This window comes from Pelodiscus sinensis, chromosome 14 (assembly GCF_049634645.1).
Source record: "Pelodiscus sinensis isolate JC-2024 chromosome 14, ASM4963464v1, whole genome shotgun sequence".
In the NCBI taxonomy this organism is placed as follows: domain Eukaryota; kingdom Metazoa; phylum Chordata; order Testudines; family Trionychidae; genus Pelodiscus; species Pelodiscus sinensis.
Genome location: NC_134724.1, coordinates 35,002,478 through 35,063,830, shown reverse-complemented (window position 1 = coordinate 35,063,830; position 61,353 = coordinate 35,002,478). Strand labels below are relative to the sequence as shown.

Below are 61,353 nucleotides of genomic sequence, written 5' to 3'. Positions count from 1 at the left end.
GCCGCTCCTTTGGTGTTACATGCTCGGGTGGCATTTTGTACTTACTGCGGGCACTCAGGGGGTAAGGGAAGACTAGAGCAACAACTCCCAAATTTAATTGGTTGACATCACAGCTTCATAAACTGTCAGCGTGAAGTGAGTGGATAGACCATCAAGCTCACACACCACACACCGTTCAAGAAGCCCGGCTCTTCGGCCACTAGGGTAGATGTGGCATATACCCCCCGAAAGCATCCTCTTTACTCAGTTTCAGTCAATGCTGCTTGGATTCACCTGAATTTTTTTCACCAGCTTGTATCGGTCTACAGTTTGTAGAACTGAAGAGCGTTTCAAGTTGTCAGAATGTCCCTTGTTGGTGTTTTATTTACAAAAATAAAATTTGACAATTTTTTAAAATGTTCACAAAAAACAATTTAGTTTGCCCCACAATGAAGGTTTTGGACTTTCACTTCATGAAACATTTCAGAACTGTTGACTTTCTACCCTGCACTGGGATGAGAAAAATTGCAAGGCTCAATGCTTTTTGTGGGAGAATAAACATCTGCTGGAGTGCTTGCTAAGAAGCTGAACACTGGAGCCCCTGTTCTGTGATGCAGGTTGCATTGTTGTTCCAAACACCATCCTTTTGCATATGCCACATTAACCACCTCAGATGCACAACGAACCCCAAGTTGTTGTCAGAGCCACAATTTGGCCATCATGAATTAAGCCAGGACTGCCAGAAGTGTGGAGTGCATTGTGCATCAGATCAGGAGACACCAAGTGGTGAAGGTGAAAGGGGGGGAGGGGCGTGCACAGTTGGGGCTTGTCTCCATGTGGAGGTTCACTGAAATAGCTATTCTGTAGTTAGCTTGGTATGAGTCCCGTGTGAACACTCACTGGAGGTTTTCCCGAAACTAGTTCCAACAGCAATTAACTCAGGAAAGTCTTGGAGCCTGCGTAACACAGCTCAGACTAGATGAGAACAGTCCCTTTCTGGTTAAAATCTATGACTACAGAACGTCCACCTACACCAGGGGTGGGGAAAGTCAGAGCTGTGAGCCGGATGTGGCCCACGAGGTTCAGGGATCCTCCCCTAAATTGGAGAGCCTGCATTAAAGCTCCAGGCCCCCCTGCCACCCACCCACAGGGCTGGAGCATACAAAATCTATTAACCGGGGGCCCCCCTAGGCTCTGGTGTGCAGAGGGTCTTTTTCCCTTCTCTGTCTAGGGCTTCTCACTTTGTGAGGGGCCCTGCCTGATTTTTCTGAGAGTCACTGGCCCCCGAACAAAAAAGGTTCCCCACCCCTGCCCTACATCTTTTTACCACAAAGAACCACTCTAGAGAATATACATGACCATAGCACCTAGCAGCCGCTCTCATGAGCCAGAAGCCCATTGTGCAAGGTGCTGCACACACACAACATTCGTTTTGGAGTAGTTACTCCAATGGCTTTCCACGTGTAGAAAAGCCCTTGGTTTCATGGCCCTGGCGGGGGGCTTGGCTTTCACAGCCGTGAGCAGATGGAAGAGCGCACGTGGACAGAGCAGGAGGGGGGCTTCATTCCCAAAGGCTCTCCGGCACCACTTCACTCTGCCAGCCAACTCAAGACAAAGCACCATTTCCACTTTAATCCTCACTAGTGCGCCAGACAGGAGCGCACCCAACATGTACAGCAGTGACAGCAGCATGATTCAGAGGCGGCTTCTCGGGCATCTCCTCGGAACTAGCGCAGGACTGCCGTGGCTAACACGTGGAATTGACAGGGGGTCGCTGGGAGTTGAAAAGGGCAGAAATTCCCAGACATGAGGGGAGGCGGGAGGGTTATTTTGTTTTTTATTTAAGCACAAAAGTGTGACTTGACATATACATTTTTACACAAAAAGATTAGAGGAAATACATCAGAAGGAGGGGACGTTAGTCTCATTTTTCCATCCTCAAGTACATTCCAAAGAGAGAGACTTGATCAGCTCAGGCAGAGCCGGTTGGCTCTTATGCTTGAAGGGTGGGATGGTTAAGGACGACCCAGTCACCTTTTCATATAACAACCGGAAAGCAGAGCTACAGTGGAAACCAACCCTCCCTGGGTCACAAAGGTATCAAGCACTTGGCTCCGCCCAGTTTTTCCCCTGCCCTTCATCATCCTCAGAGTCCACCAATCAGTGGATCGGGCCCATAATTGGGAGGGATGAGTTAGCTGTTGGGATTGGTTACCCAGATGAAACGCCACTGTAAGCAAATGCCTGGGTCCCAATTCCACAGCATCTCTCTCTCTCTCATCCGCCCCAACTCCACGCAATCCCTCTGCAGAAAGGGGAGAATTCTCTTGGCCTGGGTGCCAATGACAGACACAGAGCAGAACACCCATCTCAGGTTGCTGGAGGCTGGGTTTCTCCTCTCTAGACGGATGGAATAATTACTTGGAACACACTTCAGTCCAGGAGCTGTCAGAGGAATTATCAAGCCCTGAAGTGTTTGTTGCTTCTGAAAAGAGAGGCATCGAGGCGGAGTTGGGGCTTTCCACAGCCGATGCCCTCATCGAGAAGTAAGTTGCAAACACTCACACCATTATTTTCACGCTCTCTTTCCCAGAGTTCCTCTCTCTTGCCCAGTCCCTTTCAGCCTGCTGGTGGAAAAGTGACCCTCCCCATGCACTTTTTCCTACTAGAGCAGAAGAGTGAAGATTCAAGACCCAACAAGAGAAGGAGGGGATAAAACTGATGAAGAGTGGGAGCTTTTTTCACCGCAAAAGTAACAAATCTAAAGAAAAACAGTCTCATCCCCACTTCCATCCACTCGCAAGGACACCTCAGGGGTTATCCACTCAAGGTCAAACACAAGGAACTGTCACCAAAACAGACATGTGGATGCTCATCAAAACTCAGCCACACGCGGCCACCATGAAGCCAGACGTGTGATCTGAAGCGAGACAGAGTAGAGAGGAGGCACTCTCAGAAGGGCCATGCAGTCCAGATAAGGTGGCACATGCTTCCAGCAACAGCCCCGCGAGGGTTTTGCACAGATGCCGCTTTCAAAAAGGAACCAAGACTGGGGTCTCTCTCGAGAAAGGTACGAATCCCCCTGGAGAAAGTCCACGTTCCCCCCAGGAATCAAAAGCGCCGTGGGACGATCCTCACATGGGGAGAGCAAGCTGGGCAGGGAAGAGGAATGGCCAGCTGCAGGCAGACGTAGTGTTCAGAGCCCGGCACCGTACTCATCAGGGGCTGAGCAAGCTGCATGAAGTCTAGAGCATTTCCCCTCAGAGCTCGTTTGCTGGCTCCATCTCCTCCGCCGCTTCCTAATCCCATCCCCATCCCTGCAGGGTCCCCCATGATGCTGCTGGCCTCTCAAATGCTGCTACAGAGGAGCTGGTAAAGTCCAGAGATTATCCCCCCCAAGATTTAAGGCTATGGTGAAAGCTGCAATCCATTGATTAACCCTCCATGCGTCCCCAGGGAGCTACAGGAATCCGATTCCATGGTACAATCTTGGGGCGGACCCTCACCCCAAGGTGAGAAAAAACAGAAGCAGGAGGGCGTTTTGCACCACGGAGGGATGAGAAAGAGCAGTTTCCCACCAGCACCCTTTATGCCCTGTTAATCAGACCCCGTGGCAGCCAGGCAGTAAGAGGTCAAGCATTAGCATCGCTGTTTCAAAGGGCAACTTCCTCCCTTGCTGACACCCACTTCCTGAAAGTAACAAAGTAAATCCGTCAGCACAAAGCCCCTTGGAAGAGCTACTAAAGAGCGAAGAGATTCCCTGGTCGATCCCTGTAGCACGGGCAAGCAGGAGAGGTAGTACAAGGAAGGTTGAACGTGTCCTGGACAAGGAGAGCTATATTTGATACAAGAATATTTCCCTTGCCCCCCACCCCAAAGCAGAGAAAGAACTGGGTTGCCAGAAATGCAGACGACCGGAAGCTAGAGACCCCTCTTCTTAGCGCCGCAGCCGGCATCACGGAGTTAGCATGGTGCCCGTGGAAAAGTGCATCTTAAGATCAGGTCGTGCTGGAAGGGGAAGGGAAAGGGCAAGGTATCCACGGAAAGCGTTAGTTTCCCCGGAAAGCGCCCTGTGCAGCTGAAGAAGCAGCCCCAGCGGCTGCATTCTGGAAGTTCCTGTTGGTGAGGATCCCTTGGGAGAACTCTTCCTGAGCCCTCTGGAAACTGGCTCCTGTCCGGCGATAGAGAGAGTGCACCTGAGGAAAGAGACAATCTGTCAGCCCATGGACTCTCCAGCTTCCCCCAGCACCGAGAAAAGGATCCCCCAGGTTGGCAGCCTGGGAGCAAGCAAATCTTCTTCCTCCTAGCTAGCCACACAGGGGGAGAGGGGCTGTCAGCCAAGTCACATCCAGCAGGAGCAGTGGAAGATTTAGGAGGAGAGCCTCACTTCGTACAGGGAGCATCCAACTCAGCGGAGGATGACTAGTCAGGGACCTCCATGTCACTGACGGACGGTGGGTAAGCCTAACCCGCAAGCACTGTGGGTCACAGGAGGCTGGGTGTGATGGCACTTTGGGTCACAGGCACACAGCATCCCAGGAAGGAAGCAACTAAGGAATTCACTCCCTCCCCTCACCCCCATGATTCCCCAGGTATCAAATCTGTTGCCTTTGATATGTGGCTGTCGAAGCAAACGCCTCACTCAGTTTACGCGGCTAAACAGACAGTTTTATTGGCCAATAAAAGCAAAGTGAGCCAAACGTGGTCTCAGCAAAGCCTGGGTCCAGTAAGGCTACCTAATACAATCAATCCTAGTATCTTTATACCCTTAACCAAACAGTCTGACGTCAGGGCATCCAATTACAGAAATAATCAATTAGACTAGGAAAAACAAAGCCTTATCAACATGATGGCGGACAGGTACGAGGGAGTACCTCTCCTCTCTGAACCAGCCCAATTAACACATTCCAATAGCACATCTGTCTTGGCCTGGTGCATGGGGTGATAGAAAGTTCACTCTGGCCTACGTACAAAGACAAAAAGCTGAAATGGTTTCTGTTATACAAGATGGCTTCTAGCTAAACATAAACTAACTTCATCATGGCTTAATTCCCCCAGGTACTGCAGGAGGAAGGCAGGTGGCGTGTCTGAAGCAATCTGGGACAGCAGCGGGGAGATGCGTTTCAGACAGCAGGTGCAGAGGGAGGGAAATGGTTCATGAGTGCAGGGGAGTTTTGGTAGAGGAACCCAAGAATGATGTCTCAGCCAGCCAGTGTCCCGTCTATTCCAGTGGTCCATCTCCAAAGCTGGCAAGGACCAGATACTTCAAGACACTTCTTGATGGCTAATTATGGAAGAACGTGTCCAGAGCTTCTTCCTAACCTAACAAGTGGCGTATTTCCCAAAGCAGGAGTCACATCCCTTACATATGGTTTGCCAACTCTATTCTCATGATCCAGGCAAACGTTTGATCCTTTTAAAAAGTCTATCAGCTCTTGGGACCGCGAACAGGTCAGATATGCACTGGATAAAAGTGAGACACGAGATTTGCGCTCTCTACCCCATTTGTTATTTAGTCTACCTCTACTGCATCCCTTCTTTAGACTGACCAGTCCCAATCTTTTAGAACACAAGAACCAAACTATCCCTCTTCCTTTGCTTTCTGTCTCTCTGCTAACATGACGATGTACATTTCCATCACAGCGTCTTGGGAGGGGCTTTGGACACAAATCCAGAAGGAGGAACAGGCCAACATGCTCTCCAAAGGCCCTTCACAAAGCTTGTTACTTTCATCCTTCCTTTGAAGCTCAGCTACTTACTAGGCACAAAACTCCTGAAGCAACTAAGAGTCTTTTTGGCAACTTTTTGGCAGTGACCTTGCCCTGAGGATACAAGATCTAACTGGGAGCTGCTCTTGCTGTAACTTACCTGCTTGAGGAGGATGAGCGAGAGGACAGCGCACAGCGTGAAGAAAGCAGCAACCACCATCATGATTATGGACACGGGCCAGCTTATGCGCGTCTCGTCCAGCGCTGCAATCCAGCCACTGTAAGGAAGAGGGCTCATCACACGACAGGTACCAGATACCCCACAGGGACAAGAGAGGAGATGACCCTGGGTTACTCGGTTTATCTGATGACAAGAGGGTTAAGGGACTACAGAGAGAACATGCAGCCAAGTTCAGGCCAGAGGAAACGTTCTTTACCGACTTCAGACTCGGGCAAGGAATTCCTCGACACATCCCAGATGCTGGATTAGCTTTAAAAATGATTTCCAAGTTCCCTTCTCGCAATGCACGACAGGTATGTCTGCCCAGCAATGGAAGCCTAAGGTTAGTGGGACTCAACTCAGCTGACCCACGGCAGAGATGCCTGGGCTTCTACACTGCATTTTAACCCTAGGATAAGGATTTTCTGACCCGGGCTCAAACCTAGGGCTCTGGCATTCACACTGCAGTGCACAGACCCCAGCTAAAGTAACCCTATCCCAGGGTACCCAGCTCCCATGCCCTAGGAAGGTGGTGCATTGTGGGAGAACTCTGCTGCCCAGGGAGGTTGTATAAATTGCCCAGGGAGGTTGTGGAATCCCCATCCGTGGAGATATTTAAGAGCAGGTTAGATAAATGTCTATCAGGGATGGTCTAGACAGTATTTGGTCCTGCCATGAGGGCAGGGGACTGGACTCGATGACTTCTCGAGGTCCTTTCCAGTCCTAGTATTTTAGGATTCTATGCCCACTTGTTTCCTATCTGTGGTGCTGCTACTGGCGGGACTCAGCCACCCACGTGGCGCACGAGGACATCAACGGCATCTTTAGCTCTTCGGGTGCTGTCTCAGTCGTGTGAGGGCAGGGCGAGTAGCCTCTGTACTGAACTACATCTAGTCAGAACTGGGCTCGCCCGCTCTAGGCTCATAGGCAGGAAAATGCCCAGGACCCCCGTTCCGAGGATAATTAGGACATCTGGCTCAAGGCTGGCCAATGATCAAACGTTGCAATCCTTAACTGTTACTGCTGCTCGGCAGTGGGTTCTGGGGCTGGCTGCTTTTTTCTCAGGTTTCAAGTTTGACATGAAAAGTCAAGTAGGTTTCAAAGGAAAAACACCCCTCTCTGCAGCCAGGTGGGGAAGGGGAAAGTGCATTCCCAAGGCTTGGGGTGCCAAGTGTTCCAGCACCCCCGGGGATCCCTCACCCCTGCTCCCGCTGCACTCCTGCAGAAAGGGATAAGGGATCCCTGGAGGGGCTAGCTCCCACTCACCACCCTCACAGTGCATGTAGCCCAGGTGCCTCTGTCCACAGTCCAGGGGGTTCTAGGGGCCAAGGACCAAGCAGCTGCCCTGCAGGCAGGGGAAAAGCAGAGCTCCCGATGCAGCATGGCTGGGGGAGGAATGACCCTCAACATCCTGGCAGCTGGGAGCTGCCTCCCGCCTGTCAGCTTTGCTCCTCTGTATTCCCAAACTTGTGCTGTGTTTCTGGGTGATACCATAAGCAGACTGGGATCAGCACTGGGATCACGGGGCATCAGCTGTACCAAGGAAGTCCGTGTGGTATGGATGAATGCCAGCGCAGCCATGCCATGTGCTGTCAGCTTGTCTTTGGGACAAAGGAAGTACAAGTCACATGGCAAAAGAATATAAAAGGCATCTGCATCCCCTCCGTTTTGTCCTCATTCCTGCTTCTCACCTCTGGGATGACTTTTTACAAACTGCAGCGCTGAACAAAGGTCTGAAAGACCCATCCAAGCTGCAGATGTGTTCCAGAGGGACTTTCAAGCCAGCCAACCCACCATTACTGCACAGAATTTGACATATGGACTTTGAAGTCTCTGTATGGATCTGATTGCTTTACCGTTTCACAACTCTCTTTCGTGTTCTTAAAATAAAGCTTTAGTTCTAGAAGCTCAAGGATTGGCCAGCACCACAGTATTTCAGGTAGATCCAGACCTATCCTGACCTGGGAATGTGTCTGGCCCTTTGGAGTCAGAAGGACATTTTGGATTTGTGAGCAGACTTTTTTACAGTTCTCACTGTGCTAGCGCGGGGTGCTGTGAGCCAGAAAACTGGAATGCAATGAAGTGGGTTGTGTGATTTCTTTTCTTAGCTTTTTGATAATCTGCATGGAGGATCAGAAGTGTCATTTGTTTCTGGTTGGGGAGTTTAACTTCATTGTTACCTACCAGTCTTGGGAGTAACTACTTTCCATTAGCAATATTAACGTGGGCTTATCGGTTAATCTTGTTGACTACACACACTCTCCCATGCCCTGCTGCCTTAAAAGCCGGCTCCCCACGAGCACCAGAGGAGAGCAAGGGGGCCAGGTGGGAGGCAATACGCACAGAGAGCCAGCTTTCAAGCAAATTGCCCATGCGTGCTGGCTCCACAGACCTGTCTCTCCCACCCTGCTTCTGCCTCTATTAGGCTACATCTACACTACAAGTTTTCTCGGCAAAAAAATAGGCTAATGAGGGACTCATTTGCATGAGTCAATCTCATTTGCATATTTTCTGCCAATCTGTTTTTGCGCTGAGGTTTTTGCGCAAAAACAAGCAGTGCGAACATTTTTTTGTGCAAAAACCCTTTTCCACAAGATTGATAAGCCACCTTTTTTGGGGCATAAGGATCTTGCGGAAAAAGGGGGCTTTGCGCAAAAAGAAAACGTTCACGCTGCTTGTTTTTGCGCAAAGACGGATTGGCAGAAAATATGCAAATGAGATCACGGTTCATGCAAATGAGTCCCCCATTAGCATATTTTTTGCCAAGAAAATTTGTAATGTAGACATAGCCTTAGAGGCAGCAGCATGGGTGAGGGACAGGAGAGGCTGCCACAGAGCAGCCTCCATCCCAGGGGTGGACAGATTTTTACTGGGGGCCGCTTCAGAAATTTTTGAAGTGACCCCAGTCTGCTCCAGAAGGGGCAGAGCTTCAGGAAGAAGGGGTGGGGCCAGGACACCTCCCTGCTTCCCCACCACAGACCATGACTGGTCTGGCGGTGGGGGAGCACAGTGAAGTCTTTGCCCTCCTGCAGGGGTTCCACCTACGCGCCCATGCCCTTGGTGGTGGGAGGAGACTTTGCCTGCTCCTCCTTCTGCCCCCAGGCCAATCAGGGCTTAGGGGCAGGGGAGTGTGCAAAGTCTCCTCCTGCCCTGCCAGGAGCATGTGGTGCTTCTAAGCGCCACATGCTCCTTGCATTGCGGGGGAAACTTCACGCACTCCCCCCTGCCTCCAGTCCCTGACTGACCTGGGGGCGGGGGAGCCGCAGGGCCTCCATGGGCCGCATCAACCCGCTTGGCGTGCTGGCCCCAGCTCGTGAAGGGCCTTTTGCCCACCCCTGCTCAGTCCCCAGGGAGCTCAGACCCCCCCATGGACAGAGGCTGCCTTCATCCTGTGCTGCTTCCTCTGTATCAGAGGCAGTAGCATAGGGTGGCAGGCAGTTGGTCTGCACAGGAAGCCGCTTTTTTAAACTGGCTCCCCTTGTGGATCAGCATGGGGTGGCAGGAAATGCAATGCCCCACCTCCTCAGACTATTGAATGGTTGTGTAACCGCTAAAATGTCACGTGGTTACACGACTATTAAATTATACGCTATCTAACATCCCTACACAGTTGTGCAGCCTGCCCTGCCTTTGGCATTTCCACTGAGGGTCGCCTAGGCCACCAGGTCACAGCAGACATAGCCTAAAATCAAACCCAATGTGGTGCACATCCCTGGAAACGGTGGCTAGCTGGAGAGGAATGGGGAAAAGCAGCACAGACTTGGGAAAGGAGGAGAATCACCAGGCTACGGTCAAAGAACGGTAGAAAAATCCAACTCAGCATTAACATTTTGGGACTTGAAGCCCCAAATGCAGCTGGGGCCCTTGCCTCCAGCAATTCAGCTCCACTCATGGTCAGAAGCAGCCTCTCTGACAACCGCACAGAGCACTGTGCTACCCCCGCCTGCCTCAAAATCCCTCCACAGGCGGTTGAAGAGCCCTACACAATTCTGGCTCTGCTCCCACACATGAATGAAAGCTCTGGGGGACATTCGTAAACACCCGTCTGAATAAAGCATTCTTGGAAACTTCCACTTGCCAGTTCAACAGCAGGGACAGAGCAAGCAAGTGAACTGTAGGGTTTGGCCGGTATTGTCCATGGGAGTTTTGCAAGGCTGGGGAAACATTTGTGAGGGGTGGAAGAAACACAGAAAATAGCATGAAGCAGCACAGGGTAAGGGCTGGAGAAAAAGCTCCTTAGCAGAAGCTAATTAGTGAGATTAATCCCTAGAGTTCTTTATGGCCATATCCCCGGTACAGTGCGAAGGGCAAGGACTACCAAGCTGCCTAGCTAGAATCCAGGCTTACGCATTTGGACAAAAGTCTTCCTCTCACCGTTGGAAAAGGACGTTTCATTTCAGGTGCTAAATACACTGCATCCTCTTTTGCCAAAGGAGGTGGAAAAGAGATTGGCGAGAAGGAAATATTTGGCTTCTTTTATTAGCTGTGTATTTTCTATTGTGTTGAACTAGCACTAAACACGGATCACGCTATTTAGCCAATGATGAAAAGACTGTGTGCGAGCGGCTTTCTCTACGATCAGTGTGTTCTCGGGAGCCAGAGCGCTCTCCCAAGCTAGACTAAAAATGGAGCTCCGACTGACTCAAAGGCAGCAGCAGGGTCAGAGAACCGGAGAGGGAGGGAATGCAAGGATGGTTTTACCCAGGAGTCCTCCTCCAGGCTGTGGGCAAAAATAGACTGCAGTTTCACTGCCGCTATCACCTGAAGGTGCCCCCACAGCCAAACTCCCAGCCCTGACCTTTTCACTATTCCTCACATGCATAACAGGAAGAGAAGCCCTTTTTTAAATTTGATCTCTCAATTTATATTGCTGCCAACATACTGTGAAAGTGCTGCTCTCATTTTACATGGGATCAGAATCCCTGCTCCTTCCATCTTTTCCCTCCAAGTGCAGAATAATTTATTTTATATGCACTGAGGCATGTGCGAACGTGCACGACCAATAGAAACACAAAACCTTGCTGTGGGCACTCTGCTAATGAGCTGAGTGGCAGCTGAATCTCTCCTGAGCGGCCGCAAAAGCACACAGCTTACAGGGAACACGATCAGAACTGCTGGCAGATAGATGTCGGTACCCATCTTTAGATGATTAACATGTACTGATCTACAGAACATTGAAGGCTACATGGGTTTTATGAGTGTACCCAGACAAGATCTACATTGGAGATGTGACCAAATAGGTGTAGAAAGACACTTAGAGATAAGGGGTATGTCTAGACTACATGCCTCTGGTGACATAGGCATGTAGATCAGGCTACCCAGCATAGGGAAATGAAGCCGCGAGGTTTCACGAGGCATACTGCGCCGGTCGACAAAGGCTTCCTTGTCAACCGCGGCGCGTTTAGACTGCCCCGATCTGCCGACAAACAGCTGATTGGCAGAGCACGGAAGCCATTTAAATTTAAATGAAGCCGCGATTATTTAAATCGCGGCTTCATTTCCCTATGCCGGGTAGCCTAAAGTACATGCCTCTGTCACCAGAGGTATGTACTGTAGACATACCCATGGAGAGCAGGAGATAGCACTGTGAGGAGTGGTTGGGAACTGTCAGGCAATAGCAGCAGAGGAGATACATGCCTTTGATGTGACTTGAACAGGACACGCAGAGGAGAAAAGCACCCAGCTGAACTCTGCAGAAGCTGCGCACCGAGAGAAAAATGGGAGAGGACAGACAGCTTTAAGAACAAAAGGCACGAAAACCTCTCTGGACAACCGGAGTCTTGCTGAGAAGGTGCCAGTTCAGAGCTGCATCGCCCACGCTGTAAGTCAAGCTTACCTGTCCCCCCAGCCAGGAATGCCAACTGCCTGGATGATGTAGATTGCAATTTGGCAGAAAAAGACGAAGAAGAACACAAAGAAGCTGAAGGAGCTGTCAGACCTGCAAGGGGAGAGAGGAGATGAGCAAAATCCAGGAATCTGGAGAGATGCACCGTACAAATCACACAAGCATGTTGTAAACAAACAGGAAATAGTTGCAATGAAGCCTCCTCCAGCCGAAGAGGGCATGAGGAGTAGGGATGGAAGCCGTGCAGCAGGAGAATTAACAAATGCGGTGGCTGCAATATGCACTCACGGCGTGGCGGTAAAGCCCACTTCATTAATGTGCATCATACAATCAGACTGCGTTCCTGGGTGACAGACTGAGAATTTTCTGTGCATGAATAGCAACTAGGACCAAATAACTAGCTAGGATTTGGACACTGAGGTTGTGTTACTGTCTCGCTGACAGGCAATTTCCAAGTATTTTATGTGTCTATTGTATCTAACATGGCATGTCTAGTGAGGATCTTTCACTACATCCATCTCAATAGGCTGTAGATTTTAAGGTGTGCAGGAGCCATTAAGATTATCCAGTTTAAGCTCATCACAAGATAATCTCGTCTACCACCCAAGCCTGTACCCCAAACACCCAGTCTGTAAGGAAGGTTTTAGTTAATGTACTGAAAACTTGGAACTCCCTCCCTCCCCAGGCAAACACACTATGATTGGATTAAACAGGCCATATCCCTGTCAAACTGGAAAATGGTACTTGCCTGAAAGCCTTGTAGATGGGGCGATACCAACAAAGAAAAGCACAAGGGGTGAACAAAATAAACCACAGGATTGAGAGACCAAAGTCTACTCCTCTTCCTGAGTGGACGGTGAACCATGCCAGGCAAGCCAGCAGGTTTAGAAGCAGGGTAACGGAGTGAACTGTTCAGGGTGGGAGAAAGAGAAACAGATTAGCAAACTCCCCAAGACACCACAAAGTGCTGAAGCACTGCTGCCCTCTCATGGAACACAGTGCACAACATCCTCTGCAGAAACTCGGGAGCAACTTAGGCAATTGCCATCTCTAGTGAGAGTGGCGTGGAAAGGCAGATCGGACTGTAAGAGGCCTTGTCTCCCCAGCCTAAAGTCTGAATTCTTAGGACATGGAAATGCCTGCTGGGACGTGATTATAACGTCCCACACAGGGTTACAACTTTAGCTGGAAAACAGAGGCTGCTACACACCAAGAGGGGAACAGAACTTGCGCTCCCTGACACAACATGGTTAAACACATCCACCATCCTTTCATCGCCGTCAATTTTATTATCCAGAAGGGACCAGTGTGATTATATAAGTGAGCTGTAGCTCACGAAAGCTCATGCCCTAATCAATTTGTTAGTCTTTAAAGTGCCACCAGACTCCTTGTTTTTGCTGAATCAGACTAACATGGGTACCCCTGCAAAACAGAGCATAGAATTTCACCTAGGGTGTGTCTACACAGCAGGGCTTAACTCCAAATTAGCTATGCAAATTGAGCTAAGGCAATTGCGTAGCTTATTTCAAATTTGGGAGCATCTACCCAGCACTTATTTTGAAATAGAGCACTCTTCCTCCGACTTCCCTTATTCCTCATACAATGAGGGTTACAGGAGTCTGAGTAAGAAGGCCTCCAGCTTGGCAGTATTTCAGCATTATTTCAAAATAACGCTAGTGATTTCGAAATAATGTTGCTGTGTAGATGTACCTCTAAACATTTCACCTGCATTGAGCCTAAAAACCTGGGGATGAATCCAAGTCTCTCTGAGATCAGTCTATAAAATCAGAGAACCGGGAGTTTAGAGCTACAGTGATACTGACAGGATGTGCCCACAAAAGCTCATAATATTATCTACATTTTTTGTTCGTCTCTAAGGACTGCAGGACCATTCTTTCAGTTTTTTACTAACAGCTGAGCCCAGCATCAGTCGCTCTGATGGAAAAGTCAGCATTCGATAGAAAGCCTTCTGAGAAAGGTTCCAATTTTGCCTTCTAGCCCAACACAGTTTCCCCAACTGTGCCCGTTATGGCTGGTTACTCACGCATCCACAAGTAATACAGCATCTTGCATATTCGCTGGTAATCAGCTGGGATGTCTGCAGAGAAGTCCTGATAGAAACACGGCTTGATTGGACACTTTCTGGGAAAGGGTGGCCAATTGTTCTGTCTCGCTGTAAAAGGAAAAGCAGAGATTCCCTCAACAGAATTCCCTGCTTCGACAGACTCACTTACGCATGATAGTTCACAAGCAGTCAGACTAGTAGTCAACATAAATATTAAGACTGGACCCTTAGAAGATGATGTAGCAACTAGGCCATGGCAAGAAATTTGATTTGAACAGTCTGTGCCTTGGAAGTGAACCTACATCAGGGGCTTCACTCCTGGACTACGTCTAAACTACATGGCTCCATCGATGGAGCCAAGTAAAATAGTTTATTTGGCATAGTCAAAGAAGTGGAGATTTAAATAACCCCCGCTTCATTAAAAGTTGATCCAGCACAGCGCGGCAGTCTAGACGCGGCGCGGTGAGGCATTCCGGAGTGGTTGACAAAGGCTTCCTTTGTCGACCTCGCCGCGTCTAGACTGCTGGATCAGCTGGTCGTCGGCACAGTGTGGCGGCCATTTTTATTTTAATGAAGTGGGGATTATTTAAATCCCCGTTTCTTTGACTATGCTGAATAAACTGACGCACAACACACCAAATAGACACACAACACACCAATTCCACAGGGAGGCGGGGCAGCACACCACGTGCATGCTCCCTCTTCCTATCCACGGCGAGGGGAGCAAGCAGGCACACAGAACAGCCTCAGCCACGGGGGAGGGGGCGGAGGGTATCTGGCATGGCCCCAGCCCTCCTGGAGGAGGGTGCATTGCGTGGCCCAGCCCAGCCTCTCCAGCTCCAGAGGAAGGATGAGGGCATACTGTGTGGTCCAGCCCCGCCTCTCCAGCCCCAGAGCACTGGGGGAGGAGGAGGGCGTGCCGCAGCCCCACCATGGAGCACCGGGAGGGCAGGCACTGGGGGCAGCAACACTCCATCCCCAGAATGCCTGCTGTAAGCGTTCTGGGGGCAGAGTGTGGGCAGGGTTATGCCTGGTGGTTTGGGAAGGCAAAGCCTTCCCCTGCCTAATATACCGAGCCCTGGTCATGGGCATCCGACACTCTATGTAATCTACTCGCCCGTGGCAAGTAGATTACAACCTGGAAGAGCCGGGTTCAGGTGATCTGCACGTGCACAGAATGATTTGCGCACGCACAGATTGCCGGACAGTGCGGCTGGCGAGCGGGGCTTGCTGCGGCTTGGCGAGCCCTGCCCATGACTGTCCTCATTCAGTGTGCAGCTGTCACATTATCTATCTACACAACACTCCTGTGAAGAAAGGTGGTGACACTATTTCCACTGTACAGTTTGGAACATGAGGCAGAGATCATAAGGCCAAAGTTGTTAAAAGTGTCCAATAATTTAGAGTGCCTAAGTGAGACATCTGGAGGCGGACTTCCAGAGCACGTAGTACTATATAGCTCTTTATGTTAGAGCCCAGGGAATAACTGATGTTTCGGTTCAGTGTCTGAACAAAAAAAAAATTTTTTTTAAAGTTTCTAACCAAATCTGAATTTGTTTTTTCTTGATACAGGAGAAAAAACACGATTTTGATTTGTTTCAGAGTGTTTTTTTTTTTTTTTTTTTTAAGTTTTTTGGGGTGTGTGTCAAACTATTTGCCGAATTTGCAACTCATTTTGGTGCTTTCCAAAAATACATATGTGATGGATGGAAGGAGAACTTCCCTTTTCTAGCTATCCCAGCCATTCAGTTAACTAAGTTTCCTGTAATGGGTTAAACCCAGAAACAGTGGGGAATCCTGGAAGTGTTGGCAGGGAGAGCCAATGGGAAGACAGTGAGAGATCTGAATTGAAAGAACAGGTTCTGACTGCTTCAGTCTTTGGTGTGAGTTCAGAGCAAGAGCTGGGGGAGAGATGAAGTAAGCCTTGGGAACAAGGCATGGAGTTTTCAGCAACATCCATGTCTAGAAAGGACTGAACCTTGGAACAAGAGATGTGAATAAAACAGGGAGGCTGCGTCTAGACTGGCAAGTTTTTCCGCAAAAGCAGCTGCTTTTGCAGAAAAACTTGCCAGCTGTCTACACTGGCCGCTTGAATTTCCACAAGAACACTGACTTCCTACTGTCTGAAATCAGCACTTCTTGCGGAAATACTATGCTGCTCCTGTTCAGGCAAAAGTCCTTTTGCGCAAAGCTTTTGTGCAAAAGGGCCAGTGTAGACAGCTCAGTTTTGTTTTGCACAAAAAAGCCCCAATGGCAAAAATGGCGATTGGGGCTTTTTTGTGGAAAAGTGCATCTAGATTGGCACGGACGCTTTTCCGCAAAAAGTGCTTTTGCGGAAAAGTGTCTGTGCCAATCTAGATGCTCTTTTCTGCAAATGCTTTTAACGGAAAACTTTTCCGTTAAAAGCATTTGCGGAAAATCACGCCAGTCTAGACGTAGCCGGAATGTTTAGTTAGTTGTGATCAGTCTGTTTTTTAGTTGGGGGTTTGGTAAAACTCCTCTGTGCTGAGTCCACGTGCCCCACCCATGCACTGAAACTGAATCCCAGGGAAGCAATTCTCTGTGCTTTCATCTTTTTGTAGTTGCTCTGTAACACCTAACAACTAAGTGTACTTCACCAATTATATCTTCTTTGTTTTATTAATAAAATCACCTTTTTAAGACTATGATCTGATTCAAGCGTCCTAGAAGGCAGATGGTTCTACATGAGACCAAAAGGTCTGCTATTAAGAAATTGCAGTTTGTTGTCAAGCTCCCCGCTGAGGAAGGGTCAAAGACATTCCCAAGTGCATCTTCCTGGGCTCACAAAGGGGTTTTGCATTTTGGTGGTATGTTGCCACAGCCCAAAGTCAGGGAATCTGTGACCTTGGTGAGTTTTTTTTAAAAGCAGAAACTTTAGTGGCAGGATATTTGAAGGTGTCTTGCAGGCCCCCGCCTTCTCCAACTGATGTGCCAGAGTAAGGAACAGCCTTGACAGTATGTTTCAAGGAATTTACTACTCACTGCAAAAATTTCACCCAGCTCTACAGCTGAAAAAAAAAAAAAAAAAAAAAAAAACACATTATGGAGAATCTTCAGATCACCCACGTGAGCCATCAGTAGGCTTCAGACCTTTAGATCTACAGAACAGGCCTCTACCATTTGAGTTAACCATGTAAATTGAAGTAGTAGCAGTAGGCTGTTATCCTCCATGTGGCCCAGCTAACGGAAGGGAATGAGACATTTTGCCAGTGAATTCTGCAGTGATTCGCTGGCAGCAGAGGAACAAAAATTCCTTAGTGTATAGTCTAATGGTTACAGATCCTTTAGTCCCTGTGCTCTCTGGCTGCCTTCCTCCTGTGTTGCCTTTCTCCCCTTGGCTACAGCATGTTCAGTACAGACAACATCTTCCAAAAATTTTGCTGCTGCTATCTAATTAACAAGGCTCTCCTGAACTTGTGCCCACTGGTTTTCAGAGGTTCAAAATTGGCCCAATTTTAGTGAATTTTAAGGGGATTGACACCAGAGCAATAGAGCTTCATAACAAGACAGTTGCAAGACTATTTTAAAATGGGTAAAACAAAGATTTTTTTTCCCCCCCACCAAATCTCATTCTGAGAAATCATTGAATCATAACTAAAACTTTCCAAACAAGTTCAGCCCTGAGGCACACACCCAGTATGGATAATTTCATCCTGAACAGTTAAGAACCCGCAAAAGCTGTAAGCAACCAAAAACAGGGTATTATAATGTAAAGTAGTGGTCCCCAACGCGGTGCCCGCGGGCGCCATGGTGCCCGCCGGGGCATTTGTGTGCGCCTGCCGACAACCTGGGCCGGCCCCACCCCCTGTGCACGGCGCACGGGAGGCGCCGGCCCCAGGAGCGTGACATGCACCAGCGCCTGGTGCACGGCGCTCAGGCGGCCCCAGCCTCGGGGCACATGCGGGCGCGCGGCGCCGGTTCCAGGCGTGCGGCAGCGCCGGCCCTGGGCCCACGGCACAAGGCGCTCGGGCGGCCCCGGCCCTGGGGCACATGCCAGCGCCGGGTGCAAGGGCATCCCCGCCTCCGGTGTACCCCCGGGCGCCCGGTGCATGAGTGACCCTGCCCCTGGGATCCTCTATAGGTTGGGGACCACTGATGTAAAGCGTCTGGCAATCCTAACTGTAGATGGCATCACAAACTCCACCTACAATAAAAAGGCAACTTACAGGTGAGTACATGTATGAGACAAATGGGTAAGAGGTGCCACATGGTCTAACAGACTGAGATAAGTCTCCACCCTCGACTACAGGAAAAATGAAGCACAAAGGCCATTTGGATCAAGGTCTTACAGACTTGGTCTCCTGGATCTCAGCCTAAGGTTTCTGTCACTCTCCCCCCGCACCTCATGGGATGCCTTGGAATTACATTAAATGGTGTAAGTCCCCATTGCTGTGATATTTAGACATTTCTCATGCAGACTCAGCTCCAGCACAAGGTAAGGAGGTCTGACACCCTACAGAATGCACACAGTGGGGAATTCATGTACGTTGGGGCTTTGACAAGTGACACACACAAGCATGGCTACTTAGAGGAAAAACCACTACTCACGGTTAAAAGCTGCTGCATTATTCTGCAACTCCCGCTCCTTCCTCTCCAGCTCCGCTGCTTTCCTCTCCAGCTCCTCCTGCTGCTGAAGGAGTCCAGCCTGGGCAGCTGAAGCTACAGCCTAGATGGAGAGTGACCAAAAAACTGGAGTCAAAAAGCCATTCAAGCAGGAAGAGGGTCCCTTCCCAAGAGAAGCGGGGGATGTGCACGCATTCAGAAGGCTAAGGACATGTCAAAAGCAGGACATTCATGGTTGGTCTGAGACATCCTTCAGCTTTCTGCCTGCCTCGGGGTAGTAACAGAACTCTACAGAAGCTGCCAGCAGCTGCCATTGTATTGCCCATCTCTTCCCTGAGGGTGACTATTCCAGAAAATTCCCACTCTGGCATATTTGTATGAATTGTGTGTGCCTTCATTTCCTTCTATACTTTGCATTATTACTCAATGGGGGCAAAGGAGTTAACACTACTGCTGAAACTGCACAGGAGAATGTGCCACCTCACTGCCTGGGTGGAATGAACAGCATTCAGTAAGGAACTGTCTGAAACCAACCCAGATTAACTGGGTGTCCAGAGAGACAATTCCAGCTCCAATGACCTATGCATGGCCCTGCCTGGACAACAAAGGACGAAGAGGTGACCAGCAAGGGGCTCCTCCAAGAGACTGTTTAAAATCCAGGACTTAGCAGACCCTGTAGATCCGTGACAGTGACTCCAGTTTCTCTGGCAAGTGAATCTACTGTCCAGTAAGCCTCATTGTTAGAGTCCTTTGAGCGACTTCACCCACTCTCCTCCTTGTTTGAGGCCATTACTTTTTGTTCTCCCCCCGTGAACTACTGAGGACGTCAGCCCGGAGGCTTGTATGTTAAAACCTTGCAGGAGGAATAACGGTAGTTTGAATTAGGAGCTTTAATTAAAACTACCTAGTCTGTGCCGCATGTAGCCGCGGGCAGGTAGTTTGAACTACGGGCATTTAAAAATGGCGCCCACCGGGGAACATGCAAATGAAGCCCGGGATATTTAAATCCCAGGCTTCATTTGCAAGTTCGAATGCCTACATTAGCCACCCTAGTTTGAACTAGGGTGGCAGTGTAGACATACCCTTAGTGTTTAAAATGTTACCGGTTAACCCTGGAGCAGCCCCTCGCCCATACACAGTGCAATGGGCCATGGCTGGAGGAGCGGCTGCTCCGGCCCTGCCATGGCCTCGGGTAGCAGGGGCTGCTCCGGGCCCAGCCCCCTGTGCGGGCGGTGGAGGTTGCTCCAACCACAGTGGCTGCTCCGATCACAGCCTTGCCCCTGCCCTGGACAGCTGGGGCTGCTCAGCCCCACGGTGGGCAGAGTCCAACCAGCCAGGCCAGTTAACTGGTTACCTGGTAAGCAGGCCAAAAAGCCATCTGCTTACCGGGTAACCAGTTAACCTCTTACATCCCTACAAGAAATCCTTTCCTTGGTCTTTGAAATGTGTTGCTGGGCAACTGGGAGACAAGCACCCACACCACAACCTTCTCTTTAGAGGTCACTCAGCGGAAAGGTCAAAGGCTGGATGAACCACAAAGACAGTGTCACCCCAAAAAAGGCATGGCTTGGCGTGCTCTCATTTCCCATTCGGGAACCAAGTTACCACCAATGGGTTCCAAGAGCCAGGAGCTGTCTGCTCAAGATGAACTAGAGAACTATGGCTATGAGGGAAGGGATACAGATGAAGCGAGGGCGCTTTACAGTGAAGAGGCAATGGGCTTCTGGAATATGGCAACGGCACTCAGAGTCTAAAGTAGAGAGGCAACCTCCCAACCTGGGACAGGAGATTTTGGAGGGCCAAGAAAAAGGCAGGGAAACACTCTCTCTCTCTCTCTCCTCTACTTTGCCTACCTTCCCTTGGATCTCTTTTACCTTGTTGCTACTCTGAGACCTGAAATCTTCTCCTAGCAGCCTCTGTCTCTCTGAATTCTTGCTCGCTGAGATGAACCTGGGTGGCTGGTACTTGCTGGCCTGTCTAAGCAGCAGCTGCAACACACAACTGCACTGTGTCCACACTCACCGAACCTAGTGTGGCTGTTCAGTCCCTGAAACTAAGCTAACACCATTAACAAGTCACAGTGCAAGGAAGCCAAGCAAAACGGGATACAAAGTCGAGGCAGATTCGGTAGCCGAGGGAAAGCCACTGGGGCCTCACGTGTAATTTCTCTGAACTGTTTGCAAGGTTAGGAGAGAGTCCCCATTGCAATACCAATCAACGTTACAAACACAAACAAGGGCAGAGCTAGGCAACTGCAGCCTCCCAGACCCCACCCAAATGACTCCAATCCCTGTTGAAAAGAGTCTTGTTGGGCCCTGTGAGATACAGAGACGCTCATTTGTATTCCAACAGGTGTGCTTAGTGGAAGCCCCGGGGTGAGCCCTCCAGACACCCAGCAGGAAGGCAGGGGCTGGGTATACTACCTGTGGAGTGGGTTCCACCGATGGCTGAAGGACGGCAGGCTGGGAAGGACCAGCAGGTTGCGTCGCTGGAACAGTCTGAGCTCCATTTGTCTGGACAAAGAGAGTAAGACAGCAAATGAGCATTGGAGACATTGCTTCAATTGCCTCTAGAAATAGCTACCACTAAATGCCTTCAGGCGTGTGCCACAGGAGGCCAGGCCTGGAGAACCAGGAACACCAGGCATCATCCTTCATAAGTAGTTTTGTTTCTGGTCAGGCAACATCACCCTGCATCACAGCACAAGATACAGCAGAACCTGAGCGTTACGAACTCCTCGGGAAGGGAGGTTGTTTAACTCGGAAACGTTCGCAACCCTGAACAAAAGGTGACGGTGCGTCTTTCGAGACGTTACAGCTGAACAGGGACTTAATGCAGCTTTGAAACTGTCCTGCGCAGAAGAAAAACGCTGCTTTCCCTTTGATTTAGTAGTTTACTGTACAGTATTAGCTTTTTTGCATCTCTGCTGCTGCCTGATTGCTTACTTCTGGTTCCAAATGAGGCGTGTGGTTGATTGGCCAGGTCCTAACTCTGATGTTCATAAGGCTGAAGTTCTGCTGTACGGAGACAGACACCTTCCAAATGTTATCGGTACCATCACGTCACATGCTAGCGGGGAGGTAAACGGTGCTCTGATGTAGTCTTTGAACAGCGACTACGGTTTTCCCTAGTTTCCTGCTTGCCACTCTACACCCCACAACTGCAATGGCGCTGCTCAGTGCTGCTCTTAAGCACTGCACTAACGTGGATATCACAGCGGTAATCCCTCTCCTAACAGCTGAGTGGCAGAGTTGGGGGTTCTCACAGTGTGCTGGTCTCCAGATGCTAGTCCTGGCCAGGCTGGAGAGGGATGGGACTTCCTCTTCTTCCTATGCGGGGGGACATCTCCAGGGCCAAGTCACCGCCATCTCCAGAAGCCTCCCCTGGCTGCAGCTGCTGGCTGGGAGCTCAGCTCGAAGGAAGCACCGTTGCCAGCAGTGCAGAAGTAGGGGTGGCAATATCACGAGCCCCCTACAATAGTCTTGTGATGCTCCCCATGGCTCCCCCTTTGGGTCAGGACGCTCACAGTCAAAACAATATGATAGTTCAGATTTGAATATCCGAAACAGTGAAATTTATGATTTTAAAAACCATGACATTGACTGGGTATAGATTTGGTAGGACCGTACTTATGTCCCTTGGCACGAGGCTTCTGTTTCACACTTTGGGACTGCTGTGGCCATGAACTCAAGGAAGGTTGGGCAGTGACTGTAGAATTCCTGCAGGGAGATCACTAGTGCGCTGATCTGGGGTCTCAGGAGAAGTGTGTTGTGGCTGTAACAGGTCACTGACCACTTGGGACAAGTCTATGCATGCCTCATTCATTGTATATAGTTTCCTCTGCCAAGGGACCCACCCATCTATTACAACAGGCATGTAGCTATTTGGTGCAATCACATGAGCCACATACCAGCCGGGAGTTCTCAGAGAAAGGATTAAATTCATTCAAGGTGCCTTGGCTAGCATTTGTCAGCTGTGTCACTGAAGGATCCTGAAAGAGAAAGGGGAAGGGTGTTTAAGATATAGGTAGGAGTTAAAAGAAAACAAGAGAGACAGACTCTACAGAACTTGTTCTGCATGTTCCTTACATTTATTAAACAAAACCAATGACTTCAGAAAGCAAAGGGAATGTCTTCACTACAGGCTGGATCAACCGGCGATCGATTGAGTGGGGGGGAGAGGGGAGGTCAATTCATCACATCTAGTATAAGTATGCAGACTTCTGCTACCTTATTCACATAGCTGAAGTTACGTAACTTAAGTCAATGCTGCAAAAGTAGCATAGACCAGGCCTTAGTGAAACTGAGGCACACAGAGATAAATTTGCTTGAGATCAAAGAGTCTTCAGCGCACTTGGAACTAGGACTCAGATTTCCTCTATTCCCTGAGCTTTACTCCCTAGACATCAGCTACCTGATGCCTTTTGAAAAGCTGAAGAAGCATGCTGAGATGAGGCTGCAGTCTGCCTTCACAGAAGGCTCCAGTATTCTCCAGATGACAGTTTCACTCAAGTACAGCAGTAATTGACCAGGCTGCTAGGTAGAAAGGTTTGCTAGCTGGGAGACATCAGCTACCACAAACTGCTTTCATGCAGCCCTCTGGACTACCAAACTATCACCCCAAGCAGCCATTCTGACAAGGCATCAAAGCTATGAAGAGGGAGACTGTGGTTTCAGGTTAATTGATCACACACTATAATGCTTGCAGATTTAAACCCAAATTTCAGCGGGAGCCTCAGCTTTTTCCTCCACTCAGTGCCAGGCTCCCATAATCTTACCGCTATAAAAAAGCTCCCTGTATCTCTTCTGAAGACAACTGTCTGCCTCCCTCTGTCGAGCATTATTTAACTCACGTGTCATGGGCTGGAGCTTGTATGAAAGATGGAACACAAGGTAGAGTGGGACTTTACTGAAGGCTCTCCCTTTAATAGCCAGACCTGCTATTGCTGACTCTGAAGCATTCTCTCCCCCAAAGGCAAAATGAGGTACAGTGGCTTCTCTGTAGAAGCCATGCTCACAAACTGAACAGCCAGGTAATTTTACCTCCGGAGTTCTGCTTAAGCAAGGTGCTGTCTCCTCTCCAGCAGCCAATGTATCTGTCAGCACAAGCCATTTTATTTTTGCTGTTAATGAGGCAAAAGATAATTGTATGGCTGGGCAGAGAGGAGGAAGTGCAGATTCAGATGTAAAAGTTGGTCAAGTTTCCTGTTGGGTAAGCAGCATAAAAGCTCTCAGAGCCATAAACCCCGAGAAAGCCAATTGGCTTGCCTCAAACATGCTACTAGTAGGTCTCTTGGCTTCCAGCACAACTTTCTGATCAAATACGGATCAAACGTGTGCTCAGTTTAATGAGTAACTTTAGGTATCCCAAAAGATTAGACACTCCCTAACTGGTTATACAAGTTTATGAATCACTCAGGAAACAGGTGCAGGTTCTCAGATGCTGAATTGATTCGCCAGGCAGAGTAGGGTTGCAGAAACATACCAGCAATTCTGCAGGCAGGGAATTCCCAGAACAAAGGGTGCATATCCTACTCCACCACTTCATCCACAAGATGAAGCACATGTATACCTCTGGAATAAAAGCACCAGTTTAACCAGGTGTCGTCAATCTGCCTTCACTGGATTCAATCAGAAATGCCCTGAGAACTGGAAGAGCTGGGGGAAGGATGGAGCCTAAGTCCTCAATTTCTGCAGAATTTTGTCTTTATAAAACCAAAGATTCAATTCCTATTCCTTTGTAACCCTAAGAAAGCTTTCCACACATGAACTCTGACCATGCATCTGACGAAGTGGGTCTTTGCCCACAAAAGCTTATGCTCCAATAAATCTGTTAGTCTATAAGGTGCCACAGGACTTTTCATTCAAGGGACCTCGAGAGGTCATCAAGTCCAGCCCCCTGCCCGCAAGGCAGGACCAAGCTCCATCTACACCAGTGGTCCCCAACCTTTTGAGGTTGTCGGGCGCCAGGGGGCGTGGCCGTTTGCTCGCCGGGCGCCAGGGGGCAGGGACACTTGCGCGCCCGGGGACGGGGCCCCCTCCAAGGGCCGAGCGCCCGGGGCCGGCGCTCCCCCCTGCCCCCCCCCACCGAGTGCTGCGCGCCCGGCGCTCCCCCCCGCCCCCCCCCACCGAGTGCTGCGCGCCCGGCGCTCCCCCCGCCAAGCGCGCTCCCCCTGCAAGCGCCCGTGCACCATGTGCCCGGGGCCAGGCCAGCCCCGAGCACCTGGCGGGCGCATTGAAATGCCCCCACGGGCGCCATGGTGCCCGCGGGCACCGTGTTGGGGACCACGGGTCTACACCATCCCTGTCAGATGTCTATCTAACCTGTTCTTAAATATCTCCAGAGAGGGAGATTCCACCACCTCCCTTGGCAATTTATTCCAATATTTGACCACCCTGACAGTTAGGAATTTTTTCTTGAGGGCACCGTGCCTTGTCTACATTAGACTTTTAAAAACTGTTCGCTAGAACATGGTAGCTATGTGCTAATCCAACACTAACTAACTGCAAGGTCCAACAGATGACTACCACATCAGGAACAAATAAGAAGTTATTAAGAGCATGGGAGGGTAAGGCTGTTCAAAGAACATGAGTTATCCAACTGGAAAAAGCTCCCTATCTCAGAAGCTTTAGCTGGGCAGTAAAAAAGTGTTGGGTTTCCTGTGAGATGAAGAAGGGCTCTGGACAGGGTGTGTGTGTAGGGAAGTGAGCAGGGGAGGGTGGGGAGCCTCCCTGCCCATGATTTGTACCAGGACTGCTTGCTCTTCCCCTTCCTGTCCCTGTCAAGGAGTGAGAGCAAAGTGCACTGCTTAGCTCTCTTTGCAGCTCTGTTCCCTGTGACCCCCACCAGAGTAAGGAATGCAGCAAAGTTTGCACTTTCCCCTCACTCCCTGATGAAGAACAGTCAGCAATGTCGTGGTATGAATCGAGGGGGGGGGGGGAGCTTCAGCCCTCCCCCCTCCCTAAAGGGCACCTGGGGGTAGGAGGCAGCCAGCCCCTTTCACCTGCCTGGTGAGTGTGTCTTTTTCTGTATGGTTTTATGAGAAGCAATCCCATTCCAGGTACATCCCATTTTCCTGGCACAACCAGACCCTGACCTTGCCTGGCTGATTTACAACAAACTGCAAAGTGTTTGGAACACATCTAGCCACCCTGTTGGATTTTAGGGGATAAAAGCTATCAGGCAGAAGATACCATTGAGGGCACTGGCTCATATAAACCTAAAGCACATGGCACAGTGGAGCTTTGCTAAATCCTACTGAAAGCATGAGTTATATACACAGGGGGTCCCAAACTGTGGGGTCTCAGTCTGATGTTCCATCAATTCACCTGACAATTTTGAAAGTGGTATGTATACCAATAAAGCGTGGCAGCTGCTAATTTAGCAAGCCCTTTCTAGAAGCCATAGTAAGCTAATCCCTAGAGTTCACATCCAAAAGATGAAATGCTTGGTAACTCCCAAAAAGTACAAGAAAAATGGATAATATCCATGCTTTGAAGTGTGAGTAAGATCTTGACATTCTTCACATGCTGCTCATGTGAAATGCATGGAAGCAAAAAAGTCATGTTGTTCACAAGAAGAACATTAGACGATTGCTCCGTGAGATGCAAAGAGGAGACTTTGAAAAGTCATTGAGTCAAGTCCAGTCTCCTGCCTTCACAGCAGGGCCAAGTACCATCCCTGACAGATTTGCCCCACATCTCTAAATGGCCCCCTTAAGGACTGAACTCACAACCCTGGGTTTAGCAGGCCAATGCTCAAACCACTGAGCTATCCCTTACCTCCTAATTTTAACATCTTAAATCATGCTGCAGTTTGCAAGCCCAAAATGACCTTGATCTTGTCCCAAACTCTAACCCCACAGATTAAAAAGCTTGTACACAATCAGTTGCAGGCTCTGTTTGTATTTTAAAGGCCAGCAGCTCAAATACACACAAAAAAGCTTGTTTTATTCCTGTGCAAGCTGATGGATCCATCATGTTTGTGCAAGATAGTAAACTTGTATTCTCCTCTGCTAAGACCTGGAATCTGGGCCAGCTGATAAAATCGTACAGGCAATAAAATCATTTGAGTTATGGAGACCAAGGCAGAAGAGCTCACATCTCAGCTGACTGGCTGGAATGCAGAGGCGTTGGTTTCAAAGACAGCGCCACATTAGTCTGGTTTAGCAAAACAGTGAGGAGTCCTGTGACACCTTAAAAGCTAACAAATTTATTAGGGCATAAGGGTTTATTAAGGTTTATGGGGCTGCAGCTCACTATCAGATGCATAAAGTAGAAGCTTCAGTTGGCAGGGATTATACTTACATCAGTACTAACGAGGCTAATTGAAACAGGGTGGATGTGGCCCACGTCTAACAGTGATAAGAATAACAGTAGGCCTGTGGTACCTTAGAAACTAACAAAAACATATATAATATCATGAGCTTTTGTGGGCAAAACCCACTTCTTCAGGGCAAAAGTACTTAAGTAGACAGTGTATAAGTTCATGTACAGGCAAAATCCTCCTCATGCAGGTATTGACCGCGGCATCAGTCAATCTTGCATTTACTAGTCTGTATTTCAAAAGATTATTCCTCAATTTATTTTGGACTCTTGGGTTTAGCTTCCATTATACAGCCAATAAACATGATATTAGTTATTGACATTTAAAATGTATTATAATTTAAAATGTTGCTCTATATGCCCCAAAAGATGACAAAGACTACAAGCTCTTATCTACCCGTGAGGCAAACGTGCTACTCTGGAGGGATCTGCCATGAATACTGGTTGCCAGGGCAATTAGAAAAAGCCATTCTGTTGTCATTTATGTGGAATATACCCCAGAAACAGTCAAGACTTCAAGAGATCAAATCAAGCATGTCTGTGAGTGTACTGCACATTTCACGATTAGCATGATCAGTAACATGAATGAAATCTCCTACTTTTCCAGGAGAAGACACCCAAGGGTTTGCAAGTGCTAGATGGAATCAGAGCAACAGAGTCTTAAACTGGACTCGTGTGGCCCAAAATGTATCCTTTGTGTGACAAACCCCCAAAAGTAAACATACTGCTGGGGCTTCAGGGACAAAGCAGCAGATAATTTGGGACTGTGTCCCCAAAGCTGCTATCAGGCAATCATCCACCATATACCTGGTTTCAATCCTTTGAATTCACATACTGGCTAAGAGATTAAAAGAATTGGCCCATAATGCAATATGTGAATTGTTAAAATGCCAAAGGGACTGGTGCTATTCTTCATAATACCATGATCTAGATTTCAAATCAGATGGACAATGTCTGTAGCTGTTTGCAGTGTTGTGGTTTGTCCCAGGTTATTAAATAGATAAGGTAGATGAGGTAATAGCTTTCACTGGACAGACTTCTAGAGATGAAAGACACAAGTTTTCAAGCTATACAGAGCTCTTCTTCAAGGTCTGTGCTCTGTGTAGCTCCAAAGCCTGACTCTTTCACCAACAGAAGCTGATCCAATGAAAGATACTACACCTTACCCACCATGTCTTTCTAATGCCTATAGAGTTATTTAGCCATTAGCGTTTTTACTTGAAGTTGAAATAAATTACATAATCTCACTTCTAAGTCCATCAGACTGCTGGTAGCAGTGGCATTTTCATCAATATTAAAGCAACACAAAACTGAACATAAATCCAAGTGAGAATCAAGCACTTTAGAAAACAGATCATGAATTTGTAGAGTCCTGCAATCTCATGGATATCTGCTCTATATCTATGGGTATCCACAGCTCGTTTTTGCAGATATAGATGTGGAATCAAATTTTGTATCTAGAGGTCTGCAAATTTGCAGATATTTGCTTTATATCTGTGGGTATCTGCAGATGCGATGCGGATATCCACAGTTCATTTTTGCAGCTGTGGATACAAATTTCGTAACCACACAAGACTCTACAAATCTGATGTCTTAGGTGCCAGTGAACAAGCAATTAGAATCTTTTCCCTCAGTTTGCTCATTACATTAGCTGTCCAGAAAAAAAAATCATACTAGACTAGTCACTTAAAACAGAACTGCTCCTCCTGCCCCAAAGAAGCCTCATGGCGGATTAATAAAAATGAACCCCACTGGAAAAGCACACAACTGAAGTTATCTTTGACTGCAGGGAGAGAAGAATGTAAGAAACTGAAGTTATTCAGCAAGAATGGAAAGCATTCCTTTGGCAGATACCCAGCACACATTCACACACCTCTGACTTCTCTAACCGGCTTAACTTGGATTAAGTTAGAAAACTGCCACTCGGTTCTAGATTACATATGATCTTTCTGTTCGAACAAAGAGTTTGCTCCTCCATTTCCTCAATGATTCTGTGGCAGCATGATGATGCACAAATCCAAGTATTTACGCAAGTGAACGATATCTGTATTTTCAAGAAACTTAGTGTGGATGATAAAGGTGATTAAAAAAATAAGAAGCCACTTCCAGGTCCCAAACACACCCTAGCAAATATTTCTGTTTCCACTTAGGTATGCACATGATATTTTTGTTTCCTAATGCCCTTGGGTTTCTAATGAACTCAAAATCTTTTGTTAAGATTTTAACTATTAATGTTTTTGGAACTCTCCACCAACTCCTAAGGTAGCGCACACACAGACATCAAGTATAGAAAGACTCCAGGCAACATCTAGAGTGTGTGCAGGATTCCAGAATACCTCTGAAAGAAATCCTCTCTCAAGCGACCAGAGCAGCCAAACCAATCAGAGTCTGCATGTAACTCTGTGTGCTGAGTAGTATCGCCAGAAGATAGGGAGCCCTAGTGTACATGGACATAATATTGCACAAATTAACATAGAATGTGAAACAAACCAACAGTAGTTATCTTGCAGAACAGCAATGCAATTGACAGGAATATGTAACACACCTACATTCTCTCTGGACACATGCAATCCAGAGTTGATAGAGCTGCTTTATACTGTATCTTGGTATCTGACATTACATCATGTACACCCAGAGAGATTTTAATATTTAATTCACAAGTCAAAGTAAGTTCTGCAGAACAAAAGCATTGTGCTCTATGAACCAAGAGCATGGTGTGCACATTTATCACAAGAATATACATGTGGATGGAGCAATGCTGTTAACTCTGAGTCTCAGTACTTCACCCAATACCATCCCATAACCGACTCCCATTCACTTGTGTGCACGCACACACTCCGTTGGCCTGGTTCTCCTCTCATTCACACTGCTGTGTACACTCCACAATGTAGAACTGGTTACAGTGAGTGGGGAAATGGTACAAGCAGTCTACCACAGACCTTGACCAGTTACAAACTGAATAAGTTGGAGGCAGCCACTGGCTGGTATAGTCAGCCTATTGTCCTAGTAAGTGGAAACAGATGCTCAATCTTCCAGCTTTTGCGGAAAAACTTGCCAGCTGTCTACACTGGCCACTTGAATTTCTGCAAGAACACAACTTCCTACTGTCTGAAATCAGTGCTTCTTGCGGAAATACTATGCTGCTCCCGTTCAGGCAAAAGTCCTTTTGCGCAAAGCTTTTGCGCAAAAGGGCCAGTGTAGACAACTCAGATTTGTTTTGCGCAAAAGCGCGTCTAGATTGGACCATAGGTTTTGTGGAAAAGCGTCCGTGCCAATCTAGACGCTCTTTTCCGCAAATGCTTTTAACGGAAAATTTTTCCGTTAAAAGCATTTACGGAAAAACATGCCAGTCTAGATGTAGCTAACAAGTTTTGCTGCTTTTTTTGGGGGGGGGGGGGGTCGAGGAGGGGGCATGAGGGTTTCTCAAAAATCAAAAAGGGGGCAAGATGCCAAAAACGTTGAGACCCACTGATTTAGACGGTAAACTTTTTGGAATAGAGAACCCACACACTCAGTGTGGTTCATTGTCCCATGTAGTGGCACTTAGACCTCTTACAGACAGAGCTAAGAACAAGGGAGCTCCTTGGGACAATGAGCCACACTAGGTGTGTGGGTTATAGATACATAACACCCAGCACAATGGGGGCTCTCCTCACATCTAGGGGGCTACAAATACACGCGCTCACATGGTCATTTAGATCAGCTGTTTGCAAACGTTTTGGCCATCTGTAGGTGCAGATCTATCCAAGGCCTAATCCTGCTCTCCCCATGGGCGGTTGCAACACGCAGAAAGCCAGCAGGCGCTCGTCACTGGGGCAGGCAATGCCTGCTTCCCCCGTGCTCTGAGCATGCCCTGACCCAGCAGGACGCTGCTCCACGTAGCATCTCCTGGTTAGGGCTGCAGAAAGGGAGGGTTCGGGGGGAACTAGAGGCCGCCGCCGAGCAGCTCACTCGGGGCAGGGGTGGCGCTGGGGGGGGGGGGGGGGAAGCAGCAGGCGGACCCGGAGCAGGGGTGGCGCTGGGGGGGGGGGAAGCAGCAGGCGGACCCGGAGCAGGGGTGGCGCTGGGGAGGGGGGGAAGCAGCAGGCGGACCCGGAGCAGGGGTGGCGCTGAGGGGGGGGCGCAGCAGGCGGACCCGGAGCAGGGGTGGCGCTGAGGGGGGGGCGCAGCAGGCGGACCCGGAGCAGGGGTGGCGCTGGGGGGGGGGGCGCAGCAGGCGGACCCGGAGCAGGGGTGGCGCTGGGGGGGGGGGGCGCAGCAGGCGGACCCGGAGCAGGGGTGGCGCTGGGGGGGGGGGGGGCGCAGCAGGCGGACCCGGAGCAGGGGTGGCGCTGGGGGGGGGGGGGAGGGAAGCAGCAGGCGGACCCGGAGCAGGGGTGGCGCTGGGGGGGGGGGGCGCAGCAGGCGGACCCGGAGCAGGGGTGGCGCTGGGGGGGAGGCGCAGCAGGCGGACCCGGAGCAGGGGTGGCGCTGGGGGGGGGGGGGGGAAGCAGCAGGCGGACCCGGAGCAGGAGTGGCGCTGAGGGGGGGGGGGGAAGCAGCAGGCGGACCCGGAGCAGGGGTGGCGCTGGGGGGGGGGGTGCAGCAGGCGGACCCGGAGCAGGGGTGGCGCTGAGGGGGGGGGGGGAAGCAGCAGGCGGACCCGGAGCAGGGGTGGCGCTGGGGGGGGGGGGGGGAGAGCAGCAGGCGGACCCGGAGCAGGGGTGGCGCTGGGGGGGGGGGGGAAGCAGCAGGCGGACCCGGAGCAAGGGTGGCGCTGAGGGGGGGGGGGAAGCAGCAGGCGGACCCGGAGCAGGGGTGGCGCTGGGGGGGGGGGGGAGAGCAGCAGGCGGACCCGGAGCAGGGGTGGCGCTGAGGGGGGGGAAGCAGCTTTGGGCCCCTCCCGCTCCCAGAGGGGGCGCGGCCCCGCCTCCCCCGATATTGGTCGGGATCCCCCCCCCGACAGGATCGGGCCCCCTCAGTCCCGCCCCCTCACTCCTGACTGGGCGGCGCGGGGCAGGGCGGCCCCCCCCATTGGCAGGCAGCCCCTCGCTCAGCGCCACGTCCCGCCGCCGGCGCAGGGCGGCCCCGCACGCGCTCCCACCTGGAAGGGGTTCACCTCCACCGGGTCGGCAAACGGATTGGTGTCGTAGGCCGACATGGCAGGGTCCGTGCCTGCGCCGCTCGCTTCCTGCTCCCTAGGAACGGGGCACTTCCGGGAGCGAGACTGCGCGTGCGCTCCCTTCACGGCCGGGGGCGGGGCATTGACCACTCTCTGCCACGTGACAAACAGCGTTTGTTACCTCACGCGCCGGGTGAACCTCGACGCATGCGCCGCGAGCGGGGAACAGACGCGGCCAGGCCGGGCCGGTTGTAGCTGCTGTCTGACGCCATGTCTGAATGTGCGCGTGCGGCGGGGGGCGCGCGGGGGCGCGAGATGCGAACTGGTCAGAGGGGCGCGCGCCGGGTGCTTGCGGGCCCCTGGGCTGCCCATGGCGGAGGAAGGCGTGGGCTGGGGGGCTTGCACACAAACAGTGCACGGAGCGGGGGACGGGCTGCAGAGGTGTAGGGGTGGCACGCATGGGGGTGTGTATAGTGGGAACGAGGCTGAGCACACGGGGGTGCAACGGGAAGGACTTGTGCGCTCAGGGTTGCACACGCTGGTGTGTAATAGTGGGAAGGAGGCTGAGTGCACGGGGGGGTTGCACACATGGGGTGTAATAGGAGGGACTTGTGCGCACAGGGTTGCATATGATGGTGTGTATAGTGGAAAAGGGGCTGAGCACGCAGGGGGTTGCACACATGGGGGTGTAGAGTAGGGTTGTAAAATAGCTAACCAGTTAAATGATTACAGTTCCATGGTTAGCCGTTGGTGGGCTGGCGCAGGGCAGGCAGGGTCCCACCTGACTGCTGTGGCACAATCAGAGCCCCCGCCTGCCCAGTGGGGCTGGTGGGGATTCAGCCAGCCGGCCCAACACAGGGTGGCTATCTGGTAGGCCTAATGCTTACCAGGTAACTGGTTAATTTTACATCGCTAGTGAATATAGTGGGAAAGCGGGAGGAGGGTTGTACACATGGGAGTGTATTCTGGGGAAGGGTGTGGCATAGGGGATTGAATAGTGGTGAGGGAGGCTGCAATGTGGGGGTGTACAGTGGGGAGGGAGCTGTAGGCACACAAACATTGGGGGGGTGTAGTGGGAAAGGGCCTGAGTACACATAGGAGTGCACACGTGTGTAGTAGGAAGGGAGCTGGGTACACGTGGGTTTGCATGGGTGGGAAAGGGGCTGTGTACTTGTTGGTTTGCACACAGGGGGGTGTAGTGGGAAAGAGGCTGTATATATGTGGGGGAGTGATGGGGACGTGGGGGTTGCATATTGGGCAGGGGAGCTGCCGGGGGGGGGGGGGCGCTACCCCGCGTGCACAGCGGAGCGGGCCTGCCCGGGCAGGGTGAACAATGGGTCCCGCCCCCTACTCTAAGGCCGGCGGGCCGGCAATGGGCAGGCTCCGCCCGCGCAGCGGGGCACAGCAGGGAACTACCGCTCCCAGCGTGCCCGGGCGGCCAGGGGGCGTGGCGGCCGCTGCAGCCCGATCCCCTCGCTCGCCGGCCAGGCTGGGCAAGCGGGCGCCAGGCGGAGCCATGGCGGAGCCGAGAGGTGAGCGGGGCCGGGCGGGCTCCGTGCACTGGGGGAAGGGGCTGAGCTGGAACCTGCCCTGGGATGCGCCTCCCTCGCGGCGGCGGCCGGCCGGCCGGCCGGCTCCCTGCAGCCGGGCACATGGCACCTCCTCCGCTGGCGGGCCGCTCCTCGCCGGCCCCCCGGGCACTGGCAGCGCCGCCCGGCTGCGCTCGGTTCTTGGGGCTGGCATTTCTCCGTGGGGGAAGGGCGGAGAGGCAGGGGCCCTGGGAGCTGGCTGGGAGGGGAGGCAGAGGGCAGGACTCTGCCTCTGGAAGGCGGGGGCTGGACCCAAGGGTATTTCCGTGTGTGTGCAGCTCTCTGCCTCGGGCGCTGAAGGGGGAGGACCCGGGTTCCCCTCTCCCCAGCTCTGGTCATTGTTTAATGGGGCATCAGCGTGCACAGAAGCGACTGGGGGAGTCGGTGCTTGGCTCGCTCTCCCCAGAGACGGGAGTTGCCTGTTCCCATCATTTCTTCTTAGCATCTCCCACTGTCTGGTTGCTGGCAGCCCCTGGCCTCCCATGCTGGCTGTGGGGCATTGCATTCTGAGGCGCCTCTCTCCACCCCTTCACGCCCATCAGCTCTGGGGTCACAGTGCTGTTCCTGTGATGTGCTAGGTGCAGTGAGAATCAGCATTGCAATGTCTAAGCTCCTTTGTTGCTCCCATTCTCTGTCTAGCCAGGCTCTCCTGTGTGCCTCATGCTGGAGATTGGCTTCTGTGTTTGATACATGCTTAAATTCTGCAAAAATCAGTGGCCTTGCTTGCTATTCCAGCCTCCCCTTGCCAGTCCCTTTGCACTTACTAGGGAAAGTTTCCTAGTTAGCTTTGGCAATAGAGTTTCTGGGCCCTACCAAGAATGCCATGCCTTGCATAAGCACTTGGGGAATCTAAGAATGCAGGGTCTGCACAGGATCCTGAAGATCAAAGATTTTGCCATCATGTCTGATGCTTGAGGTGGGGTGGAAGCCCGCTGACTTTCCCATAACTGTCTGGGCTGTGCAAGAGCAAACACGGGTTTTCTTCGGGATCAGATGAGCAGCAGGCAGATTTGTGGTGCAAGAGGATGCTGTATTTACCCAGTCATACGTTCAGTTACGTTTGGCCGCTTTGGATCTTGGAATAGTTGAACAGCTTATGCTAGGGCACAATTCTGTCACTGTGTGTGTTGCTCTGACTGGAAATTGTCTTGTAGTGAAACATTCTGGACTGTGGCACTAGAGCAAAGCATGTAGAATGCATTGAGACCACTCAGTCCATGGATGGTGTGTAGAAATGAAAAGGGAAGTGTTCCCATCACACACAAACCAGAGATCGCCCAATGAAATTAACAGGCAGCCGGTTTAAAACAAACAGGGAAGTACTCCTGCAGCACACCGTCAGCCTTGTACAAGTTATGGCTGGGGATGTTGTGGAGGCCAAAAGTATAATGGTGGTTCAGAAAGATTTCGATCAGTTCCTGAAGGATGGGGTCCATTAGGGATGTGACCGTGTACTGTGTAAACGGTTAACCGATGAGCTTGGACTTCACAGTTACATGCAGGCTCCCGCTACACGATTACTCCTAGAGTCCATCCATGACTGTTGACCAGGATGGTCAGAGATGCTTTGGCATCCCTAAACTTCTGACTGCCAGACGCTGGGACTGGATGTCTGGGTGGATCACTCGATAATTATTCTCTTCATTCCCTCTGTAGCATCAGCCACCTTAGGAAGATCGGACCATAGGCTAGATGGACCATTGGTCTGGCCCAAGGTGGCTGTCCTTCGGAGGAACTGTAGAACTGTGCTCTGCAAAACACATCACGCTGCTCCCAGGACTGTGCTCTCTCAATTAGAGACCCAGCACAGTTGGATACGTGATGGTGGTTGCTCAACCTACTCAGATTGTGAACTCTTCCAGGCCTCTAGGGGCTACTGTAATACGGATTGTCCCTTGTTTTCTCTGGTGGACGTTGTTTAAAATTAAGGGAAGAGAGTTTTCGGAAGGTGAAAGTGGCTGGGTGGATGGGAGGAGAAGTGTTCTGAGGAACAGGAAGGACGCATGAAGATGAACATGGGAGAAGGGGCCGGGGGCAGCTATGGGTCAGGGTAAGTTGTGCACAGACCTAGAGACTAGGAGCTTGACTTTGATGGAGGAGCCGAAAGAAGAAAGGGGATGGGATGAGGAGTTGATCTGAGCAGCAGCATTTTGGAGGGGGCAGCTTCTCAGAGGAGAAGGTTGCAGTGGCAGAGGCCAGAGTGTGGGCAGGAAATGTAGCCCAGTGGCCGGGAGTTAATGGTGTCCAGCCATTTTGCAGGCCGGTGATTTTCCCTGTCGTGTCCTTGGATAACCCTTTGTGTTTGTGTGTGCGCGCAGTGTTCCCCCTCTCCTGCGTGGTGCAGAATTATGCCTGGGGGAAGATTGGGCTGGAGAGCGAAGTGGCCAAGCTGCTGACCAGCAATGATCCACTGGCCCAGATAGATCCAGACAAGCCATACGCTGAGGTAAGCCCCCAGCTCCCTCCCCCTGCCCTTCCAGGGCACAGGTACTGCTGTGATCCCGAAATCAGACGCTTTCCCTCTCCTGGCTCCACCGTCCTGGCTGTGGCCGAAAGTTGGCTCCTCCTTTGGAGCGGAGCTGGGGAACCTTTTGAGGGTTGGGGGCTGCTGACCCACAGAAAAATCAGTGGGGGGCACGCACAAATGAGAAGCAAAAAAACCCCCAAAACCAAACCCTCACTGGTGTGGCCCTAACTGAGAAGGAGACAGACGCTCCCCACATTCCCCTCATGCACCAGAGCCGGGGGGGGGGGGGGGGGGACACAGGCTAGTAGATTTTGTGGGCTCCAGCCCAGCGGGGAGATGCCAGGGAGGCTGGAGTGCCAGCGCAGGCTCCCCATACTGGGGGGGGGGGGAGCCCTGAGTCTTGGGGGCTGGATCTAGGCAAGCTGGAGGCCGCATCCAGCCCCCCAGCCTTAGGTTCCCCACCCCTGAAACGTTGCAGCAGCTAGGAACATGGACAGCATCCGCAGTGGCACCAGTTGGGATGCCGATCACGAAGGGCCCTTGAGCCTCATGCTTCAGGGCTCAAGCTGATCGCCAGCTGGAGTTTGAATCCCTGGCAGAGTCTGCAGAGGGAAAGTGGGGGGCGGGTTCCTTTCAAGTGCTGGGGCTGCTGGAGGCAGGGACCCGGACGGGGCGGTGATTTCCCGCGTGGCAATTGCTGTTTCGAAAGGCTCAGAGGAGAAGCGGCAGTAGGGGCGTGTAGCGAGATCCAGCCCGGCAGACCAGGCCTCTGTACGCTTTAACCTAGCCGGGAGGGGGAAGGGAGAGATGCCCTTAGAAGCTAAGCGGGGCTGCTGATCAGTCTGACCCATAGAGGGAAGCGGAGGAGAACTGGTGTCCAGACAATCCTGCCTCCTTCCCCGTCTGCCTGTTGGCCCAGGGCCCACGCTGGAGACGCTAACGGCTTTGTCCTCCGTCCCTCCCTTTCCGCCCCACGTGTGCCTGCTGCAGCTCTGGATGGGAACCCACCCCAGAGGCGACGCTGTTATTCTGGATAATCGAATCCCCCAGCGGACCTTGGGACAGTGGATAGCAGATAATCCGGGCTGCCTGGGATCCAAGGTCAAGGAGACCTTCCAGGGCCAGCTGCCGTTCCTGTTCAAAGTGCTGTCGGTGAACACGGCCCTGTCCATCCAGGCCCATCCCAACAAGGTAAGAAGCTGTTCTGTGCCCCCTCCGAGTGCACTGCTGGGTCCTTGCCGGCGGCCTTTCTGAGAGCCGAGCCTGGCCTGCGCCCGTGGCAGACTGCTGCGGAGTGCACCATGTTCCCGGTCCCTCGCCACGGAGGGCTGCAGCGGCGGCAAATGCTCCTGGCTCTCGCTACCCAGAGGCTGCTAGGTGCCTAACGGAGCAGAGCTACAGACTGACCGTGCCCCAACTCCAGGGAAATGCCGAAACAATCCCCCCCCCCAGCTTGTCTCACCCAGAGGGGTGCCCCCAGCATAGTGTGGTGGCTAGAGGGGAAGAACAGGGATAGGAACAGTGTGTGGCTTGTCCTCTCCCCATCCAAAGCCTGCCCAAAAGGCTGCAGTTGAAACCGAGCCCGTCCAGGAGCAATGCCAGGGTGCGGCCCAGGGGCGTGCGTTCGTTTTCTGCAAGCTTTCGCCTGTTCCGACCAGCCCAGTTCGGCTGTGCGAGCATCCACTGCCCATCTAGCCTGACTGAGCTCGGGCAGGGCTCCGCGCGTGTGCCCTGCGTGTTGGAGTCGCTTCCTGCAGATGAGTCAGCGCATGGGGCTTTAAACACGAGGCAACAGTTCTTGGGTTGTAAACTTCTGTCTTGGGCTCTTGGCATGCCACCGAAATGTTGGTGTCGGCTCAGCTGCTGGGTGTGGTGGCCAGACCTGACCTGGCAGGGGCTGGTTTATTACTCTGTGATAAGAGGAGGGCAGTAAAACGTCCCTTCTGCGTTGTAAGGACCTCGGCCCTAGCCGTCTGTTTTCCGCCTGTGTCGCGGGCAGGACGTAAGCGCGGGAGAACGCCTGCGCTCCAGGCTGGAGCTGTGGCTGGGGGGCGTTCGGTGCTCTGATCTCGGCAGCTAGTTCCCATCTGAGACAGAGCAGAGAGAATCCCTCGGCGGGCAGCCGTGAGCTCAGCAGCCAGTACCGCTGCCTGGTGCTGGGAGACCCCATGGCGCGGCGAGACGCGCACGGCGGGCTAAGCCCAGCCCTTGCTAGCACGCACTTGTCTCCCAGAGCCCCTTGGTGCTGCTGTGCTCCCTGCCTGCAGCCCTGATGTTTCCCATTGCCCAGGGCGGGGGCGACAACAGGCAGCGAAACCCACTGAAGCCTGGCATGTGGCTAGCCAGAGCCTGCTAGCTGGGGGGATGGTGCAGGGTGAGCCATCTGACTCCTCGTTGAATCCCCAGTGTTAGGGGATTGCTTCCCCAGGATGCAGCTTCCCAGCCCCGGAGCTGGTGCCGAGGGGCCTGGCTGCCGAGGGGGAATCGTCCGGGCTCTGACCCTTTGTCCCGTCTCTCTAGGAGCTGGCCGGGAAGCTTCACGCCCAGTTTCCCGAGCACTATCCGGATGCCAATCACAAGCCAGAGATGGCCATTGCGCTGACCCCTTTCCAGGGCATGTGTGGCTTCCGGCCCGTGGAGGAAATCGTGGCTTTTCTGCAGAGTAAGCACCAGGTGGCGCAGCGGGCTGGGCAGGGATGGGCCATAATTTTTGATGGTGGTGGTGGGGGGGGGGCACTCCAAGAATTTGGTAAGTGGTCAAGGGCTGCCCTCTTCCATGATATTAATGGAGGAGGTGCAGGGTCTGGGGTGGAGGCTGGAGGGGATTGGGGTGTGGGAGGGGTGCAGGGTCTGGAAGGGGGGTTTGGTGTAGGAGAGGATTCTGACCTGGGGAGAGGTACTGGAGTGGGGCAGAGTCTGGGAGAGGGATGTGACCAAGGGCGGGGGTGCAGGGCGGGGTTGTGACCTGGAGCAGGGGCGCAGAGGGTTTAGGTGCAGGGGTCCTGCTGGGCTGCAGGACAGTGGTGGCCCACAGGATCATGGCGGGCTGGACGTGAGTGTTTGCCAGTCGGATCGGGCCCACCGGCCGTATTTTGCCCATCCCTGGGGTGTAGGAGTTAGTGACAACATCCGAGATGGAGGGCCAGGGGAAGGGTCAGATGCAGTAGGGGGCTGAACTTGTGGGGAGTTAAGAGTCTCCAGGGGATCCCTGCAGACCCCTCTCCGGCTGGGGTGGGCACATCGTCCCCCGGCCCCGGCCATGTCGCCCCAAGCAGAGCTGGGGAGGGTGGGGGTGTCAGAGCATAAGGCCTTGGGCAACAGTCCCGGCACCCTGCTCCCTGAAGCCGAGCTGAGGGCTGCGAGGAGCCCCGGGCTTGTGCTCCCCTCTCGCTGGGCCTGCCGGCCGGGGGGCTGATGGCTCTGCCCAAACAGCCACAATTAGGGGGGCTGACCCCTCGGGGGAACTCTGCTGGAGGCCACGAGCTGCCCTGAGCCCTGGCTTGGTGATTGAGAACGGCCCCTAGGAAAGACTCGGCTGAGTGTCCTGGAGCCGCTGCGCCCGGTGCCCTGGGGCTCGCCCCTTTGCTTTGGCTGGGGCCTTTCCCCTTCTGCCGGGTTTTCAGCCGTAGATGCCTAGCCCAGAGATTGAAGCGCCAAAGGGCAGAGCAGGGCTAGGGAAGGCGCTTCCGGCTCTGAGACCGCAGACGCTCTTTGCTGCGAGGTTTCCGACTCGCCGTGTTGGAGCCCTGCGGCTGGTGGGGGCTGTGGAAGGAGGCAGGGTGTTAGCAGCCCACCCCGGGGGCTGGCTGAGGGGGTGGGTGTGCTGCTGCTGCCCGTCCTGCCCTGGGCTGCTGACGGGTCCGCTCTCGGCAGAGGTCCCCGAGTTCCGGGCGCTGATCGGCAACGTGGCAGCGGAGCAGCTGGAGCGCAGCGTGTGCGACGACCCCCGGGGCGTCTCTGCCGCCCTGCGCGTCTGCTTCACCCGGATGATGAAGAGCGAGAAGAAGGTCTTTGTGGACCAGCTGAACATGCTGGTGAAGAGGATTTCCCAGGAAGGTTTGTTCTGTGCCTGTCCGGGGGGTCGGGAGCGGGGAAACGGGACGACCCAAAGGCTGCCTGGTGGGTTGCCTGCATGGTTCAGTGCCCTGGATTAGTGAAGGGGAGGGAGCTGCCATGTGTCTTTGGGGGCAGGTGGGCATCTTGGAGTGAGGAAGAAGGGGGCAGCCTTCTGGTAGCCACTGACTGGCTCTCGCTGTTGGGGTTTTAACCGCACCCTGCCAGATGGGCCAGCTGCCCCGCTAGGCGGGGATCACGGTGGCGGTAAGGCCTGGGATGCTGACATGGAGCGGGCGAGACACAGGATGGCGCAGGTTTCACTGCCGGCTCCTCCCCGTGTCCGGTCTTTGGCGCGCCCAACCCCGCTCCGGAATGACCGAGTGCTGTGCCCGTGGCTTGCTGGGGCTAGCTCCGGCTCTGACATTGGCAGCCGCTCCCCAGCAGGGATCTGCACCCTCCCTCCCGCCTTGGGAAAGCCTGGCCACGCCGGGGCGGGAAACGCCCCCTGCATTGCACCCAGCCTCCAGCTCTGTTCAGGTAGGACACCGAGCTAGTTGCTGCTTGGCCAGCCTGGGAAATGGGAAGTGGCTACAGGATGGGCCTGTCCTGCAGTGCCAAATGCTGCCGCTCCCTGCCTCAGTTTCCCCCGCCTGGGTTTCCTGTCTGTCTGGAAATTCCTGGATTAAGCCTCTGGCTGAGTCGCTCTGGGTTCAGTCCCCTGGGGGGACTAAAGCCCAAAGAAAGTTCTTGCACCCCACTTGGGCTCCTCTTCAGCCACCCCTGGGCTCCCTTTAGTGCTGCCCCAGTAAGCCAGGAAGCAGCTCATTGTGGCCTAGGCAGGGCTGACTGCGCCGGGCTGGTAGCATTGGCTGTTAAAGGGGCGGGCTGACCTGCTCCAGAAGCGCACGAGACAGCCCCTGTGCCCACAACCCCAGAGAGGGCGGATCAGCCGAGCGCCCCTTGGCAGGGCGCGTCCCACTCCCAGCTCGGTGCCTTGCGGGGGAGGGGGAAGAGCTGGGCCTGGGCTCCAGCACGGGGAAGCAGGGATGTGACAAACCCAGCAGCAGCCGTGGCCCCCGTGATCTCACGAACTGTCGGGGGGGGGAGTGGGAAGCGCAGGCCCTGCAGGATGTGGTGCTGCTGCATGCCCGGCCGGGTGGGTGGCGAGGCGCCGTGCTGGGGCGAGCTGGAGCCCTGCCTGCCTGGAGGCGATAGCGCTCCTAAGTCACTCCTGAGAAGCACATTTTGCCCCGTGTCCTGGCTGCACCCTGGGAGAGTAGCTGGGCCTGACTCCTCTTCACGGCAGGCCCTGGGAAGCTGTGCTGGAGTTCCCACGCCGGAGGGGCTGCAGCTCCGCCTGTCCCTTGGTATTTGAACAGGTGCCGGGTACGGTGCCCCGGAGCGGTGCCGCCACGAAAGGCCTCAGATTTGTGAGCTCATCACTGAACCCGAGTGGCCGGGGGCTTCAGATCCCTCTCTGGGCAAACAAACTGAGCAGGGCCGTGTGTAAGTGAAGAGTAACAAGCATGAAGGTGATTTTGCCTCCTGCCCTCACTGCTCTGGGCTGCAGCTCCGGTCTTTCCTGCCCAGGCTGCCCTCCCCCAGCGAGCGTCTGCCCGACAAGCAGCGGGAAAGGAGCGAAGTCTTTCCGGCACAGCCCACAGCTGTTTGTGCCAGCCTCAGGGCATGCCCCGAAGCAGTTTGAGGTTCTACACGTAGCTGTCATTGACCCAGGAACAAATGTGAACTCGGAAGGCCCATAACGGAGTCACAGGCGGCCCCCTGGGGCAAACTCCAATTCCCAACAATACTCAGGTTATTCCCAGTCCCAAAGAATCTGTCGCGTATCCTGCTCAGTTGTACCGTAGCTCTCTTTCCACAGGACTTGTCACAGTCCTTTGTTAGTCACAGGACTATATTAATGGGCAGAATGAAAGCTGTTTCCCGGGTTAAAGCAGGTGAACAGACACAGTCGGAGGTTTCAGAAGGTGACAGATGCTGCTGTCATTTGCAAGTGTGTCCCTTAGTCCAAGCCCCACCTAAGCATCGCATGGTGTTCCAGGCAGCATTGTGCTTCCAAGCCCTTGTCGGGGACTGTGCGCCCCTCGCCTGGCTTTCCGGGCGGGATGGGCCGAGGGCTTGTAAACGTCCCCTCTTCGTGGGGGGAGGAGGAGTGGACCAGTCTCTTGTCCGCTGATGTTCCGCAGTAGCGTGTCTGGAGGCCAGGCTGGGGAGGAGGTGACGCCTCGGGGGTAAACTAGCCCTTGGTGCTTGGTGTCTAGCGCGCACGGAGCTGTTTCCTGATGCCCCAGGGGCCCGTGCTGCAAGGGGGATCAGTGCAGGCAGCGTCCTACAACATTCCCTGGAAATGGGGCCTGCGACTCGAGTATCCCTCCTAACACACGCGGGCCCCCAGACTCGCCTGGTCCCCACTCGGCATTGTCCGTGTGCAGCCAGCCTGGGCCTTGGCAGCGGCTGGGCCACCAGCATGAAGCTTGTGCCAGCTCCTGGGCCGGGTCTGGGGCTCTGTTGAGGAGACTCTAGAGTGAAAATACAAAGGGGCCCTTCATTGCAACGGAGGGCGCATGAGCCAAGCCAAAGAGGCCTCCCTCTAGTGAAAGGGGCTCAGGCCAAGTGAGGCTGCCCCGGTTCTGTTCCAGGGGGTGGGGAGGAGCAGCTCCAAAAGGGCACCCACCCTACCCTGCCAATCGCCATTCTTGGGTGGGAGAGTGTGCCCGTCCCATCCTGCTCCCCGGAGGGGCTGGGTTACGGGCATGGAAGATCACCACCTTCCTCTCCTTCCCTGGGAGGAGTGGCACACGGGAAGGAAGGACGGACCCGCGGGATGCTGGGCAGAGCTGGGCGTAAGGCGGGGGGTGTGTGTGGGGGGGGTGGGACCATGGTTGGGGGTGGGGGAGGGTGCATCGCAGCTGGTCTGGAGGGCGAGGGAATAAGAATTTCTGCTGTCCAGGAGGTGCCCCTGTGGGAGAGGAGGCCACTAGCAGGCTCTCTCCACTGAGTGACTGGGTTTGCTGTGAGGGGGAAGTTGGATGGAGGGCAGGCTAGATAGTCTGGTGGTTCCTTTGGCCTGATCCTCTATCCCAGGGAGGGGTGTGGGGAAAGCCAGCCAGCCCCACATCCCTCCTGCAGAGCAGAGCCTGGTGCTGTGGGGCCCTGTGTCTCTGGAAGTGGCTGGATCTGTGAGGCCCATAACCCACCTAGGCAGGGTGGATCCCTGGCTCGTCCCATCTCAGAAGTGCAGCGGGAACTGCCCAGGCCCACTCTGCCCTCCTGCCTCCTGATTGGAGGGCTGGGGGGACCCCAGGCCACTGACTCCTGACCCTGGCTGGCAGCGAAGCAGTGGGTCTCGCTACAGGGGCTATGTTGTGGGGCTGCTGCTGACCTGGCTTCGCCCCGGGGCTCTGTCTGCCACAGCTGCTGAAGGGAAGGACGCCTCGGAGAGCAGCGGGAAGCTCTTGCTGCAGCTGCACTCGCAGTTCCCGGGAGACATCGGCTGCTTTGCCATTTACTTCCTGAACTTGGTGATGCTGCAGCCAGGAGAGGCCATGTTCCTGGGGGCCAACGAGCCTCATGCCTACCTGTATGGAGGTGAGCGGGGGAGGAGGGGGAGCTGGGCATGGCCAGCAGCTGGGTGTGGGGAGGATGTGTGCTCTGACTCTGTGTTTGAGAGGAGAGGGTGGCCCGTTTCCCTGAGCCCAGCGGCCATTGTCTCCCACAGCGAAGGGACGGGGATGTTCCTCGTTCCTGGAGCTGAGTTCAGACTCCTGGCTTCCCAAGCAACGCGCTGTGACCAGGAGGGTCCCACCTTGCACTGACGCCGCGTTCCTTGCTCCCCAGACTGCATCGAGTGCATGGCCTGTTCCGACAACACCGTGCGGGCCGGCCTGACGCCCAAGTTCATCGACGTGCTCACTCTGTGTGAGATGCTGAACTACACGCCCGCGCCCAGCAGCGCCAAGGTCTTTGCCCCCACCCAGAGCCGCCTGGATCCGTGTCTCTACCTCTACGACCCGCCCATCCCCGACTTCACTGTCATGAAAATAGAGGTGAGTGGGGCCCTGGGGCAGCAAATCAATGGCCGGAGGGTCCTAGTGCAGCATGGGACAAACTGTCACGTCTCTTCCTTCTCCACTCCTCTCGATGAGCAGCAAGAAGAGTTGGGGGGAGCCCCAAAGCCGCTGAGGCTTGACCCTGGGCTGGCAGCACTGCAAGGGCTGTGGGCAAAGCAGTGGCTCTTGCCGAAGGGAGTAAGTTGTGCAGCTGAGATGGCACTGGGAGAGGGGAGAATTCCTACCGCCTGCAAAGATCTAGCGCTAACCCTGAGCCCCCCTACCAAAGGCCACGGCTAGGGCTCTACCCAATGTATGGTCCATTTTGTCATTAGATTTTTAAAGTCACACATGTTGTGATTTCACCTCTTTAAATCGGAACATCGTGGTGGGGTAACGGTTGGGGTTCTGACCCAAAATGGAGTGTTGTGTTTGGGGGTGGGGTGGGCCTGCAAGGCTACTGCGTGGGGGACTGTGGAACTGCTACCCTGACTCCTGCGCTGCTGCTAGCACTTCCTTCAGAGCTGGGCAGCTGGAGCCTGGCGGCTGCTGGCCAGGCGCCCAGCTCTGAAGACAGTGCCACCCCCAGTAGCAGCAGAGATGAGGGCACAGTATGGGCTTGCCACCCTCCCTTGCACACTGCTGCTGGCGGTAGCAATGTAAAATCCTGTATTATTAATTGCTTAAACAGGATCCCGCCGGCAGGGGGCTGCTCCAGCCTGGCTGGGCCTGCCGCATGGTGGGCAGGGTCTGCTTGGGCTGGGCTGGGCTGGTGCATCCCAAGCTTGTGGCGTCACAGGGTAGGTCTGGGAGAGCTCCTCCAGCCCATCAGGACCGTTGGTTAACCTGTGATATCCCCAGCTGACAGGATGCTGCCTTCAGGGCTGGGCACCTGGCCAACAGCTGCCACTTTCCAGCTGCTCTGTTTTCTTTTTTAAGGTAGCCCAGAAGTAAGGGCTGCAATGTGGTGACAATCCCCCCTGCCCCAAATAACTGTTCCCCTCCTGCTTCCTTTTGGGTCAGGGCCCGTGTGAGGAACATGCCCTCCCCTGTGAAATCTGTGTGGTACAGGGGAAAAGCACAAACAATCAGATTTCACAGTCGGGGGCGTGTTCCCTGGCCACGTTGCTGAAGTGGGGTGGGAGGGAAGACACTTCTCAGTCAAAGAGAAACAAAAGCACAGATGTCAGTCAGGTTTTCCATTAATATCTTATTCCCTCCCCTTCTCCCCCCCCCCCCCCCCACACACACAGTGCTGTGGCCCAAGAGGGGATCACTGCATCCCCTCCCAGCCCACCAGGACTCTCCCTCCTGCCCGTCCAATCCCACCCACCACCTGCTCTAGAGGTAGCATCACAGGGTCACCTTAACTGGGACAAGCCACACTGCTACCATGAGACCATAGGCAAGGGGCCAGTCAGCTAGCTGGCTTGGGAATAGGTGGTGGGGTGTATCTGCCCCCTCAAGCCAGTTTCTCACACTCCCCAGTGATCTCTCTGGATCCTCCTCCCCTCCCCCCCCCCCCCCCAATCCAGCAGCTGCTCCTGCAAAGGGGTCTCCTGCTGTGAAACTGACCAGGGTTGGCTGGTTTCACTTTTCTGGGAATGGGGGCATGGGGGAGATATACACCCACCTCTTTTCTGGGCTGCATGTCATTCGCTCTTCTGCCCGGGCCTGAAAGCTGCTGCCCCAGGGGGAAGCCAAGCTTCTCCAGAGGCATTTAAACCTAGTAAGCAGCGCTCAGTGCTTGGCTTGGTGTCCTAGCTGGGCCTCGTTGAGGGAGGTGGTGATAGGCAGTATGGATGTTGGTCATTCCCCCCCCCCCCGCCCCCCCCCCGGTGCCGTCTCAGCCGCCTGAGCACCGTTGTATCACCCCTGGCTGCTCGTCTCTCAACAGGGCAGGGGTTGGTGGGAGTGAGGTAGAGTGACTCCAGCAGCTGGAGCTTGGCTGCTTTGAGTTAAGCTGTCATCTCCCAGCACACAAGGGGCTGGAGCTGCTGTGGGCAGAGGCAGGCTCCAGTGTTGAGGCCCCATGCCGTGGGTTCTGAGACGAGTCCGAGTGCTTCCTGCATCCTCAAGGAGGCAGAAACTCGGCCAGGAATTTGAGCCAGACTTCCAGTTTCTATGGTTTCCCTTGCAGATCCCCTCCTCTATTAAGCTGTACCTCATCTCCGCTGTTGACTCTGCCAGTATCCTGCTGGTGATCCAAGGCACGGCCGTGGCCACCTCCACTGCTGCGGTGTCTGAAATGACCCTGCGCCGGGGCTCGGTGCTTTTCATCTCTGCCAACGAGAGCATCTCCCTGCACCTGTCCTCTCCGGATGGAATGCTGCTTTTCCGAGCCTGCTGCCTCCTCTAGTCTGGGATGCGTGGCACCTTCCCTGCTGCGACTCCACTTAGAGTAGATAGAAACTGGCCTGTGCAAACTAGACTTGCCCAGGGTGGGGTAGCTTAAACCTTGCCCCCAAACCACGGTCATCACCCACAGCAGCAGGGTCCCAATGTGTAGAAGCAGCATCTCCCAGCATGCCTCTTTCAGCTCCTGGCCTTATGTGAAGTGCTGGGAGGAAGAGGCCATTTCTTCTCTCCCCGCCCCCCCCCCCCCATATAACTTTGTAGCGGCAGCTGCTCCAAGGGGAGGGCAATAGGTGTGTGTCCCTGCCAGCCTGCATCTTGCATACGATGTGATATCTGTTCTGTTGCTCTCAAGCATTCATGGAGTGGGGCTGGGCTTTGCCTGGTCATGAGGTGCATGTATACTATAGGATTGCCCTGGAAGGGGCTGCCTTCTGCAACTGGAAAGCACATTACTGCCTGGAAACACTGAGTTCCTGCTCAAGGGATGCTGTGCCTACCTCCCTGGGGAGGGGGAGCTACACTGTAAGATTGCATAGGTGCTGCAGGAAAGTCTGTGTGTTCTCCTGGCCTGTCACTTCCCGTCCCTAGTGATGCAGTTTCAAGCCCTGTGGTCCACTGGCAGCAGGGGAGTCCTCGTCTTGTTTGCTGAGAGTAGAACATTCGTGGGCATGCAGCGGATACTCCGTGAACTGTTGCCAGGTTCCATGTGTCTGTCTCTTCCTGTGAGCTTGTACCTGAAGTAGGTGCTGGGGCTCCCGGAGAACCTGGGGGGCTTCCATCCCAAGCAGCCTATGTGGTTCCTGCAGCTGAGGTTTGTTCTCCCCCCTATGCCTGGCAGCCTGCCCCAGGCTAGGATTGACTCCTTTTCATGAGCAGCAAGGGCATCTCCATGCCCCCTTCCCCTCCACTATTTACCTAGCCCCTGAGCTTTGGCCTAAAGCTGTAGTTTGTAGATGGGGATTAGTCGTGCCACTGCTGCTCTGCAGCAGGCTGCAGCACCTGGCCCATCCAGTTGTTTGTGGGGATGAGTCCAGGGTGCATGTATGTGCCAATTAGATATGCCTCCCATGGGGGGAGCCAGGGGTGGAGTGAGGCTGAAGGGGCCTGGAATAGTTCAATGTGAGCACCTGAGCTGGGACAGAGCAGCCAGACTATGCATTTGCCTTCCTCCCTGCCACCAGCACAGTTGGGCTGAAACTTCCTAACCACAGAAAGGGAAGGGCTGGGAGAGTGGGCCTCCCTCTAAACACTACCCCAGCCAGACAGCAGGTGAACTGGGCACTGGCTGATGCAGGTCTGCCCTGAAGCAGACCTCTCAGAACAGGAGGATGCAGAGGCTGTAGGGTCTAGGAGTTAGCAACGGTCAGCATCAGAGCTCTTGCTTCACTGTCAGCAAGTGACTTAACCTCTGCACCCCCATTCCCTGTACAATGAGAAGAACTGACCTACCTCACAGGGGGTTGAGGCAGCCTGAAGGGTGTGCGTGGAGATCCTCAGATGAAGTGTGCTTACTATGATCCTGGCCCAGTCTTAGCTGTCCCCCTCTGAGCCAAGCTGCAGCCCCAGCTCTGCTGCACTGGAACTGGTCAGATTGCTGCAGCTAGTGTTGAAGGGGAAAGTTTAAAGGGTGCATAGTTCAGTTTACAGGACCCAGCTGGCTGCTTGTTATAGTTTGTGTGGTTGCCATGACACCCAGGTTCACGTGCTAGGGCTGTCTGTTATATAGAGCCAGGGTTTCTACAGTCCCTTTCCCAGTAAGACTGTGCCACTACCAGGCTACATCTGGACTGGCATGATTTTCCACAAATGCTTTTAACAGAAAAGTTTTTCCATTAAAAGCATTTGCAGAAAAGTGTCCATGTCAATCTAGACGCAGTTTTGCGCAAGAAAGCCCTGATCGCCATTTTCGCGATTGGGGCTTTTTTGCGCAAAACAATACAGTGTTGTCTACACTGGCCCTCTTGCATTTGTGCAAGAGGGCTTTTGCCCGAACGGGAGCAGCATGGCATTTCTGCAAGAACACTGATGATCTTACATGAGATGGTCAGTGTTCTTGCACAAATTCAAGCCACCAGTGTAGACAGCTGGCAAGTTTTTCCGCAAAAGCAGCTGCTTTTGTGGAAAAACTTGCCAGTCTAGACACAGCCCCAAAGTCTGGTGCTATTTCAGGCTGGCTACAGTGATGGAGTATGTTAGTCACACAGGGGCACTTACTGCCTCAGAGCAGTTGTTTGGCTTAAACTGACAGCTGTTGGCGGTGTTCATGGGAAGCAACATGTTGGCATTATTCCCCAGAAGAGAGGTGCACCCACTCTTGCTGCTAATTAAAGGGTGCTTATGCTTGATGGTCCATGTCTTACAGTCCCCACCTGTAGCCCTGAACCACCTTTGCCCCTGGTGCAGTGACCTGTGAGGCAGCAGCACAGTGACATCAGTATTAAAAAATTCACTTGAGTTTTCCATACCCTGCGTGAGCCATGGTGAACACAGAGCTGCAGCAACAGGCTGGGGTCATCGCTACAGCTTGACAAACAGCAGTGAAATCTACTCACCAACCCTGCACATGTACAAGACCCACAGTGCACATGCACGCACCACTGGTGAACAAGTACTGGCTGAAATCTACTTGCCTGTGGTGAGCAGAAACAGCAGTTTGTCAAGCCCTGGTCATCACTCCACACCTGGGAGTTAAAGCCTGGTTCTTTCACCTGCCATTGCTCACATCAGTCTTAACCATGGATACTCAGCCAGTGCTCCCTGCAGCTTCAGTTCCTTATTTGAGGAGAGGCATTTTATCTGTGTGACTGAAGATCCAGTCAGATTTACACACATCTAAGGCTTTGTCTCCACTTGCTGGGTAATCTATGCTGCAGGGATCCATCTGCTGGTGTTCAATGGAGCAGGTCTAGGCAGGACCTGCTAACTCAACCACTGATATCACCCCTGTGACCCTGGTACTCCACCCGTCCACAGGAGAGTTTCTTCCATCAGTCTCCCACAGGGGGATTTGCAGAAATTCAAATTAAAGGTACATTGAGTCCAGCTATGCTATTCACGCAGCTGGAGTGGGGCATCATCTTTGTCCCAGAGGGCAGATCTGGCCTAACTCCACACCAATGGAGTACTCCCCTCATGTTTGGAGTATTTTAGACGATTCCTGGGAAGGGGAACACACTGCTGATTGTTGAATGAAGCTGAGCATTGACTTGATTCATTCTGGAACTTCCAGAGAGCTGTGAGGAAGGAAAATACAATGGAGGGGAGTAAGGCAAGAACTGATCCCCAGCAGGAGCGCCCCTTTGGCATACAGCTTGCATTGATGAAGTTTTCCTCCAGCCCCCCTGAAAGTCTGTGGGGCTGGGGGAGGCAGCACAGAGAACCCTGAAGTATATGTCAGCAGCTAATGTATATTCATGGCCTGGAATGCTGTAACATGAGAACAAGGAATAAAGAAAGAGTCACTGCAGAAAAAGTCCTCAGCATGGTCTGCATTTTATTTCAAAATGGGTGTTCAGAAGGCAGCGAGGAGGGCAGAGGGAACGCGCTCACTCAGGAGCAGAGTTCTCAGCAGTTCCCCCACATTCTGCTCATTGTATTTCATGCCAGGCATAAATAGTTCCCATGGGACCTAAGCCTGGCTGAAGTCCATCCAGTTTGCTATTAAAAGTCAACCAGGAACCCTTCCCATTGCACCGAGAACTGTGAGATTGCTCCTGCCTCTAGCAAGACTCCTCACTTGTAACACAAGACCAAGTTTATAATAAACTCTTCCCTTGACCAGAAATATATAAACTGTCTAGTTTGCTGTAGCAATACTTAAGACAGATTTCTTTAGAAGCTGATTGTCCTCTGCACATCACAGTGGGACTGATAATGCAGCTTGTTAATCTCATGCCAGGCAGACTCAGACTCCTCTCCCTGCCCCAAACCCACGAAGGGGCCTGCTCGCAACAGAGGTTCTGGACAAAAGACTGCTTCAGAGCCGTAACTCCCACGTATTGCCTTGTGAGTTGAACAAGCACCATTAAAGCATGTTAGACTATAACCAAGATCAACTTTTAGCTAAACCAGCTCACTGCAATCAACCAGCAGAGTCGATTTTCCACAGCAAAAGGATCCAATTCAGGCCCTGAGGATTTAACAAGAAGGGACACAGCATCCTATTCCAACTCCCTATTCAAAGTGAAAGGCAAGGAGGTAAGCACAGAACAGAATAGCTCCACCCATCCACCCCTTTCAAGCCACTGTACTAAACTGAGTGCATCTGTGCTGATGGAGAAATAACCCTCCATAACCTCTTCACTGCTATCAACCAGAGTTAGACCTTGGTTGAAACATACAACTGTGTCTTAAGTGAGGCAACACACTTGGTGTGCCCCATAGCTTGAGGTGCCAAGTTCTCATCCAAGCTCCTTTATTCAATTGCTGGGATTAGCAAAGTGGGCCAGGGAAAGCAGCTGGAGTCAGCTTCCACAAAATGGGCTCAAATGCACTGATTTGGGACCAACCGCTGGAAAAAAAGGTCACAAGAGGAGAGAACTCAAGAGGCTTCACACATAAATTTAATCAGAATCATCTGGCAGAAGGAGCCTCAGCAACAGATGGTGACATGCGCCAGCCAAGATTTTAACACCCAAGATAGTCTGTCCTTCAGGCCCCTATTACATCCAGATGTCATTGTCACCACATGACCTTGAGGCTGCAGCATTAGTGTCAGACTATGCACGGTCTCCAAGATTTATAGAATGACCAAAAAGCTCCCTCTGAACAAGACACTCTATTCTGCACATTCTCATCCAATCACTGCACGCGACTGAATACTAACGAAGCCAGTGGGAGGGGCAGGGCTAGGCCAGCGGTGGTACAGAGACAACATCCCAGTGCTCAAAGCCTCCCTGCTAGTCAGTGAATAACTAACCAGCGGAAAAAAAATAAATAATCAAAACAGCCCTTTCAGTGCGTCCACAGAACCACATCTCTACCTAAACAGACCCACTACAGGTAATTACTATTCTAGAGCAAACAATGCAGGGAAGTCACTGTTTGACTGCTACACTTGTTCTGGAGGGCAAAGAACAACAACGGAATTAAAACCACCAAATGCTGAACATTGTGGGAGGAGGATCAGAATTTTCAAGCTACTCTGATGCAGGTTGTTTTGTTAATTAATCTTCCCTCATTTTTAGGACAAGACCAAATCCATCTCTATGAATTGTGTCCTCTGAGAGGAAGTCAGTTCATTGCATCATAATGCTCCAGGAAACCACGTTAGCATGATGGACAGTTTGTGTCCATTTCAAAGCCCACCAAATTTGAGATTTGCTCACCCGTCTCCCCTCCCCACCTACCCACCCCCCAAAAAAACAGGATCATGATTTTATGCCATGATAGAGAGAATTCAGAGTCATCCTCATGAGTAAGAGCAGCACAAGACTGCATCCTGATTTTGTAGTTTTGTAAACAAGTTATTAGCCAAAGTCACACTAAAAATTCTCACTCCTAAGTTCAGACCTTCCATGGCAGAGTAACTGCTGAATAACGTCTGCTATGACCCCATCAGAAGCCCTTTAAACCCATTAGTAATAGGCTGACAAGTCCTGCAAGGGACATTATCTAGAAGCAGCGCTAATGTCGTGCCATTAACCAGACAACTAGAAACCAGGCACCTGATTAGTCACTAAGGATGTTAAGTATCGGGTACCTCTGCCTTTAAAACATAGCCACAGCCCTAGGGCTGTTGCTACACTTCAAAAGCAAAAGCACTGAAGCCTGGGGTCAGCGGGGGACTCCCCCACTGATCCCGAGCTCCCTGTGGCACTGCCACTTTGAAGTACCCCCCTTTGCTGCCTCTGATAGAGGGGGAGGGGAAGCGACTATCTTGTTGACTAGTCATTCACATCCCTATTAGTCACATCAATATATGGAATATAGGGTGGTCTCCGTAAGCAACATGGCAATCTTTAGCAGACAGCCTCTCAAACAAACCAGCTCCAGCCCCTGCCCAACTTGCCTTAACCCTCATTGCTCCCAGCCCCCGTGTCTGCATGGTACCCACCTAGATACTCAAAAGAAGCAGCAAGTTTTGGGTTTGATCACTATGTATAGACTTAGGTCAAAGCAAACCCAGCAGCAATGGTAGATGCCGTTAAATCCATTACTTTAACTAGATAGTTGGCAGGCAGCCCTCCTCCTCCATGAGCCTCAGCTGTTTCCCAGAATTCCGGCTCACCAGGCCCACCTCCCAGAGCACTTCAAGCTAAGACTAGGGAATACACTGAAGAAACTAAATAAATAAATGCAGATAGTGTATTAGGTCCCCTCTACAGAAGTAGGAATTCCTCAAGGTCTGAGGTTGCTTCTGATACACACCCAGAAAGTGCAGTGCCCTAGCAGTAATGTGAGACCCAGGATCCCTCAGCAGTTCTAACCCCCTCGAAAGCCCCTGGACAAAGGAGCTTCCCAGGGGCAACAGAACGTGGGGGCAAACTGGAGCCAAGCCCTCACAAGCCTTTCAAGTAACTTCCAACGTGGAAACACAAGCTCCTTCTCTGCTTACCTGCTAGATCCCGTGTTCAGAGTCTGTAAGAACATGGCAACCCCCTGAGACAGCACCAGATGCTGAACCCCCACCTTGGCAGATGAGGAAAAGGAACGATTGGTCGCAGATGTTCAAGTGCATTCATTTGCAGCTCTCCAGCTCCGTAGCTTACTTGCTCTGCTGCTCCCCTTTACACACAGCTTTGGGAGTTCTTTAAGAGAGTGCCCACATGTCCTCTTCTCCCTTTTCCCCCAGCAGCATGATGCACCTCTCCATGCTCTAACACTGCAGGAGGTGACCAGTCGTGTCCAGGCAACAGGAATAGCTACACACAATCTCTCTATTATCACTGTAGGTAACAAAAAGAAGCTTTGGGACAAAACTGTTGTAGCTCAACTCAAGCAGGTGCCCCTAAGTGCAGCAACTGCAGTGTCCAGGTTTCCAGTCACAGAGCCCACATCAGTTTCTGACAATGTTCAGAGCTGACAATAGTTGCCTCTGCCAGGCATCCTAGTGTCCTAATTAACAAGGTAGAAAGGGCTGGCCCTTGACTGGCAGTGTGCAGTCCCTGCTAAGCAGGGCCTACTGGACTGTGCAGGAGAGAGAGTCCCCAAAGCAGCAGGGACAAGGTGAGGCGGCAGCAGGTTTTGGGGGAATGAGATCTAGGTCCTCATCGTCTGGGATCTCATCTAGGTGGTACCCATCCTGCAGCAGTTGACGGCTCAGATCCTGGTTCACCTGCTGAGTGGGCGACAGAAGAGAGAAGCACTCCTGAAGCAAGTCAGTCTGTTGGGAACACGGAAGCTCCTCCACTGCTCCAGCGCCAACAAAAAGATGTTCCCTGTTGTCTCTGATGTCTATCCTCTCATGGTTGGGACTATCTTTGGGACTATCGTTTGCAATTCTTTCATTTGCATTCTTATTACACACCCACCCCCTTAGCAGCCAAGCAATCAAGGGGGGCTTGATTCGGAGGCGAGGATTGATTTAAATCAAAAGGAATTTTTAAAATTAAAATCAGGTCTTAGCAAGAATAAGGCCATAAACTCAAAGAGCTCCACGTTTCCAGCATGCTCCTGATCCCCAGCTCCCCACAGAGGAAACAACACCAGCTGACTAGAGAAAAGCTTGCTGGCAGAGAGAGTTTTAATTCAGACTGCAGACACTGATGAACACCACACAGATCAGTGTGGGCTGCCACTCAAAGTCCTTTACAAAGCTAAGATCGGGACAAACTGCTTGAGGGCCTGTCAAGAGATTGTGCTTATAGACCCTAATAGGAAATCAACCATATCAAATACAACTGTCTGTTTGTCGGGAGGGGCAGGGTTGGAAATTAAGCATCCTCTTGCAGCTTTGGACACCCAAGCAGCATTATGCTCCAGTAGGAGAATTAGAAATTTGAAACTGACCAGTCTAGATAACTATCCAAGCTCAAAGAAGTGCATTAGCGGCATCAGAAGAGTAAAGTAAATTACACTCCACATACTGAACACTCTGCCACCACATACGGGACCTGAGCAAAGGGGATAGTTGGGAGAGGGGCAGAATGGAAATGGATCCAGGGTGTGAGGTAAATGGAACTCTGGACTTGCCTCTGCAGAAGAGTAACCGGAGGAACATCTGGACTCCAGCTCCCCGTCACTAAGAGAAGAATGCAAGAGTCAGGTAAGCAAGAGCATGTGTAAAGCATCAACTGCTGCATCAGCTCTCAGAGGGGTATGCAAGAATCTGGTAGAGTGTAACCCTCTCCCCTTGCAGGTAAGGGCTGTCTGAAGTGAGGGAGCTGATGTCAGCTCCTGGGGACAAAGGAGAATGGCTCTTTATATTTGCACTGTTAATGAGCCTCTGCAGGGCCTTCTCCAACAGGAGCCTCACTCACAGGGCAGCAAGGGGTCACTCTCACAAAGGTGGGAATGGGCTTTGCAGCTCGGTGTTAATGTGTCCAACTCTCTTGGGGTTGTACTGCTGGGGGCAAGCAAATCAGTCTCTGGGGTAGCAAGTCAGCCGCTTCTCTCAAAGCACCGAGCTACAGCCACCCACACGAAGTTCTCACCTGTCTGAGTCAAGGGACACCAGGTTCTCATCCGCTATCTGGCTGAGAGCAGCGTAGCCCTTGTTAAACTTCACTGACCTAGAGAGAAGGGCACAAGAAAGCCTACAACAGACATTGAGAGGGGGAAGCAGATCTATCTGCTAGGCTAAGACAACAGGGATAAGAAGCATGCAGCCGACATGAGAGAGATCCTCTCACCCCTTACTGCCTAGGCCCCGTTCATCTCAAGGAGGAAGATTCTCAGCCACTAAGTGCTACACCAGCCAGGAATTAACTCCACCTTCAGATGCTACAGTGGATTTAGCTCCTCAGAGCCAGACTATCCCTCCAACAGAGAAATATGTACCTCGTTAAAAGGGTTCCTTGTCTGAACGTGCAGGACTGACAGCTCTACTGTAGCATTTCCCAGAGGTTGGCTACCCCTCATTCAAAGCCAGCAGTTTCCAGGCCCACCCCCCCTGCATTTTTTACTCTTTTACAATACAAGCATCAGTGCTAACCACGACCAGCCTATACAACCTCAGTGGGTGTGTTCCAAGAGTAACAGGAAATACTTGATGCTGAAGGAGAAGAGAAGACAGGGAGTGTGGCAAGTGACTTGTTTGCTTCAGATTCTAATCAAGTTTTCAATATCTTGTGACCCCTGATTGCTTTGTGTGGGCCCCGCCCCCAGGGTTGAGCTAGAGCCATGTCCTCTGCTTAGTCACAAAACAGTTACACCTTTGACAGCAGCATCACAAGCTCACTCATGCTGCCCTTTGCCAGTGAGCCTCATGCCTGATCTGGAGAGACCATTTCTAGGAGCAAGAAGGCAGTTTAGTCTCTATGGTCCACTCATTTGCCTCTAAGTATGGCAACAAGTAGGTGGTGGGCGAGGGAGGGATGGGGCGCATGCAATTAGTGTGAACAGTGATCACTGGTGCATGATGTGGACACACATTGGCAGGGCCGGACGGAGGCATGGGCGAGCTGGGCAGCTGCCCAGGGCACCAACCCACAGGGGCGCCTGATGGCAGCTGTAAGGGGTGCGCAGTGTCCCTAACAGCTGCCATCAGGAGCCGTGTACCCGGCTCTCGCAGCGCCGGACAGCAGCGCCCTTGCCCCTACGGCTGCAGGGCCGTGCATGGCCTGGCACGTGCGCTAGCAGCGTTGGCCGGGCCTGGCAGCGTATGCGCCATGTGCCCCGGGGGATGGCCCGCGCCGCACGGGTAGGCCTGCGCCCTGCGGCGGTGCCACACGCCTGGGCCCAGGACACCAGAAGTGCTCGGGCCGGCCCTGCACATTGGGAACGAACCATTTGACTCATGCTGCTGACTCATCACTACACAGCTCAGCTCAATTAGAAGAAGTAGCCTAGAGGTCAAAAGCCCCATGAACCTCTGAATAGTCCACCTCTCGGCTACATATTTGAAGAGACAGCTTGTCAGCAAAGAATCTGTCTCAAAGAAATGGGCTCAAACCTCTTTGCTGCTGGCTTGGGTTGATGTAGCACGGTTGTCCCCAGCATGCCTTTCCTCCGCAGCACTGCCTTCGCCATTTCGCGGTGCTTCTCTGAAACCCAAACACGGATACTTACAACCCTGTACTCAACTGACAGATATGCGAGTTGTAAGTCCCTGCCAACCAGAGTGCAGCTGCTTTACATCTTTCATGTGCAATTTATGAGACAAAAACTCAGTTCCAGCATGTCTATTCTTATCGCTTTGATTGAAAGAGACAGTTGATTGTGTTATCCATGTGGTCTGATGCACACTGCAGTGCCGTCTATTTGTTTCATTTAGATGCCTCCCTCCCCTGCCATGCTTTGGCACCAAATAATATTAAACACACGAAGAACCCTTCACCGAGCCTTCCCCATCCCCAGTCCCCACCTGTTCAAGTCTAGGGATGTCAGCAAAAGCACCTCAGCTGATTCTGGTTGCCTGGGAAGTATAAAGGCTCAGCTACCCAGGACCCTGCCTGGGGAAGGTTTTGGCAATCAAAGACAATACCTTTAGTTACAGTCAGGAAGCAAGCAAGGGGCAGAGTCTGGAGAATTAGTGCAAAGAGCTCTCTGCAGCTCAAGCTGCCCAGCAATCCCCATTTATATTCTCCACCAGCTATAGCTCCTAGATGTACATGGCATTCTCCTAGCCTGGAAGTCACAATGGACAACCCTAGCAAAATTCACATCAGGGAAATGGTGACAGTCACCTAGCCAAGTAGAGATAAAAGGCACTTTTGGACACAAATGTTCTGAGGTTTTAGGGGGCAATCAGAAGTTCAAAGGGCCCAGATTTGAAAGCCTGGAGGACAAAAGGTGGGTGAAATTATCAGTCATGGGGCGTAGGCCATTATCATATGAATTTCAAAATGTTCCCCCGGTATTAAAGGCACTGAAGTTTAAGTATCCCAGCTTTGATTTTCTCTGACACAATTTTGAGTTATTCTGTCCATTCAAAATTATGATCGCTTCCTTAATAATCCAATGGCAATATTCCGTAGCCTGTCATGACAAAATTATGCAATACCACTTGCCTAGAGCAATATAATTTGCTCAGGGGAAAGGATGGAAATTCGCTTTTAATACAAATGGTTTAGTGCCCAAAGTTTGGGACAAATGAAATAGAAGATCTAGTTAATCTGTTGTTCTTATTAAAGGGAGAGATCTAGGCTACAGCTTCTGATTCAAAGGAGAACATTCTTTAGATGGAATACCAAATAGTGCAATGCATGATTTGAACTCCCCCCTCCTCAGGGCAAGGTTTACCACGATCCATCAGTCTCTGCAGTGGTCTACCTCATGTGCCATATTTAAAGCTGGGGGAAGGAGACAGGTTGAGAGGTCAGGAAACACAAGGCTTCATTCACAAAACAGGTATGGGACAGCCAGCCTAGCTTCTGCCATGCTGTACATCAATGGACTGTCACCTGTCCCTAGCACAACTACTTCCAAGAGAGGTAGGAGGATTTTCAGACCCCATGATCCTTCAGCCACTTGCCTCTCTGCTGAAATTGTCAATAACCATCACAATTGCAATGACAAAAAGCCACAAAATGTCACTAAACCCAGATTTCCAATTCAGTTCATTTCAAACAAGACAGAACAACTTACAGCCCCCTCACAGCTGGGCTGGAATTGAACCATTAACCCTGAAGCAAAATGCTCCACTACCCTCCAGTGACTCTCAGATGGGATCTTGCTACAGAAATGGGGACACTGTTACAACACAGGCCATCACTTACGCAGTTTGGCATGAATGGAGGGAGCTTTGGTCATGATGTATGGGCCCCTTTTTTCCACAGCATCACTCTCCCTGTTTGTCCTCTTGTTCTCCATCTGAGCCTGCTCGAAAGAAAATGAGAAAGAGCAGAATGAGTCAGCCAGCACCATTAAGATCCAAGATCAGAAAAATTATGTTCAGGGCATCTGTGTTATTTTCACTATTTCTAGGACACTCATCGCTGTAATAACCTGCAGTCACCACAGCAAACACCTCCCACACCCCCAGCAATTTAATAGAGCTGAAGGGGGAAACCTTATTCTCTTCCAGCCTAGTGTCTCCTATGAAACTGGAAAGATGGGAGAAGCATGGAAAGAGAAAGATAGATAGTCCATCAATAAATGAGATTTTTGGGAGGGGACTGGAGATTAAATTCAAGACAACTAATATAGCTGTGATAATAAGCTTCCTGTGTACCAATCAAACAAAAAATATAGAACAAGATTTCACAACTTCTCTGATCATGCAATTTGGGAGCTGTAGTGTTATAAGGGAGGGGATAAGCTTTAAAAGAAAGCTAAGCCTGTAGACAGTTTAAAAAAAAACCAAAATTATATGACTCTGGGACCAGGGCTTTAAGAAAAAAATCTCTCTCTCAATATTGGGTGTGAGACAAAAATCAAACGACTTCACAACAAAACTAAAACTCTGCAAAAGTTACATCATAAAAGTTGAGAAACACTGAAAATCAGATACTTATAAATCAGCCAATCCAGATAATACCCATCTTGGCATAACACCAAAACCTTCTGGGAGTGGTGTATTGTCTCATCTAGTGGCACTGAGACTACTTACAGAAAGGCAGCTCTAAGGCATTAAGCTAAGGAGCAGCTGGTTTTTAGCTCATGCTTACAGACTCCCATTCTAAGCTCCAAAGGTCCCAGGTTCGGTTCTGCCTGTCAGCCTTACACTAGCATAGTAAAAGGAATTAACTAATAAATAAGTGTACAAAAACCAATGAGTTTTGGCAGGGAGTTAACACTAACTCTCCGTGCAGAATTAGCAAAAATACATAGTAGCAAACACACACACCAATCACTTTATGGATATGAAAAACTTGAAAAACAACAACCAATAACGGGGTAGCACAACATGTCGCTGGTCTCATGAGCGTTATGGGCATCGCCCACTGCTTCAGATGAGGCGCAGGACATGCTGGCTTTTACAATACAGCTGTGTCTACACTGGGCCACTTATTCCAGAAAATCAGCCGCTTTTCCGGAATAAGCTGCGAGCTGTCTACACTGGCCCCTTGAATTTCCGGAAAAGCAACAACGCTCTACTGTACAAAATCAGCCGCTATTCCAAAAAAGCTACGCTGCTCCCGCTCGGGCATAAGTCCTTATTCCGGAACACTGTTCTGGAAAAGGGCCAGTGTAGACAGCCCAGGAGTCTTTTCTGGGAAAAAGCCCCGATCGTGAAAATGATCGGGGCTTTTTTCCGGAAAAGCGCATCTACATTGGCCACAGATGCTTTTCCGGAAAAAGGGCTTTTCCGGAAAAGCATCCTGCCAATGTAGACGCGCTTATTCTGGAAATACTTATAACGACAACTGTTCTGTTTTAAGCATTTCCGGAAATTCATGCCAGTGTAGACACAGCCCGAGTGTGCAGGGTAACACTGATCGCGATTCCCTCCCCCCCGTTGCTCAGCGCGGGGAGGGGTCGGAGCAGGCGCACTCAGCGTCCCCCCCAAGCCCGGGGTCTCGGGCAGGGGAACCCGCGAGCGGGGCTGCAGCGCGCCCGCCTCTCCTCGCGCGGGGGCTCGGCGGGGACGGGGCCGCGCTGCGGGGGGGGCCGCGAGCAGCGCCCCGGGGGGGCCGGGGAGACGCGGGCCCGGCTCGGCTGAGGCGGCGACGGGAGCGGGGGAGGGGCCGGGCCGGCGGGGAGCGGGGCACCGCGCTGCGGACACTGGCCCCGCCGGCAGCATCTCCTCACCGGCCCGCCACTGGCTCTGGACTGGGTCCCGGGCGGCCGGCTCGCGCCGCCATCCCCCGTCGCCATGGTCGCTGACGGAGCCCCACCCTCTCATTTGCATAAGCGCAGGTCATGAATAATTAAGCAGCCGCCGTCTCACCTGAGCCGCCTCGACGCGCCCAGACCCGAAAGCGAGGCTGCCCAGCTGCGCGCACGGCGGAGTCCTCCCCCTCCGCCCCCTTAAACCGATCGCTATTGGCTACCGTGGGGCAAACAAGCCAATCCCAGATGCACAACCTTTCACCCGGAAATAGCGTCAACGGCCTTCGTCTCCTCCTTGAATTCAGGGGGCGGGGAAAGGCTACGAGAACGACCTTCTATGCTGTGGTCTCTATGGTGTGTCCCCACGTCTGACGCGCGCTGTTCTTCCTACGAGGCAGCAGGTGGCGCGGCAGGCTCTGGCCTGCCACTGCTGGAGGGTCCCCTAGCGGCGTGGGGGGATTGTGCGCGAGGAGCTGCCGGGCCCCTGCCTGCAGGGAGGCGCCGCCTTTCCCCCGCATTGCCGGGGCACAGCACAGGGGCCACCAGGCTCCTCCCCTCCACGGGCTGCCCCTGGTTGGGATGTGGGAGGGGCCTGGGTAGGTGCTGGGATGTTAAATAGTGACTCTTCCAGAGGCTGAAGCGTGGAAACAGCCCCAGGGCTGCTGCAGCACTTTAAAGGGGAAAGCGCCATGTGGGACCCCCCGCTGGCCCTGGGCTCTGTGACCCGCTTTGAAACGCCGTGGGGAGCCCAGCATCCTGCTCTTCGCAGCATTTCAAAGCGGCAGTGCTGCGTGGAGCCCGGGATCAGCTGAGGACTGCTGACCCCCCGGCTGCTGCTTTGAAACACCCTGTGCAGCCAGCTGGGGTGTTCCCAGGCAACAGGCGCCGTTTCAAAGTGGCAGCACCACCTAGGGCCTCCCAGGCTCCACATGGTGCTGCCACTTTGAAATGCCACGAGGAGCCTGAGGCTGGGCTCCCCGCGCTGCCACGTTGAAGTACCCCCACCTTCCTCCCCCCCCTGCCAGCAAAGGGGTGGGGAGCGACTAGTCGACAAACTTGTCAACTATCCGATAAGCATTTGCTTATCGTATAGTCGAGTAGTGCTTCACATCCCTAATATGGTGGGGGCATGCTGCGGGCAGACACTGTCTCTACTGATATATAGCGGTGCC

General features: G+C 52.6%; 3 protein-coding genes across 8 annotated transcripts; 1 reads left to right on the top strand and 2 right to left on the bottom strand.

Annotated features, from left to right (window-relative positions):
• Positions 1-1,802: 1,802 nt before the first annotated feature.
• SCAMP2 (secretory carrier membrane protein 2) lies at positions 1,803-31,961 on the bottom strand. Of its 2 annotated transcripts, XM_075897415.1 has the most exons (10): positions 31,809-31,961; positions 22,312-22,392; positions 20,825-20,914; positions 20,276-20,389; positions 18,387-18,504; positions 13,797-13,925; positions 12,501-12,660; positions 11,744-11,845; positions 5,848-5,965; positions 1,803-4,175 (listed from the first exon to the last, which is right to left on the bottom strand). In XM_075897415.1, exons 1-10 carry the CDS (start codon positions 31,863-31,865, stop codon positions 4,029-4,031), a joined length of 1,116 nt encoding a protein of 371 aa, XP_075753530.1. In that variant the 5' UTR covers positions 31,866-31,961; the 3' UTR covers positions 1,803-4,028. The 2 variants fall into 2 exon arrangements, with proteins under 2 accessions (XP_075753530.1, XP_075753531.1); XM_075897416.1 differs by lacking the exon at positions 20,276-20,389.
• On the top strand, positions 31,958-49,838 carry MPI (mannose phosphate isomerase). Of its 2 annotated transcripts, none has more exons than XM_006126270.2 (8): positions 31,958-32,106; positions 35,734-35,861; positions 36,873-37,073; positions 38,403-38,544; positions 39,756-39,938; positions 43,374-43,547; positions 43,797-44,005; positions 46,149-49,838. In XM_006126270.2, exons 1-8 carry the CDS (start codon positions 32,097-32,099, stop codon positions 46,365-46,367), a joined length of 1,266 nt encoding a protein of 421 aa, XP_006126332.1. In that variant the 5' UTR covers positions 31,958-32,096; the 3' UTR covers positions 46,368-49,838. The 2 variants fall into 2 exon arrangements, with proteins under 2 accessions (XP_006126332.1, XP_075753529.1); XM_075897414.1 differs by lacking the exon at positions 31,958-32,106 and adding an exon at positions 33,328-33,358.
• A 1-nt stretch (position 49,839) lies between these two features.
• Positions 49,840-60,436, bottom strand: FAM219B (family with sequence similarity 219 member B). 4 transcript variants are annotated; one of them, XM_075897420.1, is made up of 6 exons: positions 60,161-60,276; positions 58,186-58,285; positions 56,421-56,511; positions 54,961-55,038; positions 54,500-54,548; positions 49,840-53,645 (listed from the first exon to the last, which is right to left on the bottom strand). In XM_075897420.1, the coding sequence occupies exons 1-6, from the start codon at positions 60,224-60,226 to the stop codon at positions 53,487-53,489; spliced, it is 543 nt and encodes a 180-aa protein (XP_075753535.1). In that variant the 5' UTR covers positions 60,227-60,276; the 3' UTR covers positions 49,840-53,486. The 4 variants fall into 4 exon arrangements, with proteins under 4 accessions (XP_075753535.1, XP_075753536.1, XP_075753537.1 ...); XM_075897421.1 differs by having other exon boundaries at positions 49,840-53,642; XM_075897422.1 differs by lacking the exons at positions 49,840-53,645; positions 60,161-60,276 and adding an exon at positions 60,300-60,436 and having other exon boundaries at positions 53,655-54,548.
• Positions 60,437-61,353: the final 917 nt, after the last annotated feature.

What these genes read in the sequence shown, in the direction of transcription:
- SCAMP2 (XM_075897415.1), bottom strand. Translation starts at nt 31,865, where the DNA reads ATGTCGGCCTACGACACCAATCCGTTTGCCGACCCGGTGGAGGTGAAC. An exon ending in TGGAGGTGAACCCCTTCCAG is followed by an intron (nt 22,393 to 31,808) that starts GTGGGAGCGCGT and finishes TTTCTCTTTCAG; the next exon opens with GATCCTTCAGTGACACAGCT. An exon ending in CGGTGGAACCCACTCCACAG is followed by an intron (nt 20,390 to 20,824) that starts GTAGTATACCCA and finishes TGTGTGTTGCAG; the next exon opens with CTGCTGCTTAGACAGGCCAG.
- MPI (XM_075897414.1), top strand. An exon ending in AATCGTGGCTTTTCTGCAGA is followed by an intron (nt 38,545 to 39,755) that starts GTAAGCACCAGG and finishes CGCTCTCGGCAG; the next exon opens with AGGTCCCCGAGTTCCGGGCG. An exon ending in GAAGAGGATTTCCCAGGAAG is followed by an intron (nt 39,939 to 43,373) that starts GTTTGTTCTGTG and finishes TGTCTGCCACAG; the next exon opens with CTGCTGAAGGGAAGGACGCC.
- FAM219B (XM_075897419.1), bottom strand. Translation starts at nt 60,226, where the DNA reads ATGGCGACGGGGGATGGCGGCGCGAGCCGGCCGCCCGGGACCCAGTCC. An exon ending in CTCCATTCATGCCAAACTGC is followed by an intron (nt 56,512 to 58,185) that starts GTAAGTGATGGC and finishes TTTGGGTTTCAG; the next exon opens with AGAAGCACCGCGAAATGGCG. An exon ending in GTGTCCCTTGACTCAGACAG is followed by an intron (nt 54,549 to 54,960) that starts GTGAGAACTTCG and finishes TTCTTCTCTTAG; the next exon opens with TGACGGGGAGCTGGAGTCCA.